This window comes from Camellia sinensis, chromosome 1 (assembly GCF_055761805.1).
Source record: "Camellia sinensis isolate YWXY chromosome 1, ASM5576180v1, whole genome shotgun sequence".
Lineage (NCBI taxonomy): Eukaryota > Viridiplantae > Streptophyta > Magnoliopsida > Ericales > Theaceae > Camellia > Camellia sinensis.
In genome coordinates this window covers 25130049-25202137 of record NC_138961.1, presented here as the reverse complement: position 1 = coordinate 25202137, position 72089 = coordinate 25130049, and the positions used below count along the sequence as shown (strand labels likewise).

Genomic DNA, 72089 nt, shown 5'->3' with positions numbered 1-72089 from the left:
TAGGTCGTCTCTCGGCTTTGACATTCACTGCCGTTACGTATGACTTCCGAGTTCTGTCAAAGAGGGGCAACTGTAGACACCCCATTTTTGACTGACCTTAAGACTCAGACGTCATCGATTGAGTGCTCGGTGATGGTGCATGTTGTGCTCATTCTGAGGTTTCGGAGTTTCGGCTGAGAGCTTTACCCCTGGACCTCGAGACCCTTTTGTGCTTTGCCTCAGTTTGCGAACCAGGTCTTGTTTTCTCTTTTCGAAGGGAGGGAGAAGTCTCGTAGACCAACTCTCAGTGGCCGTAGGCTATTTTTCGTGGTCGCAGGCCACTGTTCCTGTTTGGAGACCAGTTTCCGGTTTTCGGAGCCGTCGGCCGCGCGCCTCGGTTCGAGACCGCTTAACCTTCTCCAATTGGCACGGTTTTTGGCGCACACCTTGCTTCCTCTCTCTAGAGGGACATTGTGGCCCGGGAGACCACCTTTGTGGTCGCACGCCACTTCCGATGCTTAACAGCCTGTTTTCGGGGCACCCGGCTGCATGTTTTGACCCCTAAACCCTCGTTTTGCATCTGTCTTGGTTCATTTTTGGCATGGACCTTGTTTTCATTGTTTGGGAGGCGGTATAAGGGTGGGAGACCACCTTTTCTCCTTGGAGACCATTTTTCTCCCGCCAGCTGGTTTTCTTGTCAGGAAGCTGGTCTCCTTGGTCTTTGAGCCACATTTACTGGTCTCCCACCATACCACTAGCTTGCATTCAATTGGGAGACCATCAAATGGGCTGGCCAACCAACTTTTTTTTAGTTAAACCTTTTGAACTGGTTGGCCGACCAGGGGAAGTGGTCGGCTGACCACCTGAACTGGTCGACCTACTCCCCCCAGTCTTATCTCTGTAAGTGTGTGCCAGCTGTGCCAGCTAGAAGACATAGTTTATATCCTTCATACACGTATATGGAGGATCTTGAGCCTTGATTTTTAGCTTCTTGAAGAAGCTTTAGCCTTGTATCTCTATAAGAGAGGCCCTCATCTTCCTTGGCACAGGTTCAGAATTTAGTTGAAGGGTCCAAGACATATCTCTATCTATATCTATATATTTTGGGTTCAAAAGGGTCTTGTTCTTGACCTATTACACCACACCTCATAGCCACACACCTCCACCATTGTTCTAAGGTTATTGGAGGGTCTTGAGAGGTCTCAAAGAGTTGGTTTTGGGCTGGAGAAGTTCCTGGTTTTGCTAAGCTTCAAGGGTAACACACTTTTTAAGCTTTATTTTGATCCATCTCTTAGCCTTATTTGCATGCATATTTGAGCTTTGTTGTCAACTGAAAAAATTCTTGTTTTGAGGTCCTTTTGATGTTTGTTTAAGGTCATTTTGTTGTTGGGGGTCATCTACCCCCTTGCATGCTTCATTTTTCCTTGTTTTGAGCCATGCCCTAAGGCCTTTGTGTTGACCTTTGCTTGGCCTTTTAACCACCGAAATCCAGTGGATTTTCAGTGGTTAACATGTGTTTTTGAGAGCCAAAATTAGAGAGGGGTGACCCTCTTCCTCCTTGTCTTGTTCACTAGCATTTTTGGCCTTACAAAGGAGCCCTCATTTGCACACCTCCAAGCCTTGTTTCAGGCCTTTTTTAGTGACTTTTAGGGCCTTCCTAGGCTCTTTCGAGAGTGGGTTTTGTCACCTTGGGTGTGTCTCTTGCATGTGTAGAATAACCCCTCTTAGAGCTTATCAAAGGAGCATGACATTCTTGCATGCATTGATCATGTTTCAGTGGATTTTTGGGCTTTATTTGGCATGTCATGTCTCTGAATTTTTCTGGTTTAGTGGCCTCTTGAATGCTTCATATGCTTGTAGTGTAATCCATGTTCACTAGCTCACATTGCATGTTGTTTTGGCCTTTGATTCTAGCATATTTTGGCCATGTTCTAAACTGATTTTATTCATGATTTGGGCTGCCTTAGCTCTGTTTTGAGGTCCCATGGTCGAATGATGCTTGCCATGCATGCTTGTAGTGTAATACCCTTGCCTAGCTTCGAGTTTTGAAGCCTCTTGCATGCTTAACTTGAGTTGTTTTCATGTTTTGGCATCATTGAACATGTTATTTCAGAGCTTACACTTGTGCCATATTCCCATGTTTTCCACTCTTTAAATGCATTTGAGGGTTGTGCTTGTATGCCCCATTTTTGGGCTATTGCATGAGCTTCATTTTTGTGCATTGCAAGCCATCATTTTAGTCCATTTTGCCACTGTTTTGGGTCTGCATAGGGACTGTTTGGGGTTGGTTTGGTCATTTGGGCATCGCTTTGCATACCTCTAGTGTAATGCACTTCACTAGTTTCGGTAATTGTACCATCCAACATGCATCGGGTGAGTTGTTTGCATAATTCGGGACCATCTTGTATGTCATTTTAGAGTTAGAACATGTGTCATTGTATGCCATATTTCATCCTTGTCATGCCTTGGTAGAGTTGCACTTTGTTACTTACGTTTGATCCCTTGCATTTGTGCATGTTTGCATGTATCTTGCTGCCTCATTTCCATTATATTGGCCACTGATTTGAGTGTGGCCGAGGCCCATCCATTTTGGTTTAAGTCCATCTTGCATTGTGTATGCCCTATAATCCATGTTATCGCATTTTTGATCATTGCATTGCGTATGCCTCATTCATAACATCGCGTATGTTAGTGCATTGTGTGTGCATGCCATATAATCCATGTGCATTGAGTATGCCATTGATTAGTTCATAGCATTGTGTATGCCATTTGCATGCTTGTATGTCATTCCGCGCATCTCCACATCACTTAGTTGCATTACATTTAGATCGCATGCTAGAGTTGCATTTGTCCATACATTGTTTGTTGCATTGTGTTTGGAGTAGGGTTTAGTCCAAACACGGGAAACGAGGGACGTTTCGTACTCAAAGTGACGAAACGTGCCTCGATTCTTGGTCACCGACACTCTTGACTATCCATGATAGAGTTGTTAGCTTTAGGTGTTTACATGTGCATTCATTTCACATTGAGTCGTGCAATTCGACTCCTCGGCCATCATGCATCGGGATACGTGATTGATGGCACGAGGATTGAGGACTACACTCTCTAGAGCTTATGCAATGACGGGGGGAGTGGTCATGCACACATATGTTGAAAATACCTTGCCTTCTCTCTCTCTCTTGCCTTTGTTGCAGAAAAAACAAAAACCAGGAGAATGAACTGGTCGGCCGACCAGGTTTTCTGGCAGGCTGACCACCTTTTCTGGTCTTCACCACCAAGGGTGGTCAGTAGGTGGTCTCCCTTGCCCATAGCTTGGTCGGCAGCCTTCCCATAGCTTCCTTGGGTGGAGTTTCATCTCTCTGGAGCCTCGTACAACTTTCTGAAATCAATTGTAAACAAAGGCGAATCAAGGCATCGCGATGAATTTCTCAACAAGGCGACTCGGGCATGCATGTATGCATCCTTTATCATTCAAGGCAGAGCTGAGGCAATCCATTTCATGTAGCTTGCATGCTAGTTTATTTGCTTCCTTAGTTAAATTTGTTAATTAGCTCGTGTTGTGTAATAATTAGTTGTAATTTGTTATTCATCTAGGTTGTGTAATAATTAGTTTAATTAGCTTAGATTAGCCGGTTGGTTGTGTATTATTCATTCGGACCCTCCGAGGAGGGCAATGTTGTAATAAGTGTGCGTGTGTGTGATGCATGTCTTCCAACCCCACGTCTTTCTCCCTTTTATTTACCAGCTTATGATGGTTAGTTTTAGGGCACCTTTCAATTAGCATCCTTATACTCGTATGTTTGCATCCGTTCATCTGTTTTGCATGCACTGGGCTCGGCGCATCATACTAACTGCATCGTATTTCAATTCCAAGTTAAATGCATGTTACCTGTAGCATCTCATATGCCATCTTAGAATAGCCGAGCCTATCTTAGTTGCATTCTTGCATGTGTTGCATTAGGCATCTCAGTATAGTTAGGATTCATGCATGTTTTCTAATTCGCTTCTTTCTTTGGCTTGGAGTACTCGGTAAGTGTTTATGCTTTAGCATCCTTGCATGCGTGTGAGTGACTATCATGATAGCATGCTTACCATGAGGCTATGTGCCTATGTGATATAACTGCCTGAATGTCCGTGGGTGAAGGTTGGGTTACTTGAATTGAAATAATTCGTCGAAACCCGTGTTTTAGCCTACTTGCGAGTAGCAAACTTCAATCCATTTTCAAAACAAACGGATATGCGATGCTTTGTTCCAATTAGGCAATCCAGTCTAAATTTGTATGTTGTGCACATCACATAGTAATTCTAGGCTAATAAACTAGAATAAGAGCACATGTGTTTTCAAAAACTCGATATCATGCTTAGTAGTGACCGATCTTTGATCGGGCGAGCGGGGGTGCTCATGAAATGACCTACCCTAATCGTACCCAAGTTCCTGAGCCAAGGCAACTTTGGTGATGACGGACACGTGGCCTTAGGCACGAGTCAGGGTTTCCTAAATTCCCCCAAAACAAAATATTTAGGTGGCGACTCTGTATCTGGCAAAGCAGTCCATGTTTGGTATTTCTTTCTAAAAATCTGTTTTTCAAAACGATTTGCCGGATTTGGACTCTTTGGTGATTTATCGGTCTCGCATTGCACTTTGTGGGATTAGATTCAGAACCATGACATTTGAGTCCGAACTATAGTGAGCCCAATGAACAAAACAGGATTTCTCCCGGGACGTTCGGGGACGTCTACACAGATAGAAGTTATGTAGCAAGATTTACTCAATACACATATGTAGCACCAGAAAAATCCGAAGATGATGAATTTAGTAATGTAGATTGGGAAGAAAATCAAGATAATCATAGTGACATAAATCAGCTTTATGTAATGACAGAAGAAAAAACAATATCATAAAATAAGATATACAATATTGATGAGATAGATTTGAAAATTTTCACCCTAAATGATATGAATAAAATATTAGATATTATGAACATATAGATAGGGGAGATACCCATGATAAAGCAGTGACATTTTTAGACCAAGAATTTCATATCGAATATGTAGATAGTATTTTAGAAGATAAAATACATGCAAGTAAAATATTTAAAATACCTGAACAGTTTAACTTAGAAGACACTTTTTATATGAACACTCAAACAACAGGAAGCACAGAAACTAACAATCCACAACATACGGTAGAAGATCTAGTAGAACTAATGCATTATGAAGTAGGAGGAAGAAGACCATTAACCAATACAAGACGTAGTAAAACAGATTCGAATAAAAAGTATAGGTTTCATGGAAAGCGTAGACAACCAGATATGAGGACACAATTATAGCCAGCAAACAACCAAGGAACCTTTTTAAACTTAGCTAGATTCGACCCTCAGATATGGTAAGAAGTGATAGAAAAATGAAAAAAAGAAGCGGTAAAGGCATGGATGAATAATCCCTTTGAATAAACTGATATGTGGGAATATATGGAAACAATTTTAGGAGATTCAGCTTTCAATATATATTTAACTTTTAAAGGAAAATATGAGGAGACAATTAGACAACTTAAAGGATTAGGAGATAGCCCATGGAATTTTACTAGTTTTATAAAAGAAATGCTTATAGGATATGACCATTCTAAAAGAAATGATTATACTCAAAGCATAGCATTAACCGAGTTAGATCAGATAACATTAGCAAGTTGGAAATATTTTGTACCCTTTAGCAAAGAATATTTAGCCATAGCAGCTAGAACTAGAAAAAGTTTTGATGAAGAGATAGGAAATAAATATTTTAAAAAATTACCAGGAGAATTAGGAAGAGAGATAGAAAATAAATGGTTAATTTATTATACCAACTTACCAGCAAGAATAGCATAAGGAGAAGTAAACATAAAAGGAGTTTTAGGAATAGGACCTAGAATAGTTTTTACATTTCAAAGGCTCAAAGAAAAATGTATAGAAGTCAAAATACAGAAAGATTTGAAAAAACAAAACTATGATTTTTGTAGCAGCATAATATATACTCCTCAGCAATATGAAGATAAATATAATAAGAAAAAATATAAAAAATATAGAAAATATAGAAAAGAAAAATATTGGAAGAGAAAATATAGAAAACCATGGAGAAAACAAAAATTCATTAGAAAGAGTAGAACTTTTAATAGGATAAATTATAAGCAACTACCCAAAGAAGAGAAAGATAAAAGAAAACAGAGATATGTTAGAAAACCTAGTAGTAAAAAATGCAATTGTTTTATATGTGGAGAACCCAATCATTTTGCAAAAAAACTGCCCAAAAAGACAGAGGCCTAATACTAATAAACAGATAAAAAACTACATATTATAGAAGACTTAGAAGAAGATGTAGTTAGCATAAACAGTGATGATTCAGAGGTCTATAGCATAGTCAGTGATTATGGATACCAAATAGAAGCCATAAGTTCAGATAGTGATTTAGAAAGTGATACAGACATAGACAATCTTTTAGGACAGCTTAACCAAGAAATAAGAATACCCTCTTCCCATGATAATTTCTTTATGATGGAATGCAATGCAGATACTGAATGTCAGCATAATTTTAGGATATGACTAGGACTTGATACCACTAAATGCAGTTGTTGTAATTGGTTTCCCGCTAAAAGTAAGAGAGCTCAATGTTTATTATGCAGTATAACCTATTGTATAATTTGTCTAGAAAAATTAAATATGACACACAAGATAACATTAGAAAGAAATAATGAGATACGAGAATATTACAGTATAGAAAACAAAGAATTACATCTAACAATTAGGGAATTAGAGATACAAGTAAGAGAACTTAAACTACAAATACGTGAGATAGAAACTAAGGCTAATTTTGACATAGAATTTTTAGAAGCAGAAAATAAACAGCTTAAACAGCAACTAGAACAATTTCATACTAAATATCCCTTAAAAGATAAACTTGTTGAAGAACATATGCACTCTTAGAATTAGTCAACCTAGTTGATTCTCAACCCTTTAGTTAATATTCCCAAGCACAATCCGACAACACATATTTACCATTTAACTACCCTGTTATACCCAAGCCAAATTTAGTAGAGATCTCTTGTGTAATCAAATTTGCAGAAAAAACTCTTAGTATAAATGCCATGATAGATACCGAGGCTAGTAAGTCATATATTGAACAACACATAATTCCACTAGGATGGAGTTCACCTTTAGTAATCCCAGTTTTAGTCAATATAGCTGATGGCACTAGACAGACATATACACATTGCATCAATGGAGTACAAATTCGTTTTCATCACATAGGCTCTCAAACTCAACATATAGAGTGGTTCCCTTTACCCCAAGTTTGGATTGGTAATACTCGACAAAACCATCCCTTTATATTGGGCCTTAATTTCATACTTAGTCTACAAGGTGACATGTTTATCAGCCATAATAGCATTAGTTTCTTCAAATGAATAGTACATACACCCATAGCATATGCCCTTAGCACCATTGCCCATTCATCAGAGTTGCGTACGAAGCGTGGTGGTACCATAGGAGTAGATTCAGCTCCCGCTAGTTTTTTTTATTTCCTAGTAGAAACATTTTCCCTGAGTTAGCCCAAAAATATATACCAAATGAAGAGATAGCAAATATTTCTTTAGAAAATTTAGACAGAGAAGATTTTGAATCAAAAAACATAGAAGATGTTGAATTAGAAGAAAAATATGATTCTTGGAGTGTAGAAGATTTCCAACAAATTATTAATCTAGAATTAATTTTCGCAAAAATAGGAAAATTGAAGAAAAAAACCAGTATACAGAAGAACGTAAAATGATTTAGATGAAATAAGAAGATTAGCTGAAACAACAAAAAATTTAGAGAACATCCCTTGAAATACTGGGAAAGAAATAAAGTTTTAGCTAGATTAAATATAAAAAATAAAAATTATAGGATTACATCAGCACAAATAGATCATACGCCAACAGAGATAGAAGAATTTAGAATACATATTAAAGAGTTATTAGATTTACAAGTAATTCGACCTAGTAATAGCCCACATAGGAGCACCGCATTTATGGTTAGAAATCATGTAGAGATAAAAAGAGGGAAAGGTAGAATAGTTATAAATTATAAAAGATTAAATGACAATACAGAAGATGATAAATATAATATACCAGATAAAGATCAACTTATAAATAAAATACAGACATCAAAAATATTTAGTAAATTCAATTGCAAGTCAGGGTTTTGGCAAATCAAAATGAAAAAGAAAAGCATACCTTGGACAGCCTTTTGTTGTCCACAAGGACATTATGAATAGCTAGTCATGCCTTTTGGACTAAAAAAATGCACCTTTCATATTTAAGCGTAAGATGGATAGTATATTTAATAAATATAGTTTTATACTAGTATATATAGGTGACATATTAGTATTTAGCCCAGATAAAAATAGTCACATAGATCATTTGCATATAGTATTAGAAGAATTTATAAACAATGGAATAATAATAAGTAAGAGAAAAATGGTATTAAATAAACGTCACATAGAATTTTTAGGAATGGAGTTAGAAGATGGAAAAATCAGGCTACAACCCCACATAGTTAAGAAAGTTTTAGATTACCCAGATAAATTAAAAGATACAAAACAACTTCAATCATTTTTACGGATTTTAAATTATGCACAAATGTACATTCCTAACATTAGTAAAATAATAGGACCGCTATCTAGCAAGACTACACCCACTAGACAAAAATATTTTAACCAACAAGATATAGCTTTAGTAAGAAAAATTAAAGACAATTGTAGAAATTTACCCGATTTACAACTTCCATTAGAATCAGAATAGATAGTTGTAGAAACTGATGCAAGCCAATTAGGATGAGGAACAGTGCTATTAGCTAAACCCAACAAATGTGATAGTAAAAATAAAGAGCGCATTTATAGGTATAGTTCCGAAAAATTTAAAGAAAAGATACAACCGTGGCCAACTTAGATCTTGAAATATTAGGAATAGTATATGCAATAAACAAATTTAGATTATTTTTACACAAGCCCTTTACAATTAGAACAGACTGCGAAACTATAGTTAGATTTCATAATAAACTTAATAAGCGTAAACGTAGTAGTAGAAGAAGGGCAAAATTTTTAGATTTTATAATAGGACAAGGATATAAAGTAGAATTTGAACATATTAAAGGGAGTGATAATAAATTAACGGATTGGCTAAGTAGGAAAATTTATTTAGAAAAAGAAAATGACCAGTTTAATTTTTGTGCAGATAATGGAGAATAGCAAAACAATGAACTTTGGGGGATTTTCTCTTCCCATTTATGAAGGCAGAAACAAATTCAAACCATTAACAGGAATCGAGCTAGACTCAGTTTAACAATGTCTTTTAGATAACCTTAGGAACAACCTTAACCACCCAGCTAAACGTTTGTCATCTTTAAATTCTCTTAGTATATATTTTTTAAAAATCCAAAATTAACCTTTGTCTAAAAGCTTTTCTTTCTGTGTAGTAGCTAAAGGATCCAAGCTTGGTATTTACCATGACTGGGTAGAAGTTGAACCTTTAGTTAAAAAATTTCCCATACCTTAGTTTAAAGGATTTTATGATATCGAGTCAGCTAGTACATATTCCCGCAGACAAATAGGAACCAGTTACTTTATTAGCCAAATAACTAAAGATTATTTGGACACATTGAGCAAGATGCAATCAACTATTCTTATCACGACCCATCCCAGTGACCAGGGTTAGATTCACAACTAGCTAATTCTAAAATTTCTTAGATTAATTCCAAGTAATTAAATTAAATAATGCAGCAGATTAAAATAAAAGATGTAGATAAATATCTAAAGTGTACATAGAAGTTATTATTTATGTAACGATGTAACATCAGTCAAATAATGATTAGAAGAAAAAAAAAACATGATATCCATATCAAATTTGAGGTTCTGATCCACAAGGTAAAAACATTATTTTTTAAATTTCTTCACCTGAAAGGGTTTTAACAGCTATAAGCACATAGCCGAATAAGAAATATTATACTGAGAGCATGAGAGCATAAAATCACCATGGATAATTATTTAGGTTAAATGATGAATAGTTTGGTGCGAATAAATTATTTTTAATAACAGACATATAACACAAAATCATATAAACAAAATAATTATAATCACGGTATAGAATAGAATGGAGGGTCAATGGATCCATGATAGACAGAGGATCATGAAGTGACTAATCAGATGGCCAAAGGTTATTTAAGTTCCCCAAGACATGGGACTGTTAGAGGGTTACTAAAGTGACAATTCAGAGGGCCAGTATTTATTTAAGTCCCTAAGGCATGGGACCTCTATGGTGGTACTTATTCAAAACAAATGTTTATAAAATCATTGTCAAATATTTTCTAAAATTTAAACAAACATATCCATGGGTTTCAATCTAAGCCAATAGAGTTCAGAAAATAATCCACGTAATTGAAATATTAATATAACCATAAAACATAAATTATATAAAATAATTCGTGGTAACTCAAAACATTCGTAAAATATATTGTGGTGACTCAAGGTATAATATTACTCACCTTATTATCAACCTTTAGCCTTTACTTCCCTATTATTGCTTACTAGTATGTTGTACTTGTTTTGAATCTATGTATCTCTTTTTTGTTTTCTTTCCGAAGCTCGGCGACTCACTATTTATAGGGGTAATGTGCACAGTCATGTGGTAAATTTTGCCACCACGTGTCACTCAAATCACTTGCCACTTGCTTCTTCCCTAGATGACTTATCCAGGTGCCTATCTAAATATACATATTCACCACCCTATGTGCTAGGGTAGTGACAGGCCATGTATATCCTTTTTTTTTTTTTTTTTAACATTTCACTTTATCAACCATTCAATATACACTCCAAATATATATATATATATATATATATATTAGTGGTATCAGAGCAATGGTTAAAAAAATAAAAAATAAAAAATCTTACCTTAGTCCTTATGGTTTCACCTTAGTCCTTATAGTGATAAGTCTTTTTTTAAGTTGGGCATCTTGTGGTGCATGCAATGTCATAACTTAACTTTGGCGACTCTTTTTGGTATGGGCCTGATCCCAAGGACGTTAAAGGAATTTTTGAAAATAATAATTACGTTCCAAACTTACCAAAGGAAATAGGTGATTCAGAAGTAATAGTTAGGCAGGCAGACCAGACCCTCAACCAACTCATGGGCCGACCAGTATACTTAAGGGCCGTTCCCACATAAGTAGACACACAGTGGTGGAGAGTTGACACTATGAGTACCTTAGACAGGTTTTTCGTACCTACACGAGTAGTAGGCATGGCCTCGAGTTAGGGATATCCTTGTTATTTAGTGGCACCTTTACCTTCAAAGTTTATGGCTCGACGAGAAAATGCCTTCTTAAGTGATCACATTCAAGCAAGAGTCCCTCCCCCTCAAAATCTAATTGATACTCAGGCGATTGACTTTGGTGACATTACGACGTATGTGGAAGTACCTGTGCGTATCATAAGACGACAACTGTGGGGTTACGCGGCAGGCATCCCCATATACCGAGTGGAGGTGGTATGGCGATGCTTTGGTATCGAGCAAAGTGGTTAGGAGTTTGAGCATCACATACAACTGCAGTTCCCATGGCTATTTTCAACCTAAGATCCTAATAACAAAATCTTTTCATTTTCTGTTTTTGTGTTTTTCTTTTTCTTTTGTTTGGTGTTCAAATGAGCTGACTATAACCTAGTCTAACTCGTTTTATCATGGAGGGTTAGACACCAAATTGACATAACTACAAGTAATGTACAATACCATTATACATGAATAAGACCAATGTTTTATGAATAATGTATACATTGTCTATGTTTTGTAGATTTTGTGAATATGTTTTGATTTAGGTAATTGATAGAAATCATGCACCATGTTTATTAAAATTGTTTTATAGCTATAGCTAACGATGGAAATGGTACCGGGTCATTATCCAATGGAGTCGATCCAATGGCAAGGATTGTGGAAAGAGCTATTACCAATTTCTTGCAAGCATTGTAGAACAATGGGTCACCAGAACATCGAGAAGGGACAACTACGATTAAACAGTTCCAAGACCTGAACCCTTCCACGTTCATAGGAGGTTCAAACCCATTGCTAGCTGTAGCTTGGGTTAAATAAATTGAGAAGATTTTTCATACCCTACCCTGCACAGAAAAACAAAAAGTATCCTTCGCCACTTTCACTTTCAAGGAAGATGCGCAGGAATGGTGGCTCCTCACCTTAGAAAAGGAAGAGATTGTGACTTGGGCAAGATTTCTAGAGGTGTTCTCTGAAAAGTATTTTCCAAAATCACTACAAGAGCAGAAGACATCCGAGTTCCTACATTTGAGGCAAGGAACAATGTCGGTGGTGGAATACGAAAGTAAGTTCACACAACTAGCACGATTTGCACCGTATGTTATTCTGACAGAAGCCCGAAAAGCAAGGAAATTCGAAGCAGGATTAGATACAAAAATCAAAGATAGACTTGAGGTCCTAAAACTAACAACCTATGCAGAGGTGGTGGATCGAGCATATATCGCCGAAAAAGGAATTAAAACCGGCACGTTCAAGTGGAATGGGTCAAAAAAAACGGTTTTGGGAACCAACCGAATGATCAAGGGCAGCCCCACCAAAGAAAGTAATTCCCAGATCTACTAACTCAACTGGTTCAACTAACCAAAGTTTTACTATTCCCAGGGATAGCACCATTCTGAATTGTCCGAGTTACGGAAAGGCTCATGGGAGACAGTGTTATCGGGCAATAAGAGCATGTTATAGATGTGGCCAAGTTGGCCATGTGATGAAAGACTGCCCAAAATTCACTAACTCTATGATAAGTAACTCTGAACTAGCTCAAAAAACAGAAATCGCCACAGGAGGGAAGAAAGAACAGAAATGCCAAAGAAGAGCTTTTGCGTTAGTACCCGAAAATTCCAATGCTGCGGAAAACGTTGTGACAGGTACACTTTCTGTCTGTGGTCACTTAACTCATGTTCTCTTTGACTCTGGTTCCATTCATTCTTTTGTTGCACCACACTTTGTTCCCAAGTTAACATCAACACTTGAACCATTGGGATATGCATTATCTGTGGCTTTTCCATATGGTGTCTCCACGCTTAGTACAAATGTATACAAGTCCTGTGTTATATCCCTAAAAGATGAAACCTTGTATGTAGATCTGATTCCACTCGGAATTATTAGCTTCGACATAAGCTTAGGAATGGATTGGCTTGCTGCCAACCATGCCTCTATTGATTGTACGACCAAAAAGGTCTTTCTTCGGTTACCCGACCAATGTGAGCTAGTCTTCGAAGGAACTGGAGTTTCTACCCCTTCGTATTTGATGTCCTCCGTGATAGCCCAGCAACTTTTGAGAAAAGGTTGTGGTAGTTGTATTTGTTATGTGGTCAACGCTCAACAAATAGACCCAACACTCGATTCAATATCGGTCGTTCGAGAATTTCTTGATGTTTTCCCTGAAGACTTACCTGGTACCTTAGTTGATCGAGAAATCGAATTCACTATTGACACTTAACCCAATACACAACTGATCTCCAAAACCCCTTACTGCATGTCGTTGACGAAATTGAAGGAACTAAAAACCCAACTCCAGGAACTCTTGGACAAAGGCTTCATTCAACCAAGTACCTCACCATGGGGAGCTCTAGCACTGTTCGTAAGGAAAAAGGATGACACGATGAGGTTATGCATCGATTATTGAGAGCTGAACAAAGTCACCATCAAGAATCGATACCTCTTGCCAAGGATCAACGGCTTGTTTGATCAACTTCAAGGCACCCAAGTATTCTCCAAAATCGACTTGTGTTCCCGTTATCATCAACTAAAAGTCAAAACGGAAAGCATTAAGAAGACGACCTTCAGAACACGTTACGGGCACTATGAGTTTCTTGTCATGCCATTTGGCGTCACAAATGCTCCAGCGGCCTTCATGGACCTCATGAACCGAGTGTTTAAACCATATCTTGATGAGTTCATCATTGTCTTTATTGACGACATTCTCGTATACTCCAAGTCACCAGAGGATCATGAGCGACACTTACGAACAGTGCTGCAAACATTGCGTGATCGCAAATTTTATGCCAAGTTGAAGAAATGCGAATTTTGGATCATTAGCGTACATTTCCTCGATCACGTCATCAACAAAGATGGCATCTTGATTGACCTCCAAAAAGTTACAGCAATCGTGGATTGGCCACGACCTATTAACATGTTCGAGATTTGAAGCTTCTTGGGTCTAGCCGACTATTATCGATGCTTCGTTCAAGATTTCTCAAAGATAGCATCACTCTTGACCCAGCTAACTCAGAAGAACACACCCTTTGAATGGACTGACAAGTAGGAACATTACTTCCAGGAGTTAAAAAATAGGCTTGTAACAGCTCCTATATTGGCACTCTCCACAGGAACTGATGGGTTCATAATTTATAGCGATGCCTCATACAACGGTTTGGGTTGCTTTCTTATGTAGAATGGGAAATTCATTGCATATACCTCGCGACAACTAAAGACTCACGAAAAAAACTACCCAACTCACGATCTAGAATTGGTTGCAGTAATCTTCGCCCTCAAGATGTGGCGTCATTATCTCTACGGTGCAACCTGCGAGATTTACACAGATCACAAGAGTCTTAAATATCTGTTTACGCAGAAGGAACTGAATATGCGGCAAAGTCGATGGCTAGAATTTATGAAGGACTACGATGTAGAGATCCATCACCATCTGGGCAAAGTTAACGTAGTACCAGACGCATTAAGTTGAAAGGCTACCAGAAGTTTGGTATGTATCCCCGTCCCCCGCAAGATCAATGGACTGCTCGCCAACGTAATCGTGGAACCCACATTATTTGAAGAAATTAAAGCACGTCAATGTAAAGACAAACTTTTGAAGAAAAAGTATGGGGAGCAGAAAACTACTCCTAATCCTGACTTCACTGTAAGTAATGGGATGCTAAAATTTCGAAATCGAATTTGCGTACCCGACATACCAGAGCTCAAGAAGAAGATATTGGTGGAGGCTCATAGCTCGAGGTTTGCAGTCCACCCTGGCAACACCAAGATGTATCACAATCTGAGAGAACACTACTGGTGGACAGGAATGAAAAAAGACATAGCAAGCCACGTCTCCAAATGCTTGCAATGTCAACGTGTTAAAGCGAAACATCAAAGACCTACAGGGATGTGTAGACGTCCCCGAACGCCCTGGGAGGAACGAGCTCCCGTTCCGTTCATTTTGGGGTCACTACAGCTCAGGACTCTCAAATTGTCACGGTTCTAAGTCTGAACCAAAGAGTCCAAATCCGGCAAATCGTTTTGAGAAAACAGATTTTTGAAAGAAGTGCCAAACATGGATTGCTTTGCCAAATACGGAGTCGCCACCTAAATGTTTTTTAATGAGAAATTTAGGAAACCCTGACTCGGTGCCAAAGGCCACATGTCCGTCATCACCAAAGTTGCCTCGGCTCGGGAACTTGGGTACGATTGGGGAAGGTCACTTCGTGAGCACCCCCACTCGCCCGATCAAAGATCGGCCTCTACTAACCGTGATATCTATTTTTGAAAACTTTGTGTGTTCTTATTCCGGTTATTAGCCTAGGTTACTATGTGATGCATACAGCATATAAGTATAGACTGGGTCGCCCGAATTGGAACAAAACATTTCATGTTCGCTTTTTTGAAAATGGTTTGCTACCCACAGGTAGGCTTAAAATGCAGATTTTGCCACCCGCAGGTGGGCTTAGAAAAGATGGTTTTGCCACTATCTAGTGGGCTTAAAACTAATAGTTGATGATTTATTCCAATCCAAGTAACCCAACCTTCACCCACAGGCATTCAGGCAGTTATATCACATAAGCATTTAGCCTCATGGTAAGCATGCTATTCATGGCGGTCACTCACACGCATGCAAGGATGCTAAAGCATAAAACTTACCGAGTACTCCAAGCCAAAAACAGAAACTATATTAGAAATCATGCATGATCCTAAGTATACAAAAATGCCTAATGCAACACATGCAAAAATACAACTATAGCAGGCTCGGCTATTCTAAACATGGCATATGAAATGTTACAACTAACATGTATTCAATTTAGAATTGAAAGTACGATGCAGTTAGTATGGTGCGCCGAGCCCGGTGCATGCAAAACAGATGAATGAATGCAAACATGCTGTCATACTGTATGCTAATTTAAATATGCCCTAATCTAACCATCATAAGCTGGTAAATAAAAAGGGAAGAAAGACGTGGGGTTGGAAGACATACAACACACACACGCACACTTATTACAGTTGTGCCCTCGCGCAGAGGGTTCGAATAAATAATACAGTTCCGAATAAAAGAATATTACAGTTCAAATAATATACAAATTCCTAATTAATTAACAAATCAACTAAGAAAATAAATAAAACTGGCATGCAAGCCAGGGACTGCCTTGCTTCTGATGGATGATGCATGTCTGGGTTGTCTTGGGCGGAAATCCACCGGGATGCCCCAATTAGCCTCTGTTTAGCAGTTATTCTTGAAACGCGTGCCAAGCTCCGAAAAGTTGCTGATTCTTCATTTTGCTGCAACAGAGAGCAGGAAAGGGGCATATCAATGTATTTTCACAGATATATGCATGCCTCGATCCTCGTGCCACCAATCACGCATATCGATGCATGATGGCAGAGGAGTCGAAATGTGCAACTCAATATAGAATGAATGCACGTATAAACACAACAAACCCTAACTCCATCATGGGTAATCCGGAGTGTCGGTGACTGGGGAATTGAGACACGTTCCGTCACTCGGAGTACGAAACGTACCTCGTTTCCCGTGCCCGGGCTAACTCCTATCCCAGACACGATGCAATATGCATGAATGCAACTAAGATACAGCCTAGCATGCACAATGCTATGAAAATGAGATGTCTTAAAATGCGTGCACACGGGCACGCAAACCGAGGAAAATGACTGAATGCGATCTAAGATACAACCTAGTATGCACTATGCTGTAAAAAAGAGATGCCTCGAAATGCGTACACACGGGCATGCAAACCGAAAAAAATGACATACGCAATGCAAATGACATGGAAATGTGATACGGGCTTACACTAACATGAGAGAGACTCAGCCACACTCACATAAGAGGCCGGTGGATGAAAATGAAGTGCCTCGAAATGCGTGCACACGGGCACGCAAACCGAGGCAATGGTATATGCAATGCAATGGCATGGAAATGGCATATAAAATGCAACATGGGCTTATACTAACATGAGAGAGCCTCAGCCACACTCACATAAGAGGCCGGTAGATGAAAATGAAGTGCCTCGAAATGCGTGCACACGGGCACGCAAACCGAGGCAATGGTATATGCAATGCAATGGCATGAAAATGGCATATAGAATGCAACATGGACTTATACTAACATGAGAGAGCCTCAGCCACACTCACATAAGAGGCCGATAGATGAAAATGAAGTGCCTCGAAATGCGTGCACACGGGCACGCAAACCGAGGCAATGGCATATGCAATGCAATGGCATGGAAAATGATATGCAAGCATGCTAATGGATTTTCAGCAATGAAATGTGGGGGAAGACAGCCCCGAAATGAGGCGAAAACACATCCGATGCATGGAATCTCTCCCGAAATATGGCACCCGAAATGGCCTATAGCTATACCAAACATGCACAATATGGACATGCAATGAAAATACAGAAGCAAGGCAGCCTCAAAATAAGCATTTTACCAGTACAAATCATGGCCAAACAGCAAGCAAAGATAGGGTAACAATGGCATGCGAAAATGGCCCTAAACATGAGATTATGAAGCAACTCACAGCTGCTAACTCCAAATAGGTTAGGGCCCTTCAACAACATTGAAGAGGGGCCAAAAATAAGCCACTTTACAGAACTGTAAAAACCCTAAAAACAAACATAGATATAGCTAAGCTCTTATGCAATAAAAAGGGCCAAAAGGTGGCCAAAGAGGCAAGTGGTATATGCAATGCCCAAACTGAAAAATTCCCTTCTACAACATTGAAGAGGGACCAAAAATAAGCATATTTACAGAACTGTAAAAACTCCAAAACAGCATACAAACATGCTAGAAATGCAATGCAAAATGAGGCTCAAAAGTGGCTATAACACAAAGTATACAAAATATTCACCAAACAGCCAAATACCCTTAATGAAACATGTTAAGAAGGTCAAAATAAGACTATTTCTAGGCCTGTAAAAAGACCAAAAACAGAAGCATGATAGGCTGCCAAAGCATGCAAGAAAATGGCATTCAAGGAGGATATTGAAGCAAGTGCAATATGGAGGGCTCAAACCGGGTTGAGCCCTTAACGAAACAAGAAAATGAGCTCAAAAAAATGACCCTTTCAGTTTTGGTCGGAGCTCAAATCAATAAGCATGTATGGCTTACAAAAGATGCAAGAAATGGACCAAAAAAGGGGAAAATGCTACTCACCCTTGAAGACCAATGCTTTTGTTGCTTCTTGGACCAACTTTGATGACTTTAAGCTGCTGGAATTCCTCCCCTTGCTGCTGGAATGGAGGGGTGGTGGTAGAGCTTGATGATGATGAAGAAAATGAGGTGTAGAACTTGGATATTTTTGAGAAAATGAGAGAGATAGAGGGAGAGTTGTATGTAAAGCTTCAAAGCAATTTTGTTCCAACCCCTCATACAAGTGTTGGCAGCTGGCTATATGGAACAAAAAGAGGGTGTAAAGGTGGGGGGAAAAGGAGGCAAACTTTCCCCCACAAAATATCCCCCGGATTAAGATATTTTCTAGGGGAAACAGCTATACAGCTGTAAAGTGTGCAGAGAGAGGAACATGGCCGGCCCATTTTTGGGCTTGCATGTGGCCGGCCGGCCACCTCCCCTAGCCAGCCGGCCAAGGGTCAAAAAGGCCAAGTGGCTTTAGTGGCCGGCCACCACATATTGGTGGCCTCCCAGGTCTCCTCTTCACAACCCTGTGGTTCGAATTTGGAAACTCTAAAACAGGAGAGAGAACAAGCCATTTTGAGGAGGGGTTCAAAAGGTTCAAATGGAATTAATGGCCGGCCATAAACTTTTAGGGTCCTCCCATGTGTGTACAACACAAATATGTGGTTCAAAGTTCAAGAAAGTGGCCCAAGGGTGTTCAACATTGGCTTGGAAGGAGGGGTTCAAAAGGGTCAAGAAACATTAGTGGCCGGCCATGAACTTTTAGGGTCCTCCCATGTGTGTACATCACAAATATGTGGTTTGGGTTTGAAGAAAATGGCTCCAAGGTGTTCAACATTGGCTCGGAAGTGCGAAAAACGGGTGTCGGAGGGCGAAAATGGAACATAACTGGTTGCCAAGATAATTGCTGGCCTCCCACCCTTCTACGGCCTTCCCGGTGATAAAACAGAGGTACCTGCTAAAAATGAACAAAAACCGATGCAAAACGAATGTTTGGGGACCAAAACACGCAGTTCGGGATCCCGAAAATGAGTCGTCAAGCACCGAAAGTGGCATTCGGCCACGAAGTGGGTTTCTGAGACCCCAGTGTCCCTCAAAAGGGAGTAAAAAGGAAGTATGCCAGAAATCAGAACAAACGGAGATGGTTAGGTGGTCCCGAACCGAGGCACACGGCCAACGGTCCCGAAAAACCGGAAACTGGACTCCGAAATGGGCAAAATGGCCTACGGCCACAGAACGTAGCCTACGGCCACTGAGAGATGATCTACCGGACCTCTCCCTCCCCTCAGGAAAAGAAACAGAGAAAACTGAGTCTGGTTCGCAAACCGAGGCACGGCACAGTAGAGAGTTCGGAAGTCCGGAGGCAGGGCTCGCAGCCGCGACTCTGAGACTTCTGAACAAGCACAACATGCAATATCACCGAGTGCTCAACTGGTGACGTCTGAGTCTTAAGGTCGGTCAAAAATGGGGTGTCTACAGGATACTGCAACCACTCCCTATTCCTGAATGGAAATGAGAGCACATTACTATGGACTTCGTGGTCGGGCTACCACGGTCAGTTTCAAAGAATGATGCAATATGGGTAATAGTAGACCGATTGACGAAGTCGGCACATTTCCTACCAATCAGAATCACATACTCCCTTACTAAGTTCGCCACTCTATATATCAAAGAAATCATTCGATTACATGGTACCCCAGTTTCAATCGTGTCTAACCGAGACCCTCATTTTGTATCTCACTTCTAGAACAAATTGCAAGAAGCTTTGGGAACAACACTGAAGTTTAACACTCTTATTACTCACAATCTGAAAGAACAATCTAGACTTTGGAAGACATGCTACGGATGTGCGTATTGGACCTCAAGGGTAATTGGGATGAACACCTGCCTTTAGTGGAATTCGCCTATAACAATAGCTACCAAGCAAGCATTGGTATGGCACCATACGAAGCATTGTATAGAAGGAGATGTCGGTCACCTCTGTGTTCGGCAGAAATCGAAGACAGGAAACTATTAGGCCTTGAAATCGTGCTAATAACAAGTGATAAGATTCAACTCATCCAACAGCGAATTCGCATACCTCAAAGTCGTTAGAAAAGCTATGTGGATACACTGAGACGAGATTTGGAATTTCAAGTAAGAGAGCATGTTTTCTTAAAGGTCTCACCAATAAGGGGAGTCATTCGGTTTGGAAAATGAGGAAAGTTGAATCTGTGTTAACATTAGACCATTTGAAATACTAGAAAGAATTGGCCCTGTAGCATACCGTCTTGCTCTTCCACCAAAACTGTCCAATGTTCACAATGTGTTCCGCGTTTCAATGCTTCGACGATATCTTTAAGATCCAGGACATGTTGTCAATTATGAGAGCCTCGAAATTTAAGAAAATCTCTCTTATGAAGAACAACTAGTGTAGATTCTCGATCGTCGTGATCAAATTCTCCGAAACAAGACTATACCTCTTGTCAAGGTTTTATGGCGAAATCATCGTGTCGAAGAAGCTAAGTGGGAAACGGAAAGTCAAATACGACCCAAATATCCGCACCTTTTCGAAAACCAAGGTACATCAAGTTTGGGAACAAACTTCTATTTAGGAGGAGAGAAATGTGACACCTTAAATGTTTAATTAAATATTACAAATATATATATTTGGAGTGTATATTGAATGGTTGATAAAGTGAAATGTTAAATAATAATAAAAATAATAATAATAAAAGGATATATACGGCCTGTCACCACCCTTGTCATGACCCAAACCCAGTACCCAAAGGCTCAGCATCGTAACAAGATAAAAATAAAATAATTCGGATAATTCTGTAGTCACAGCGCAAGCGGATAAATTAAATAAATTAAAATAAATAACTGGGTACCAACTGTTTATTTAAAAGGAAATAAAACATAGTCATTTGAGCTTCACTGTATTACAAGAGTTTAATAATAAAAGATAGAAATCTTAAAAAAAAAAAACAAAATAACATAGCGATTCATTTTCCATCTTGATCCCGCTAAACCTCGTCACCTGAAAGGGTAACAGCTATAAGCACATAGCAGAGTGAGAAATATTATACTATGAGGGGCACAAAATGGCCATGGATATTTATTTAAGCTAAAATATTATAAATTGAGTTGAGTTGAATACACAAATTATTTAAGTGCCAGAAACTGAAATAATCACTATAACCACGGTACATCACTAAGTGACAAGCACTATACTGGTCAATGGATCCACGACAAACACTGGACCACAAAGTGGTCAAACACTAGCTAATGGTTATTTAAGTCCCCCAAGGCATGGGACTCCCGTGGTGGTACTCACAAAACATATTTTCATATAAGGTCATAGCTAAATATTCTTTAAAAGTAAAACAAACATATCCATGGGTTTCTTTTTAAACAAATAGGGTTCAGAAAATAAACCACGTAACTGAAACTTTTATAAAACATAACTTTTATTAATATACTAATAAAATATAACTTTTATAAAATAGATTTTGGTAAGTCAAAACATACATAAAATACATTTTGGAGACTCAAGGTATAATATAACTCACCTCTAGTATAGATTTATCCCTATTTTCCTCGCACTTCAGAGCCTCACTTGTTACGTTTCCTACGCTCACCTTCTTTTTGTGCTTCAGTAACGAATTTCACTTCTCTATTTATACTTAATAAGGTGTGAGGCCCAAGCAATTAGCCGTAAACGTGGCAACATCTCTCAATTCTCCTCTGATTTACTTTCACTTTGACTCATAAACTTTGACTCTGATCTTAATTCAAGGGCCTTATCCCTTGTTCAACCCTTATCCTGTACTAACCCAAGTCTTGAGAACCAACCCAAGTCTTGAGAATTTGAGTTATAAGTTTAAAGGGTTACTATCCTCTTTGGTAATCCATAATGATTCCTAAAATTTACGTATAATGATAAGTTAGGTTCACGTCTAAAAACCTCACCACCCAATTATAAATCACTACTTACCACTTACTAAAATATTTAATGTGTAGTGTTTCACAACGTATTTCTTTAACCATAAAATTCCCAATCTCCTAAATTATGCGTTTATTTATTATTATTTATTTATTTATTATTATTGTCACTACATGTATATATATGTATACTTATTTTTATTATTATTATTATTATTATTATTATTATTATTATTATTATGTTTAATTTCTGAGTTCTATTTATCGTAATGTTAAATTTAAAACATTCAGGTGTCACAACCCTAGCACATAAGGTGGTGAATATGCATATTTAGATAAGCACCTGGATAAGTCATCTAGGGAAGAAGCAAGTGGCAAGTGGTTTGAGTGACACAAGGTGGCAAAATTTACCACATGACTGTGCACATTACCCCTATAAATAGTGAGTCGCTGAGCTTCGGAAAGAAAAGAAGAAAGAGATACATAGATTCAAAATAAGTACAACATATTAGTAAGCAATAATAGGGAAGTAAAGGCTAAGGGTTGATAATAAGTTGAGTAATATTATACCTTGAGTCACCATAATATATTTTACGAATGTTTTGAGTTACCACGAATTATTTTATATAATTTATGTTTTATGGTTATATTAATGTTTCAATTACGTGGATTATTTTCTGAACTCTATAGGTTTAAATTGAAACACATGGATATGTTTGTTTAAATTTTAGAAAATATTTGACAATGATTTTATAAACATTTGTTTTGAATAAGTACCACCACAAAGGTCCCATGCCTTGGGGACTTAAATAATTACTGGCCCTCTGAATTGTCACTTTAGTGACCCTCTGATAGTCCCATGCCTTGGGGGACTTAAATAACTTTGGCTCTCTGATTAGTCACTTCGTGACCCTTTGTCTGTCATGGATCCATTGACCCTCTGTTCTATTCTGTACCGTGGTTATAATTATTTTGTTTATATGATTTTATGTTTTATGTCTGTTATTAAAAATAATTTATTCGAACCAAACTATTCATCATTTAACCTAATAATTATCCATGGTGATTTTGTACCCTTATGTTCTCCGTATAATATTTCTCACTCTATCATGTGCTTATAGCTGTTAAAACCCTTTCAGGTGAAGAAATTTAAGGAATGATGGTTTTACCCTGTGGATCAGAACCTCAAATTTGATATGTATATCATGTTTTTTTTCTTCTTCTAATCATTATCTGATTGATGTTACATCGTTATGTAAATAATAATTTCTATGTACGCTTTAAATATTTATCTACATGTTTTATTTTAATACATAAATAATAATTTCTATGTACGCTTTAGATATTTATCTACATCTTTTATTTTAATCCGCTGCATTATTTAATTTAATTACTTGGAATTAATCTAAGAAATTTTAGAATTAGCTAGTTGCGAATCCAGCCCTGGTCATTGGGATGGGTCGTGACAATCTTGCTACTAGTGGAGTTCTAGTTAGCCAGATAACAAGGAGCAGTAGTACTAACCCTCAGCCAGATTCTCAAAATCCTCTCCAAATGTATAGACATTGTCAAGGCCTTACTAGAAATTTCAAGAAAATTATGGATAAAGGAAAAAAGGTCAATGAAGAGCTAGACTAGCTCTGAAACGAGGAAAAACAATTAAGAGCAACCATTCGAACCCTAACCAACCAGTTTAAAAAACTAACTCTAGAAAAGTGCGTACTCTCTTTGCTGACCTAGAAATCAGACAACTTACTAGTGAGAAATTTGAACAATTGAGTGCTAGAATGTATTTCTTCAGGTATTCTATCATTTAATCTTTTTGTGAGAAAAACCGAGAAATAGAAGACCTTAAACCCTATATATACACCTTAGCCGAAGATAATAGAAATAGTGAGCTAATTACTACACAACAGTTTCTTCAGGACCTCTCCATAGCAGGAGTTTAGTGCCCTGGTATGCCATATCAATGGACTTATCTCTACAAGGATGAAGAACAACCCTGTTTACAAGAATAAAGATGTATAGATAGGCCATAATATTTTGGAAGATGTCAGTGTAATCTAGATTTCAGCATCTACCTTTGCCAGATAAATCTAGCAACTTTTAAGCCACTGGAGATAGAGATTAGAGGCAAAACGCGTCATCTAATAGCCGTACAATTGTTAGATTACAGCTTTGTTTCTAGAATAATTTTTTCAGATCCAGATCAGCCCGATAATTTTGGAAATAAACTTGCTCATTCAATACTTTGTGTAATGGAAAAGCGTCTTCGTTTGTAGAAGCATTAATTGATAGCAAGCTACCAGAACAGAAAGGAATAAGGTGCATTCCAACTAAGCATAAAATGTACATCAGAGGAACTTTGATATTTCCAAGATACCTAGGACTTCTCAATCGGAGACCCTAGCCATGCAGAAAATTTTCACTCGGAGTTTAGCTCAATAAATATAGGAAATTTGCTAATAATCCTCTTTTAGCATATAATGGAAGCTATGGTAATCTCGTCTGCGAAAATAGAAATCAGAAGATATACTGTAACCTAGCCATTCCAGGTTTTCCCTTCAGCAAAGAAATATTTGTCGATGAAAGCCGGTACCCTAACTATCAGCATAGTGTCTCTCATGATTCACCAATAATGGAAGAAGAAAGTAACCAATAGGAGAATGAACCAGATAATGGGGACGATTTTAACGATCAACTATTAGGAGCAGATCTTGAAGATCTTTTAGATAGAATGTATGAGAGGAAAAAAAAAAAAAAAAAACTGTGCACTCCATAATTAGACTCTTTAGAGATCTTGGAAGTATTATTGTCACAAAGTCCATATTTCATTTACTATTTGGGACTTTTAGTTTCATAGGATTTAGACTTTTTGATTCTTTAAATTTTTTTGCATCTTTTTTGTATCCACGGAAGATTAGCCTTGAAGATTCACTCCATCATCCAAGTATCCATATGTCTACATCAATTATTGCCATCAAGATGCTCGGAAGAAAAAGACAAACGCTGTAGAAAATAAGGCCTCTCTTTAACGATCAGCAAAATTCATGCCAAAAAATGACAAAGGTTACTGTAATTATTTGTGTCTGTAATTATTTGTATCTGTCAGTAGTAAGGCTTCTCCTTCATTCACTACTTTAATAGAGCAGATGACCCCTACCCTACTCTATGAAAGAAAAGCTGTGAGAATCCTTACACGTGTTTTGTAACAAATTATGGTGTCGAAATTTTATCAAGATCAGAGGATTGAATGATGTGCGATGGGGCCCAAAGCAGTACCTGACATCATTATCCTAATCCTTTACTGATATAATTTTTATTGTTTGTGTCTAGAGTAATAGAAAGTTGGTCATAAAAGGTGTCAACATCCTTGTATTTATTATGTAGAAATTTTGTAAAGCCTATAACTAGGCTTGACTTGGCTTTTGAACTTTTTATTCAAAAATTAGACGTAAAGATAAGTCTTTGGTTTTTGTTTGTATCCGTCAAATATATTGTATAAATTGACAATCATGCCAATGAATGAAATAATGAAACTTCTCTCCACTCTTCCTTGCAAAAAATTCTCCCACTTCTCAAACCTCCGTCTAAAAAATTCTAAGTGTTCAAGTCTTTCAGAATCTCAAAGTCTGTAACATAATCTCTGTAAGTATATTACAAATTAATATGAAGTGTAAGTAGTCTCTCTTTTTCCTTAGATATTTCAAAAGGGTAACTCTTCTGTTCTAAAATTTATTTTCTTTTTAGAAAAACTAAGTTTATGGAATGCTTACTTGTTCATTAATATTACATGCTTTGAACCTTCATAGTATCTATTGTTTTCTATTTTATTACCGAGTGACCTTAGCTGAAGAACCCGTGTGAGCCGTGGTTAGGCATTTAGGGTAAATTGTAGGCAGAAAGGGAAAGGTAAGAAATAGAAAATAAAAATATACTATATTAAACGAGACTTAGCTTTAAGGTAGGAGTACATGTAATGAAAGCAAACATTACTTAAAAATAATTTTCCCAAATAAGAAAAAGAATTTAGAATATAAGAAGAGCAACCTGAGTAGAAATATCAAAAAAATATTTTTCATATAAGAATTTAAAATCAAAATTTTATACTTTTAGAAGAACTTAGAATTAAAATCAGATCTAGTACTGAGCTTATACAAGAATTAGAAGATCAAAAACTAAGATATCAATTTTTGTTATCATTAGCCTCTAGTAGATCTCTAGTACATTATAGTTTGAAAATCACACAAATAAATAGACAGATTACTATAAAACAAGAAGCCTTATAGCTAGCCATATAACAGCTTGAGGATTTATTAGCATAACTATAGAATTAATTAGATAATTCGTAGCCCAACTTCAAAATAGTGGTAAATCACTAACTCACCCCAAAAAATTGGTATCAGAGTAGCGTTTGGTTTTAGGACAGTTTAAGTTAGTTTATGCATTTTGTTTACGGTAATAGAGTAGTTTTTATTGTAGGACAATTTAGTTATAAATTTCATACTATAGTAACTTTTAATAATTTTAAAGTATGATTTAATTTTGTGTATGAAAAGAGTAGAATACTTAGATTTAGAACTCAGTAATTATAACCATCACCTTAATATAAATAAAAATAAATTTTGTTGTAATATAAAAGTAAAAAGATTACTAATTTTATCTACGTCATTTTTAATATTTTCTGCAAAATTAATCTGATGATCTACAATACTATTTAGTTGAGAATTATGTTTACTATGGAGCTAATTTCTGAACAAAAAGTCCAAAAGCCTAGTCAAGCCTAGTTATAGGCTTTACAAAATTTCTACATAGTAAATATAATGATTTTGACACCTTTTATGACCAACTTCCTATTACTCTAGACACAAACAATAAAAATTATATCAATAAAGGGTTAGGATAATGATGTCGAGTACTGTTTTGGACCCAATCGCACATCATTCAATCCTTCCATCTTGATAAAATTTCGACACCATAATCTGTTACAAAACACGTGTAACGATTCTCACAGCTTTTCTTTAATAGAGCAAGGTAGGGGTCATCTACCCTATTAAAGTAGTGAGTAAAGGAGAAGCCTTACTACTGACAAAGGCAAATAATTACAGTAGTCTTCGTCGTTTTTTGGCGTGAATTTTGCTGATCGTTGAAGAGAGACCTTATCTTCTACAGATTTTGTCTTTTTCTTCCGAGTATCTTGATGCCAATAATTGATGTAGACATAGGGCATAGGGATACTTTGATGATGCAGTGAATCTTCAAGGCTAATCTTCCGTGGATATAAAAAAGATACAAAAAATTCAAAGAGTCAAAAAGTCCAAATCCTATAAAACTAAAAGTCCAAAATAGTAAATGAAATATGGACTTTGTGACTATAATACTTCCAAGATTTCTAAAGAGTCTAATTATGGAGTGCATGCTTTTTTATTTTTTTTTTAATATTAGTAGTAAAAGGAAAAAAAATAGAAAATTTATAATTATATTTTTTCAACCAATACAGTGCACCGCCTCAATGCAATCCACTTATACGTATATTGTGAAGAAGCCAGAAATATTTAAATTTTTTGTTTTGGTATCCAATGCGATTACGATAAATTATACTTTATCTTTTTTTATATTTGATCACTTTTTTATTTTAGTTTTTAAAAAATATATATTTTTTTTAATTTAACTTTTCATATTTTAAATTTTTCTTAATTTACTACTAATATTAACTGAGAGGGTGATTTATGATCTGGAATTGGGCCGAGGCAACGGCCGAGCAGGTTGAGAGCCCAACCGTGCATGGGGCCAAGTGTGAGCCGCCCCGGACCGAAAAGAAGCTCGGCAAGGCAGTGCTCGGTTGGACCGAGCTGCTTGATCAGGGGATGGCTGAAGCCAGACAAGCTGAGTGACCGGCGCCCGGAAAGGCGTGGTCAACCGAGGAAACCGTTTGATCGGCAGGAAGGCCGACCACAGGAGGTGCCCGGGCTAGGCTCTGCCGAGATGCCGCCTAGCCCGGTCCTCCTTGGGTTTATCCAGTGAGGTGCTTGGGTATGAAGCATAGCACGGCCGTGGATAGAGCAGCTCGGCTGCCGAGCTCCTGCTGAATAGGCAGGCAGTTGAGATTAGGTGATAATCGGTAAGGTTTATGCTGACAGATGGGATAGCAGAGCCACGTGTCAGGAGATGACTGGGATTGGATATGGGGCGCAGAGGGTATATAAGTATGTCTGCGCCCCCCATACGCGACAGATGAACACTTTGTAAGGAATTTCTTACATTCAAACACCTCTCTCTCTCTCTCTATCCTAAGGTGTGTGCTAACTTGATCGTCGGAGGGTTTTTCCGGCCACACACCGCCGGGTAGCTCACCATTGTTTGCGCGCAAGTGATCGGACATAAACGGAGCTCGGAAGAAAGGAGTACGGGCTTGCCGGAATATTTGCTCCCCGTACAATTGGCGCCGTCTGTGGGAAACTTGACAGACAAAACCTTGTCTTCCAGGTTCATCTGATCGCCGTCCATGGTGAACAACGATGAGTTTCCGTTGTCTGCCATAGATGGAGCTACCCCGGAGTTCACCCGAAGGAGAGAAGGCCCTCCCGCCATCCATCCAATGGCGGACTTGGGGACGCCCACCAGAGGCCAGTCAGGAGACGCGCGGGATAAGCGCGGAAGAAGTCATGGACATTCACGGAGTCCAGACGGTCACCGGCGGAGGAGAGACTCACACGCCAGACGTCCGGAAAATAAGTTGAGGGATCAAGACGCTGTCATCCGGAGAATGGCGGCGGAGATGGAGGATCTGAAGCGGCATGTCAAAGGGAAGGGTGTAGCTGGAGTGGGAGACCACAGTGAGCGCACCCCATCCCATCGTTCAGGCGGCCAGAGTCAGCGACGTACTCAGTCCATATCTATTACCAGAAGTTACCAGGTTGGTGATTCCGACGCGCATGCAGAAAAGTCTAGCGCGCAAGACAGCACCTACAAACCCTCACGTCCGGCGACGACGTCAAGGTACTCTTACTCCGCTCAGTCAGAGGATTTACGAGCGGTCTTAAAGGAGCAGGCTCGTCGGCGCGAAGCCCAGAGAATACCCGCTTTCCAGCGGCTATCCTACGGGGTTCACACCAGCAAGGAGGTCGGAATGCCTCCACCCCGCCAAGTAGTGCCGCTCTTTGAAGATACAGACTTGGCTAGGCTGAGTGCCACCCTTTTTTCCCTGGAAATAGAAACAACACCGCTTCCGACAGGCTTCCACCAGCCAAAGTTCACACTTTACGACGGAAAAACCGATCCATATATGCATGTGAGCCACTTCCGACAGGTTATGGCCGGACATAGGCGCAATGACGGACTTATGTGCCTAATCTTCCCGTCAAGTTTGGGCGAACTGGGCTTAAAGTGGCTCGAGAGGTTGCCGGAAGGGAGCATACAAAGGTGGCATCAGCTGGCCGAGGCATTTGTTACACGCTTCAAAACCAACACAAAGACACCAAAGGAAGTCGATCATTTGCTGAGTGTCAAGATGGAACCGAGCGACACACTGAAGGTATACAACTCCAGGTACTGGGAAACCTTCAACGAGATCTTGGACTGCCCGGTCAACCTTGCAATCACGCAATACAAGCGTGGTCTCCCGGTCGGACATAGACTGCAGGACTCGCTTACCATGCACCAGCCGACCTCCATGGGCCAGCTCATGCAGCGCATCAATGAACACATCCGAGTAGGACGCGTCAGCTTCTACTGTGAAGGCCACACCGGTAGCAACAGACAAGAAGACAGCAGGAAAAGTGCACGCAGTTGGGCAAGAGTCCAGCCGCTCAAGTGACCGAGCAGAGGAATCGGACCGTGGCTCGAACCGTAAAAACTGAGGTAGAGGACGTCGAAATGACCGGGATGACTACCCCCGAGATGACGTAGCGGACGCAAACAGAAGGATGAAGGCAAGGACTGGCATAACCACGGTCTTCAAGATTCCAATCTATCGCATACTTAGTGAAATCCGAGACGAGGAGTATGTCCGGTTTCCTGCTAAGTTGGGCGATGGACAAAAGGGCTACAATCCGCGGTATTGCACGCTCCACCGGGAGAGAGGCCACCGGACTGAGGATTGTTTGCCTTTGCGGCAACATTTAGAAGAGCTGGTTGCGGCCGGGCATCTAGACCTTTACATTGATGGCGGCGTGAAGCCGAATCAGGCTCCGGTTGATCCCGGAGGACAGGATGACCGAGACGCACCACCACAGGAAGTTATTAATGTCATCCACGGCATCGTGGAACCGGAGCATGTTTGTGAACTCCGGGGCATGATAAAAAAAGGCAGAGCATATGAGGGAAGTTTTGTCGGTACAGCCTGCCATCAAAAGGGGGAAGACTGAAGAAAAAGACGTGATTAGTTTCACCTCGAGGGATCTAGAGCATATCCAGACGCCGCACAACGATGCCCTAGTAGTAACACTACGCGTCAAGGACTTTGATGTTAAGCGGATCTTGATCGATCAGGGAAGCTCGGTCGAGATCATGTACTATGATGCGTTCAAGCAGCTTAAACTCCGTGAGACAGACTTGGCTCTGGCAACTTCACCGCTGGTCGGATTCAACTCACAACCAGAGTGGCCTTTGGAAAAGATTATTCTGCCGGTCAAAACGGGATCCGTGGTCAAACAAGTTGAGTTTTGGGTGCTACAAGTGCCTTCGACGTACAACCTTATCCTTGGCAGGGGATGGCTACACACCATGCAAGCTGTAGCATCGACTTATCACCAGGTGATGAGGTTCCCCTTGGTTATGGGGGCAATCGAGGAGATTTGGGGCGATCAGGTCATGTCCAAGCAGTGCTTCGTGGCGGTCAACGGAAGCCGGGCTGCCAAAGGATTCATTCAAATGATTGAGGGACCGAAGGACCAGGGTGTCTTGGATGATGTGGGCACCAAGGCCGAAGACAAGACTGTTGAGGAATTGGTTGAGGTGCGAATTGATACAGAACAGCCGGACAAGTTCTTCTTGCTCGGCTCCAGTCTCACGGCCATAGAGAGGACCGAGATGGTTGAGTTTTTAGTGGCCAACATCGAAGTCTTCGCGTGGTCGCCCTACGACATGCCTGGCCTCGATCCAAATTTTATCTGCCACCACCTCAACGTCTTCCCTGGAGCAAGGCCAGTCATCCAGCGAACAAGGAGATCGGCACTGCATCACGTCGAGATAGTTGCAGAGGAGGTTAAGAATCTACTTGAGGCACGAGCAATTCAGGAAGTGCACTACCCTCGGTAGATTTCCAACACAGTAGTTGTGCCCAAGAAGAATGGAAAGTGGCGAGTTTGTGTCGACTATAAGACAGTCAACCGAGCTTGTCCCAAAGACAGCTTCCCTTTGCCGCGCATTGACCAGCTAGTGGACTTGACGGCTGGACACAATAGGCTCAGTTTCTTGGATGCCTACCGCGGCTACCATCAGATTTCCATGCACGGGCCTGACCGAGAGATCACCTCTTTCACGACTCCAAGGGGACTTTTCTGCTACCGAGTTATGCCTTTTGGTTTAAAGAACGCCGGGGCAACCTTTCAAAGGATGGTGACCAAAATGTTTGCTCCTTTGCTTGGCCGAACAATGGAGGCCTACATCGATGATATGGTGATAAAGAGTCGACATGAAGCAAACCATTTATCCGACTTAGCCACGATGTTTGCTATCCTAAAGAAGCACAAGCTGCGCTTGAATGCGTCAAAGTGTGCCTTTGGCGTGGGATCGGGAAAATTTTTGGGATTCTTAGTCACAAACCGAGGCATCAAAGCAGACCCTACTCAGATCAGAGCCGTGCGAGAATTGAAACAGCCCAGCTCGGCTAAGAACGTACAGCATCTGGCCGGGATGGCCGCCGCGCTTAATCGGTTTATAAGTCGGTCATCAGATCGCTGCCGCCCTTTCTTTCAAGCATTGAAGCTAAAGTTCTCGTAGGACGCAGAGTGTGACCAAACTTTGGCCGAGCTCAAGGCATATCTGTCTACTCTGCCACTGTTGGTTACACCAAAGCCGGGAGAGGAACTTTACCTTTACCTTGACGTTTCCCAACACGCGGTCAGTGCGGTGCTAGTCCGCGCTGAAGGACTCAAGAACTTCCCAATTTTTTATGTCAGCAAGACCTTGCTACCGGCTGAGATGAGATATTTGCCGCTGGAAAAGCTTGCGTTGGCATTGATGATGGCTTCAAGGATTTATTTTCACGCCCATACCGTCATCGTCTTGACCGAGTTCCCCCTCAAAGCCTTATTCGAACGGGCAGACTTCTGCGGTCGGATTCTTAAGTGGGCGGTCGAGTTGGGCCAATTTGATGTAAAGTTCCAGCCACGTATTGCTATCAAAGCTCAGACTTTGGCCGACTTCGTCGCCGAGTTCTCACCAGGCACTCATCCGGTGTGCCCGGTCGATATTACCGTGGCAGATGATGAGGTGCTCGCAAGACCATCCGAGATACAACGAGTTTGTGGGAGTAGCGACGCGGATTTTGCGCGCACCAGTGAAGCACAAACAGTTTGCACGGTTATACCACCCGGTGATGCGATGACAGAGTTGAATATCCCCGACCCATCCACTCTGTTCGGTCCCACATCACCAAGGGGGGAAGACATTGAACCACACAGCTCAGGACCTGCGGCCGGCTTAACACCGCCACCTGATGATTCGCCCACGGACTTGAGCATTATAGAACAACTTGTTGAGTCCGCTGCCGAATCACCAAGGGGGACTGAATTGGAACCGGTCAACACAGAACTTGAAACCGCACAGCCGAGCAGTGGTGATCCCACTGCCCTTCGCAACTCTCAGGACCCATCAGACTGCTGGAAGCTTTTTGTGGGGGAAATATGGAAACTTTTTGTTGATGGAGCGTCCAACCGTCATGGTGCCGGCCTAGGTATCGTTCTTATCTCCCCGGATGGCCTAACCATTGAACATTCTATCACGCTTGGCTTCCCAGCATCTAACAACGAGGCTGAGTACGAGGCACTTCTCGCCGAGCTCAAGAGCGCAATCCAAATGAAGGCTGCCAAGCTCCTGGTGTACAGTGATTCCCAGCTTGTGGTTAACCAAGTCTCTGGGATTTATGAAGCAAAGGACGACAGGATGGCGAAGTACCAAGTTCTGGTCAGGGAACATATCAAGCAGTTTGAGGCAATCAGAGTCCAACAGATTGGCCGGGAAGAAAACAGCCGAGCTGATGAACTGGCCGGTCTCGCTTCCATGGTAGATAGTACGTCTCCAAACCCCTTGTTAATTGACTTTCTTCCGCGGCCAAGCATTGAAGACGCCGGGCAGACGGATGTACTCTGCGCCGCGCTAGGTCCTTCCTGGATGGACCCCTTGATCTTGTTCCTCAGAGACCGGACTCTTCCAACTGACAAGAAAGACGCACACAAAATCCGGGTGAAGTCAGAGCGGTTTTGGCTCTCTCCATCTGGCGCGTTGTATAAGAAGTCCTTCACTGGTCCTTATCTAAAGTGCGTGCACTCGAATAGTGTGGAGGCCTTCTTGTACGAAATTCATGAAGGCATTTGTGGCAGCCACATAGGGGGCAGGTCCTTGGCCTACCGAGCTATCTCGCAGGGATACTGGTGGCCATGCATGCAGGCAGACGCACAAAAGTACGTCTGCAGGTGCGAAAAATGCCAAAAATTCGCCCATCAGATCCATCAGCCTGCTAGGGAACTTCTTCCCCTCACCAGTCCTTGGCCCTTCGCCATGTGGGGGCTAGATATAGTAGGACCACTGCCAACAGCACCGGGCAACCGGAAATTCTTCATCGCAGCCACGGATTACTTCACGAAATGGGTTGAAGCTGAGCCCTTGGCAACCACAAAGAGAAAGACGTGAAGCGGTTTGTCTGGCAGAACGTGGTCACGCGGTTTGGCGTCCCCAAGATCTTGATCTCTGACAACGGCACCCAGTTTGATGGTCGCCTATTCAGAGGATTTTGCGAAGATTTGAAGATAGAATTTTACAACTCCACCCCGGCTTACCCGCAGTCCAATGGTCAAGCCGAGGCATCAAACAAGACTATACTGGATGGGTTGAAGAAACGGCTGGAGAAGGCAAAGGGAAAATGGACTGAGGAATTACCCAGCGTCCTTTGGGCATACCGAACAACCCCGCGACGTTCTACCGGGGAAACTCCATATGCTTTGGCTTATGGCATGGAGGCGGTCATACCCCTGGAAGTTGGCATGCCCACCCTAAGAAGCGAGAGTTTCGAGCCCGAACTGAATGCCGAGGCTATTGCCTTGGAATTGGACCTAGTGGAAGAGCGTCGGGAGAAGGCCCTCATCCATGTGGCCGCCTACCAACATGAGCTCTCCAAGAAATACAACAAGACGGTGCACACCAGACCATTCAAGGTTGGTGATTGGGTTTTGAGGAAGGTTATGGGCAACACCCTGGTGCCAGGAGAAGGCAAGCTAGGGGCAAATTGGGAAGGACCCTACAAGATCACCGGTCTGGCGGGCAAGGGGGCTTACCACTTGGAGGATTTAGAGGGAAGAGCAATACCCCGGCCATGGAATGCGGCCAACTTGAAACTGTATTATTTTTAAGCTTTTGCTTTCTTTTCTTGTGCAAAGAACTTTTTGGCTTGCACTGCAGCATGTAATTCTTTATAGAAGTAACTTTGCTTTAGCACTCGGACTGTTGTTTTAATGCTAAGGACCGAGATGATTTACTCCGGTTGGAAGAGTTGGTGTTTTGCCCAAATTCGGATTCCCAACCGAGATGATTTACTCCGGTTAGAAGAGTTGGTGTTTTGTCCAACTTCGGATTCCCAACCGAGATGATTTACTCCGGTTGGAAGAGTTGGTGTTTTGCCCAAATTTGGATTCCCAACCGAGATGATTTACTCCGGTTAGAAGAGTTGGTGTTTTGTCCAACTTCGGATTCCCAACCGAGATGATTTACTCCGGTTGGAAGAGTTGGTGTTTTGTCCAACTTCGGATTCCCAACCGAGATGATTTACTCCGGTTGGAAGAGTTGGTGTTTTGTCCAACTTCAGATTCCCAACCAAGATGATTTACTCCGGTTGGATGAGTTGGTGTTTTGTCCAACTTCGGATTCCCAACCGAGATGATCTAATCCGGTTGGAAGTGTTGATGATTTGTTCAACTTTGTTATTACCAACCGAGATGGTTATTTCAGTTTATGAATTTGATGTTTGTTCTGCTTAAGTACTTCAACCGAGTTATGAATTCCGGTTGACGAGGTGTTTTGTTCAAACAATGATTTATACCGAGATGTCTTGCTGAAGATGGAATTGATGACAACCGTGCAAACACTTGGCAAAATTTGAATTTTTCATTGACAAGAAAATCAATACAAAAGGTAGGGACAGAGCCCGGTTACATCAGAAGCGTTGAAAGCAAAAATACAAAAAAAAAAGAAAAGAAAACTAAACTAGGGGGGAGAGATTGGTAAACTCGTCCTCGCCGGCATCAAGGTTGATGGTTGGACTTATGTCTTGGGCACCGGGCTCGTCATTGTCGGGCTGCTCTTGCACCTCGGCCTCTTCCCCGTAGCTTCTGTCTCACCGTCTCCCTCTTCAAGCCCTTCCTCGGCCTCAGCTTGCAAAGCGCTGAAGACGTCGTTTGCATAAAGCACGAGGTAGACCAGTAGCGAAGCTGGAGGAGGGTTGGCAAATACGTCGGTGTCAGAGCCCTGGCTGAGGTGTTCGCAGGCGGACTTCCAGCCAGCCTTGAAGTAGATGTCTTGTGTTGCAAAGACTTGCTTTTTGTAGCTCTGCTCGGCTTCGTTAAAACCGGCATTGTTAGCAGCCCGGCATGCTTTCTTCTTCGACTTTTTGAGCGTGTCTACCTCGGTCTGGAGCTCATCCCGTTTCTTCTCGGCCGCATCCAGCTGACCGAGCAGTCTGTTATTATCGACGTTGGCCATCTCAAGGGAAGACTTAGCCCGGCCGAGCTCGGCTTGAAGGCTCTCGACCTGGCTGGCTATGTCATTGGCCTTTTGCCGAAGTCTATGGATGCGCTCCAAAACCAGGTGTTGTTTTTGAATGGCCTGCAAAAAGCAAAGTTGATTAGAAAAGGAACCGGGCAAACACTTGTGAAATTTTCAAAGGAACATTGACTTGCCCTAGCCATAGACTTCACTGATGATTTGACTAACCGAGTGTCAGGGACGTGGTCGCTGCCGACCACGTCGCTCGGTAGTAGAAGAGCTTTGGAGAGATCAAAGGCGAGCAAATGCTCTTTGTCACCCTTGATCGACGTAGTGGCCGGGATATCTTGTCATCGGTGCTTCAGCTGTGGACACCAGGCTGGCACTGGGATAGGAGTTTCAGATGGATGTTCGGTTGTCAGCTCGGCGACGAGCTCGGCAGAGGGATCTGCCCGTGGCCTTTTTCCAACCCGGCGTGTTTCTCTGCTAGATTACCCGGCGGCTGGAGAAACTAGGGCGACCACGGCGGCACTTGATTGACCACCAGCCGGGGAGCGGGCGACAACACTCGGTATCTCGGCCGAGGTTGCAGTGAGAAGGTTTTTGATTCGACTTCTCTTGGCCATTTCTTGCTCGTCTGTTAACCGGATTAAGGGGACGTCGGGAAGGGTAGGGTCTGGAGGTGGCGAAGGAGCGCGGAGGAAGTCAGTTACTCTACTCCCGCGCGGAGCAGAATACCTGTAGGTCGGGGTATAGCCGAGTAAATCGTTGCAATCTCGGTGGGAATACCGAAGCACGGTCCGAATTGCTTCAACGTTGGGAAATTGATAGTTGGCTTGCAAGGCTTGGATTGCTGCAAAAGAAACAGGAAAACCGGTTAGTTACAGAGTAAAGAGTTAGGCTAACCGAGCAAGTTTGAGCGGCTTACATGAAGAACCGAAGTCCTTGTTTATGAACCAGCCCGGCACCTCGGCTGTTTCGTAATTGCCCGACACCCAGAAAAAATCGTCGTCGTGCAAATCTTTATCTGGGGTGCCGGTTACAATTTTTTCCTTGCCCGGTCTTATCTTCAAGTAATAAGCTAGGCCGTCCCCGGTGTGGCCCATTGTGTATTGCCTCAATATCTCGGCTAGGCCTAAGTTGGTGCCTAGCTGATTGTTCAATTCATGAACAACGTTGATTATTCTATAAGTATTGGTGGACACTTGTGTGGGTGCCAGCCCGGTGCGGCGGAGGAACTCGGTGATAAGTGGGTTGAGCGGGAAACGGAGGCCCCCTTCGACAATTGAGAGCACGGTGAAGGGGCATTGCTCTAATCTGCCCCAGGGTGTTGTCTCCTCTTCAGCCAATTCGAGATGGACGTCGGCCGGGATGCCGTACTCCTCTCTGAAAGCAGCTAGCGCGGCCGGAGTATCCACTAGGAAGCGGAATTTCCCTATTTGTGGCCGGACTGAGGTAGCTCGGCTGAGGTGTTTGGCACAATGGCAATTGTTAATTGCTCGGTCTTGAGAACCTGAGGAATGGACAGTGGTCCTCTTGGACTCTGCAGGAAAAGGAGGGCAAGTGTAAGTGTGAGCGCGGTCGCGCGGAAGGAGCTAGTCTTTAGCTCGGTCATTAAGGGTGCCAAACCACCTCGGTCTCCTAAGCTAACTAAAGAGCTCGGTCGCCCAGGCAGGCCAGATATTAGCCCGGTTGAGCGACCATTTCCTTTTGTTATCCCGGTTTTTGCTGGGGTTGAGACAAACATGTTATTTGCTCGGTTAGATTGGTTTTTTGGATCAAAAGAAGACCAGGAGCCCGGTCCGCCCCAGTTCTTCATTGTTCTTCAGGAAGATGAAGAACACCAAGAACAATGGGAGGTTTGGGACGGTTTCTATGGCCTATGCCCTAAGAGCTACGTTTTTGTGCCCTAATGTGTGTAATATGAAAGAAAATAGCAACAAAATAGCAACAAAATAGGGGTAGAAGGACTCACCAGTGAAGGGCAGGATCTATTCCCTCGAACACGCAGAATGGCAGACGAGGCCAAGGCAAGGATGCTAGAGCTCTGGAGTCGTATAACAGAATGGCAGTAGGAGGAGGTGAAGTTGGGGAGGTCCAGTATGTATAGACAAGAGAGAGGCCGCCCAAATTCAAAATTCTGGCAAAAGCGGCGGGTTGGCTGCTCGATGACCAATGGCAGCCCGCCACGTGTCCCCATTTATGGCGACGTCAAGACTGAAGCGACGGGTTGAAGAGTCGAAGAGCCAACCGAGCTACTTTCGAAGAAAAGGATGTCAGCCGAGGAGTATAACCGGGCAAGTGTGCAGACAGTTATGTTAACTAGCCCGGTCGAGCTTTGGCATCTTGAAGACCGGAGAAACGTTATCTCGGTCGAAGTGAGTAATCCCAGTCACGCTGTCGCGGACGGAATTAAGGGGCAATTGAGAGGGTGATTTATGATCTGGAATTGGGCCGAGGCAACGGCCGAGCAGGTTGAGAGCCCAACCGTGCATGGGGCCAAGTGTGAGCCGCCCCGAACCGAAAAGAAGCTCGGCAAGGCAGTGCTCGGTTGGACCGAGCTGCTTGATCAGGGGATGGCTGAAGCCAGACAAGCTGAGTGACCGGCGCCCGGAAAGGCATGGTCAACCGAGGAAACCGTTTGATCGGCAAAAAGGCCGACCACAGGAGGTGCCCGGGCTAGGCTCTGCCGAGACGCCGCCTAGCCCGGTCCTCCTTGGGTTTATCCAGTGAGGTGCTTGGGTATGAAGCATAGCACGGCCGTGGATAGAGCAGCTCGGCTGCCGAGCTCCTGCTGAATAGGCAGGCAGTTGAGATTAGGTGATGATCGGCAAGGTTTATGCTGACAGATGGGATAGCGGAGCCACGTGTCAGGAGATGACTGGGAGTGGATATGGGGCGCAGAGGGTATATAAGTATGTCTGCGCCCCCCATACGCGACAGATGAACACTTTGTAAGGAATTTCTTACATTCAAACACCTCTCTCTCTCTCTATCCTAAGGTGTGTGCTAACTTGATCGTCGGAGGGTTTTTCCGGCCACACACCGCCGGGTAGCTCACCATTGTTTGCGCAGGTGATCGAACATAAACGGAGCTCGGAAGAAAGGAGTACGGGCTTGCCGGAATATTTGCTCCCCGTACATTAACCTTTGTTTAAAATTAGACAAAAAAATACTATCGATAATTATTACATAATATAAAAATATTATATTATATTAAAATTTAAATTTATGCCAGATGTGTGAATTATATATAATAAAATATTTTTATATTATGTGCCTATCAATATGAAATTTTCTTAAAACATAAAAAAGTTAAAATAAATTTTAAAGACCAAAATAAAAAATGAACCAAATATAAAAAGGCAAAGTATGCGATTGTATCCCAACTCAAATTTATTGATCCCAAATTTTGTCTATTGTAATTTTCCCAATTATATATATCCAAGACCATCTCTAATGGATTATCAATTCTTTAAATTTGATAAAAAAAATTATCATTTTTCTGTTTCAATAGTTTCATCAAATGAGTATCAAATCAATAATATTAAATTTTTTTCACCAAATTGAGAACATCAAGAACCTTTCATCATTTCATTATTCATAGTCGTTGCATTTTTACTATTGAATATTATCCGAATGCCCACTTACATGACCACATCTTTGTAAAAATTTGTGAAAAATTACATTGATCGGTTAATTAGCCAAACATCTACCTTATCGTCCGTATGATCGATCGATATTTTGATAAAAATACAAAATATTCGGTTAAAACACTTAATTTCAAATAGGGAAAATTAGTCTAGGGTCCCTCTCCCACTTTTCATAATGGAAGAGATCCACAAAATTATTTTTTGATGTCTAAGGTCCCTAAACATATATCAGAGAAATTTGACCTTACCAAATCAAAACTCATCTCTCTCTCTCTCTCTCTCTCTCTAAACTTCTCCATTCTCAGACCTGTCCAGATCAACTCTTGTTCCTCACCCCTGACTTCATTCTCCAGCCGATTGAGCTTCACCTTCACCGTCAATGGCGTCGCCGCTCAGGGTCTTCTTCTCCGATTCAAACACAGTTGCGTCGGTGATCGAGAAATTGCTGAAACTTCTAGAGATTGTGTCGACGTGCGCGAAGGGACGGGAGGCGATAGGTGGAGACGAGAGCTACGTGGCAGCGATTGTGATCTCCTTTCAACTCCTTCAGGTCCACCGACCTCTTCATCTCCCCCACCGCCCTCACATCTACCGCACCACCATCGTCTTCGTACCCAGCTATCCAATTTCCTTTACTCCATTCCTCAGCTGAATTGGGTACAAACCCTTTCAAGCATTGACATATTGGAGTATTATTTAGTGTATTTGGTTTGAGTTTTTTGGATTAAGTTTTTTAAAAATTCAGTTTTTTGGTTTTCGTGTTTTTTTGTTTTTAGTGAATATTTTTAAAATTTTAAACATTTTTTTTACCTTTTTAGATGCACTTTACTTAGATGTATTTAAAAAGTAAAAAATTTGTGAAAAAATATTTTAAAAATTTAATAAATACATAAAAATACAAAAAATGTACTGAATTCTCGTATTTTTTTTTGTATTTTTGGTATTTAGTGAATTTTTAAAAGGTTTTTTTCACAATTTTTTTACTTTTTAGGTATATTTATGTTAGGTATGTCTAAAAAGTAAAAAAAAAAATTGCTTAAAATATTAAAAAAATTCAATAAAAACAAAAAAATACGGAAAACAAAAATGTAGAATTTTCTGAAAAGTGTTTTTGGAAAAGCACAACCAAGCAAGTTGATTGTTGTTGCAAACCCCGAAAGTTCCACAAAATCCATAGACATCACATGGATTTCCCTGTGCTGGTGCTGTCCAAGTAGTATACCAGTCTTTTCCTTCCTCCCAATTTATCGACGTCATAAAAATCCCGCTTCAAATTTGACAAAGGGGGATAAGGTTTGGCATATACATATTCAAGTCCTCTTGGTAGGATCTCTGAATTAGTAAATGGGGCTTTACAAGTGGAAAAGGTAGACAAAAATAGCAATATATCAGACAATTCCATTGTGAAATCTATATCAGGTGTGGATATATTCCCAGAGAAATTCTCTGGGTTTGAACTGAAATTTCTCTGGGTTGATCCAGAGAAATTTCAAAATTTTGCTGGAGAGGTAATGTTGTGGAAAGGCAGAGAAATTTAAAATTTCTCTGGAAATATAATTTTGTGGGAAGACAGGTGAAGTCAAATTTCTCTAGAGTGTTGAGTCTAAAATTTCTCTAGAGTGTCGAGTGTGAGAATTGTCGATTTGAGATTCAAATGGAGGATGACAGTGGAGGAAGAATCCAAGGAGTATAACCATTATAGCTCAATCCCTCAAAGTGTATAGTTTCGAACAACTTCAATCTGCAACAGAGTATTTCAGTCTCAAAATATAAGCATGTAGCAGAGAAATAGGGCTAAATTACAAATTTACAAGTACTGCTTACCGTCCCTGCAGTTGACCTTGAAGAAAGAAATGTGCTGTGTTTCATTCGAGATAACCCAAAATCACAAACCTAATAACAATAAAATTCAAGTCAAGATGGATTAGCTTTGGAACATGGATAATATTTCACCAAACAATCTTAATGATGAGATAAAGAAGCCACAGAGAAATTTCTCTGGAGAATGAGAAGTATATGGAAGGCAGAGAAATTTGAAATTTCTCTGGAGAGTCCATGAAAGGTTAAGGAGGCCAGAGAAATTAAATTTCTCTGAATTAATTTTCTCTGGACTAATTTTCTCTGGATTGATGTTGAGGGACCTTAGATATTATAAAAATATTGAGTGTGCTTTATGCTAAAAATTATAATATCAGGAACTTTAAAAAAAAATCCCAAATTTTATTCAAATTTAATAAAAAAAATACATTATTAAAGATGCTCAAAACTGCTTCCAGTTATACAATTCAATGACGGACCCACTTACAAATTAACGGCGACAAGCAATATGTACCGTTTTCTTTTCTTTTGATGGTCTCCACCGTCACATGAATTATAACGCTTGTACCCCATCCCGATCCTCCCTCGTTTCGGATCTCCCTCTCTCCCTCCCTTCGAACCTTGTGTAATGTTAAAGACATCGCCACATGCCTCGCTCTCTCTCTCCACTGTAATGTGACGGTGAACTCGCAATTTTGCATGTGACATGCCCCTCTCTCTCTCTCTCTCTCTCTCGTATACAGTGGAGGTGTTTGGAAGCAAATTTTAGATTTTTTTAAGTTAAAATTTATAAAAAAATAAAATAAATTAAAATAATTAAAAAAATAAAATAAATTAAAATAATTAATTAAATAAAATATCATATTAAATCTATATTTATTTTTTTTTACAAATATTAAATTTAATTATAAAAAATTTATTTATTTTTAAATATAAATATTTTAACCTATTAAAATTGTTAAAAAAACCAAAATCGCCAACATCCAAACGAGGCAATGTACCAAGCAAACGAAGCAAAGCAAATCATATCATAGATATATATATATATATATATATATGTTTCTCTTTCTCTCTTTCTGTCTCTGTGTGCCTCACTCGCTTGGAATAGTTCAATTCATCAGTTGCAGAAAATCAAGGGAGAGATTATCTTCAACTAGTGTTTATCGACTACGAACGATCTCAAAAAAATCAAACCGAAACTCCGTAAATGAAGGCCAAGGCAACATCTACAGCAGTCTTGAGCCCCTCTCTTATCTCTTTCGAACACAAGAGGTACTCCGTTTTTCTAGGGTTTTCTAACTTCTCTCTGTTCCACCGATCGATACTCTGTTATGGACTTCAATGTTGAATTGTCTTTGACTACGCACCTTTTTTTTTTACTTGACCGTTTTGATTTTGTTGAAGACCAAGATCGGACTTCCTGATTTCTGGGTTTATCTTGATTCGACTCTTTTTTAGTTTTCTGGGTTAAGGTAAGGGTTTAAGTAATGTATATGGTGAGGGAATCAATTTTCCTGTGAAGTTTGGCAATTTTGAGTTTTGAATACTTTGCTGATTACTTGGGGGCAGTGTGGAGTGTGATTGGTAGTAGAATTGATGGTCTCTGTAGAATATGTTGTTGTCCAATCTGATTTGGATATATTTAGATTGCACGTAATTGAGTTCCACTTTGTATTGGGGAAATTGCAAATAAATGGTAAGATCTGAAAATAAAAAATAAAATTGCAAAATACAATTTACTTTATTAAAAACATTGCACCAAAAGACCCCTTCCTTATAAATTACAGATATAATACGGTACAGATAGAGCAATACGATGAAATCTAAAAAAAAATAAGATATGGGTATAGCCTGGATAGGTCGATATATATATATATATAATTTTTATTATTATATTATACATGAGCTCAAAAAGTAGTGAGAAATCATTATTTAGGAATTACATTAGATATTAATTTAAGAACCAATAGTCAGTTTAATTTTTTCTTGGTTGATATGTTAGTTTGATAAAATCTGATAAGGTAAAGTGTGAGAAGGTAGAGTATTAATCTAATCTCACTATTTTCTAATTGAAAATATTGAAAAACTGTTGTTGTATTTATTCCAACAATTATACTCTAATAATATACAAAAAATATTACAATAAATAGTTTGGATATTTGATCTAGAGTGTATGAAAAGTATTTGATAGTTCTTAAAAATTAGGGTAAATTACAAATACACTCTTTGAGTTTTGCTTTAAACACGAATTGTCCCCTATAGTTTTGAAAATTACAGATACCCCTTGTCATAATTTTTTATTTAACAAAATTAGGACTGGTTTGGCATGTTTGAAAAAAGTCAAAAAGTCTCTATCATATTTAAGTCACATCATTTTATTTAAGTTACATCACTTCTCTAACACATCACTTCAAATCCATCTCAAACCCAACCTATATTTCATAAAAAGTCAAAAAGTGCACTTATTTAGATCATCCCAAACAACCCCTAGTAAAAATAAATAAATTTCTAACTGCACTCATATATAACAATAAAATTATTTAAATTGTTAATTGAAATATATTTATGACATCAGTAAAAATTATTAATTAACTTCATAATTTATTCATAAAATGAATAATTTGTTATACCATTAGAAATTTGAAGGGTTATGGTGTAATTTCTAGAGTTACAGAGAGCAATTCGTATTTTAAGCAAATCTCAGTGGGTGTATTTGTAATTTATTCTGAAAATTAACATCAAGTATCGGCCACTTTTAAGAAATATTAGATATGTATTCGCGAGTATCCGAGGCGTTCTGATATTCAATACAGGTATGATAGTTATAGCTCTCTTTTAGAAGTATCCATGCTATATAGTCCCTTCCTTTTCCTTGAATCTACTAAATTGCCTCTTTATCTTTTCTTCCTTCCCCTCTGCAACTTTAGTGTTGGGCCACAACTACCATGCCTTTCCCTGTAACCCCTAAGCCCTCCCTACTCTCCCCTAATCCACTGCCACCCTTTCCCATTGTCTCCTACCCCTCTCCCTACCATGGCTCTAGCTCCATCGTTCTCCCACCACTCCCAGTCCTCCCCTTCCCACCCAAAAACCCCCATTCACACAAAACAAGCAACTGTAGCTACCACAAACCTTCCCTGCCCCTCCCTATTGGGACCCGAACCCCCAACCCAGGCGTAGATTACATTTGCACCCATGCACGTGTTATACTTGCATTGAGCATCAATGGTTCTTGCACCAAACTATGTTTCATAAGAGCAAGGGTTAGGGGTTTTGGGTTGCGGCGGGGAGGTTTGAGGGGTTTTGTGGTGGCTAGGAATTGGGTGGACGCAATTATTGGGAGGGGTGGGGATGGGCTGGATTGGCAAGGGATGGTGGTAGCCATAGTAGGGGAAGAGTGGGAGGGGTGGAGGTCGGGGGTGGCCGGAGATGACTTGGAAATGGCAAGGGAGGGTTTGGGGATGGCGGTGGAGGGTATGGCATGGGTCGCCGGTGGTGGGCTGGCGGCAATTGGAGAGATAACATACAAGAGGGAAGAGGAGAGGTTGGGGGCAGTTTTGTCCTAACAATTCATTGTTTGCAAATACTTTCCAAGATTCCATTGGTTTTGCAATTTTGGGAAACATACCATTGATTTGCTATTATTTTTTGTTCCCTCCATGTTTATGCAGTTTCTCCTTTTATATTTGTTGGGACATATATTTCGTTGCATATTAAGTTTTTATAGTAGTAATTAGTCGTAATCTACAGTTCTATTGATTTGCTATGTACCTGAGAACTTGATGGTGGATTTACTATAGTATAGAGTGATCTGAATGAAAACGGGTATTGAATGTGGTAACTTAATAGGCATTTGTGTGTGCAGGGATGCTTATGGGTTTGCTGTTAGACCTCAGCATGTACAAAGATACCGTGAATATGCTAATATATACAAGGTTTTTTTCCCTGGTTTTTCTTCTGCTTAATTTTTCTTATTTTTCAAACAAACACTCTGTTTGGTAGCTGAGAAAATCTGAAGACAATAAAAGTAGCAGAGTATTGTTGTCTTTTATGTTATATATATATGTTTCTTGAATATAAATTACTCGAATAAGATTAGTAGTTCTATTAATAAGTGTGGACTGAGAATTTTTTTCTTTCCCCCCTCCTGCATGATGCATTTTCAGCATCTAAATGGAGTTTTGGTGAGAAAATAATTCTGAACATAATAAACTATGCCTTGTACTGTGTGATACACTCATACTTTAGGAGGAAGAGGAGGAAAGATCAGATAGGTGGAAGAACTTTCTGGAACAGCAAGTAGAGACTCAACTATTGCCTGTAAATGGGTTATCTTATGAGGAAGGTAAAAAGGAATTACTTGCAGAAGCTACTGAGCAGGAAGCAAATGTCATATCAGAGAAAGACATAGAAGGAGATGATTTAAGTATCAAGAAGCAAGATTCTAGTGCTTCTACAGAAGATTTGAAAAATGGGGGAGTGTCGGCGGTGATAGAGACGAAAACTCATAGGGTCCAAATATGGACTGAGATTAGACCATCCCTTCATGCCATCCAGGATATGATGAGTATTCGAGTGAAGAAAAAGAGCAATTTAGCAAAAAATGAGCAAGATACTGGAATTGGAAAGCCTCTTCCTCCTGTTGAAGAGGTTAAATCTGCAAAAGGAGCATCAGAAGAGGATTCTGAAGAGGAGTATTATGATGTGGAGAGATCAGATCCAACTCAAGATGCCCCTTCCAGTGACAGTGTGAGTGCCCCTATGCCTACTGCTACTGATGTGGTCCCTCCTGAATCTTTCTCTTCATGGAAAGAAGAGTTGGAATGTCTTGTTCGTGGGGGAGTGCCAATGGCTCTGAGGGGAGAGGTACAGCTTGCTCTTGGGTTCTTTGATTTTCATTAAACTCAATTCTCAGTGACTAAGCTTCATATATGATTTACACTACAGCTTTGGCAAGCCTTTGTGGGTGTGCCCGCTCGCCGGTCAGAGAAGTATTATCAAGATTTGCTAGGTGCAGAAAATAATTCTAGCAACAGTGTGGAACAACAAAGTTTGCAATCGGGCAAAAGTAGTAAGGGGTCAAATACATGCGCTGTATCTGTACCTGAGAAATGGAAAGGGCAGATTGAGAAGGTCATTACATACACAATCTTTGAAATGTATTAATTTTGTCACTTTGTAGTTGGTACAAGGTAGCTTTACTTTTATCACATTTACAATCCAAGTTTTCCAACTTATTGTTAATACTTCTTACATGCAGGACTTACCTCGAACTTTCCCAGGCCATCCTGCCCTGGATGAGAATGGTAGAAATGCTTTGAGGCGTTTGCTAACAGCATATGCTCGACATAACCCCTCTGTTGGGTACTGTCAGGTATCTGGGCGTTGCAGAACTTATGTGCTTAGTCTCCTAAAAGTTGATTAATGCATGCAATTAACTTTGAGGGCCAAGAGGTGGAATTAGCTATAATCAATTCTTTAAATTTTATCTCACCTCAATTCTCTTTGGTTAGTGCATATTCTGGTGTGCAACTTGTATCATTCAACCCCATTTAGTTCTGTATTGAGCAATTCTGCTATAGAAAGTGATCAAGATAAGTGTAGCATTCAGACTTAAAATCCCGACTTTGTTATGAGCCTGCCTTTTGGTTAGACTTCAATCACTTCACTAGGACCATTTTATGGCAAAATCTCTGTATGATGTGGTTAGTAATATCTGACATTTCCAATTGTAAGTATAACCAAAATTTATGGTTTGTTAACTCTTGTATCTTCTGATTCCGTCACGTAACTTTCGGGTGATGGATATAAGCTCTATAATCTTTTTGCATTAAAATTGTTCTGGCAAAAGCTGAGTCAGTGCTCAAGTTTATCTTATAAACTATAGAATTGTCTCTTTAGATGTTATTAGCATGTACATAGTACACCTAGCTTTTCTAATTAAGCATCAGATCGCGCCAGCATAGGCACCATGATGTATCAACATCAGAACTTTATATGGACTGCTTCACAACCAATATAGTTGAATTGCATGCCAAACAGCAGCTATTTGGTTATCATTTATGGTACATTGAGGGTTTGAATCTAATTTTCATTTCAAAACACAATGGTAAAGTTTGCTCCCAGAATTTGTTTGGCTTGTCAAATACATGTTTTCCATTTTCAATGGTGTTGTGACAGTTTAGTGTCAGATTTTTATTGGCTTCATTATAATCACGGAGAGGGAGAGAGGGATGACAGTTGTGGAAGTCATTCAATGCTTTCTTTCATATCCTTATGAGTTGCTAAGTGATGACTCCTCCTGGCCTAATGGGTGATAAAGATAATAGTTTTATCGTTTAGTGCCAGTTCTTTGGATTTTTATGGAGAAATTATTGGAGTTGGACACTTATTCTGAAGATACTGTATGTACAATTTCAGAATGATTGGTGCCAGTTCTTAGGAATTTTTTTGAGAAATTGTTGGAACCCCCACCCCCCCGGGTGTTGCTTAATGGACCAAAACTAAAAGCAGAAATGTAAAGGAAAGCAAGGCATGAAAGACTATAAGAAAACATGATTAAGCTATCTGGAGATAGATGAACAATTTTCAGTTAGTCCACGCTTAACTAAAATTAGAAGCTTGTGCTCTTGTAGCTGTCTTGAAAATGCTTCTTTATGCTGACTGAGGTCGTGTTCGATAAAGTTGAAAACTGAAAACGTAAGACTGAAAGTTAAGTATTGAAAACTGAATGCTGAATTTTTTGAGCTGAAAAGCCAATTGATAAATATTTAAGTGCTGAACTAAAAATAAGTTGTTTGATATTATAAGATCAAATTTGAAATTTGTTATTTTCAAATTGCATATTTTAATTTTTATATTGTCATGGTGGTGTTTATGATATCAATGACACTGGTGGCGGTGGCGGTGGTGGTGGCGGCATGGAGATGGTTGTGGTGGCGGTAGAGATGATAGTGGTAGTAAAATGATGGTGGTTCTTATGATAATAATGATAATGGTGATGAAGGTGGTGTTAGTAGTGGTGGCAGTGGTGGTGATGGTGGTAGCGGTAGCAGTAGCGATGGTGTTGGTGGTGGTGAGTTTATAATAGTATATATCAATACTTATGTTTAGTTTTTATAAATTCAGTCAGAATTAGATAAGTTTTATGTGACTTAAAATTTTCTTAAGTTTTAGCCTACATTTTGAGAGGTACTTAAATTTTTAAGTGATATAAATTATGGTTATCAAACGGGCTTAATTGATTATCACTTAATACATTCAGTTTTGAGTATTGAATTAGGTTATTAAACACCTCCTATGCAGAACTCTAGAAATCCATTCAACAGTATGAGGGGGGGCACCATAGAGAGTATACTTGGAACATCCACAATGACCGAGTAAATTCACCAAGAGGAGATTGTTTGAGGCCAATACAGTTGAGCACTGTTAGAGATGTTCCAAACTAATAGCCTCCCATCATTGTTCCATCATTCCATTAATGGCTAGTTTTGCTGCTTGGCCTTTGGTCAGATCTATGTGGTCACCTGTGAAATGTTTTGCCCAAGCTCCCAGCACTTAGCCACCTGAGTTTCTAGCTATTTGAGTAGTAAAAAAGTTTGGATCACATGCTGCATCCCCATTAATTCACCAGAAAATTGAACAGTTAATGGACAATTATTACTTTCAAAAGCCTGAAGTTTTACCAGTTGCCATGTGCACGAATTTTTATGTTTGCTGTCATTTTTTCTTTTGAGCAGTAAAAAAGTTTGGATCACTGCTGCATCCCCATTAATTCACCAGAAAATTGAACAGTTAATGGACAATTATTACTTTCAAAAGCCTGAAGTTTTACCAGTTGCCATGTGCACGATTTTTTATGTTTGCTGTCATTTTTTCTTTTTTATCTAACATTTTTAATTTTACACTGGTTTTCCTACTAATTGAAATTTGTTGTCTTTCTGCAGTACTGACATTCTAGCTTTCTCTGTTTGTTGGATTCAAACCATGCAGGCTATGAATTTCTTTGCGGGCTTACTATTGCTTCTAATGCCTGAGGAAAATGCCTTTTGGTAGGTTTAAAAACTTATTAAAAAATTTACCTTGCAGAATTGATACAAATATTGTGCTATTTGTGGAAGAAAAGTTTTGTAAAACCTCTTTAACCGAATTTTTTTATGAATGGATTTTGGCTTGTACTCTTGTTTTTATAAGTCAGAAGCATGACTGACTTTTTTACTTTTTCATTTATTTCAGGGAATGTATGGCACAATGTCATCCACTTCTGTCATTTCTTTAGCCTTTTATTTTCATCATTACAAAGTATGAAGCTGTATAGCTGCCTAATCATTTATTTATGTTAAATATACAGGACTTTAGTGGGTATTATTGATGACTACTTTGATGGCTATTATTCAGAGGAAATGATAGAATCTCAGGTAAATTTTCTTTCTGCCTTGGATTGCTTGTCATTTGTTTCACATGTTGATTTTTCTTTTCCTTTCTTTTTGATTATGCATCCCTCTCTTTAATTAGATATATGAACAAAGTCGAGTAAGGCATATAAATGAGTAATAACAGATGGGTGTTGTGAGATGGTTAAGATATATATTTTTAAATTTTGCTTTGTCAGGTTGACCAACTTGTTTTTGAGGAGTTGGTGCGCGAGAGATTTCCGAAATTGGGTTTGTTCCTTATTATTAGTTTTAAATTTTTTATTATTTTTTTTTATTATTGCATTCTCCAACTTTTTTCTGTATCTAAAAGTTGTTCTCCAGTTTCTTATTGATTCTATCTCGGTCATTGCAGTCAATCATTTGGATTACCTTGGAGTGCAGGTGGCATGGGTTACTGGACCCTGGTTTCTCTCAATTTTTATGAATATGCTTCCATGGGAAAGTGGTCAGGTTCTATGTTTCGTCATGCATAATTTAAAAGTGATTCTTTGTTGACAATGCAAATGAAATCTTCATGCATATTCTTCTGATATTTGGCCATGTAGATCGCCTTTTAATACTTATTTATTCTCATGATTGACGTTAGTTGTTTCTACTCATAAGTTGGCCTGAAATCTGATGGGTCTCTCTTGACTTCAGTTCTTAGAATCTGGGATGTTCTGCTTTTTGAAGGAAATCGTGTGATGCTATTCAGAACAGCGCTTGCCTTGATGGAGTTATATGGTAATGGGGAAAACTTTTTAAAATTTAGTAATTTTAATTTATTTCAGGGAGGGCATATATAAATACAAATTTATTACTATGCAGGTTATCTTATGGAATAAAACTTAATTTTGCTCAGTTTCATGTAGGACCTGCATTGGTGACAACCAAGGATGCGGGGGACGCAGTTACATTGCTGCAGTCATTGGCTGGCTCAACATTTGATAGTAGTCAACTTGTCTTGACAGCCTGCATGGGTTACCAAAATGTAAATGAAGTTAGATTACAAGAATTGAGAAATAAACATCGACCAGCCGTAAGGGCTGCAGTTGAGGAAAGAACAAAAGGACTTCGAGCTTGGAGGGATTCCCAGGGTCTGGCATCGAAGCTATATAGTTTCAAGCATGATCCTGGCTCAATAATGATAGAAACCAATAAATCAAATCAATTGGCTGATACACAGACAAATGGTTATATTTCTCACATGGAGTCTGGGTCTGCTAACGTGGATGAATACCTTAAGAACTTGACAGGGGATGCTGAGATAGATTCTGTCCCAGATCTTCAAGAACAGGTAGCTTATGCAATGTTAAATGTTCTTTCCATAAAGTTTAATGTGTTTTTGTGGCCCTTCTTTTTTGTGGGAAGTGAGGGGTGAGCTGCCTGAGGAGTGCTCTCTGGAAATATGGCAGCCAGGCACTGGTATGGCTGGAGACCACTGGAGGTGGGAGCGGAGAGAGGCAAGGACAACCTTAGTAGAGAGAGGGTGGCAGTGGAGAGCTGGCGCCCTGGAGAGCAAGGTAGTTTGTGTTGCGTCATGGCCTCCATGGAGGTTGCCTTTGTAAAGGGTGGCAAGTCAAGGGGAGCTAGCTCAACCAAGTACATGTGGTGTGACCCCCTTGGCTAGGCAAAATGGAGAGAAACAAGGTCAACTTTGCAACCTTTGATATTGGCCTCGAGGGGTGTATCATATGTGTGGACAGAGGGTAAGTATGGTACATGTTAAAATTGATGTATTATTGATTGTTGTGTGTTATGTATTACAAATGGTGAGGGGCTCCTTATATAGGAGATGTAGTGGAGTAGGTGGTGGTAGGTGTAGTAGGTGGAGTAGGTGATGGTAGGTTTGGTGGTAGGTGTAGTAGGTGGAGTAGGTGATGGTAGGTTTTAACAGCCCCCCGCAAACTCAAGGAGGATAGGAACTAACCAACGTGAGTTTGGAAAGAGGAACAAAATAAGAAAATACATAAAAATAAAAGAGGATAGGAGACACGGTATGGTCGTGTCAGACCGTTGGTGTCGGCACTATATGGTGGTGTCATAACGTTGTAGAGGACACTGTATGGTTGTGTCATAACGTTGCAGAGGACACTGGCTCGTGTCGGACCGATGTAGAAGACAGTTTATGGAGTCTTGCTGGACCCTTGTAGAAACTAACCGGAATCAATGTCGGGACAGTTTACAGAGTCTTGGGAATCAATGTCGGGACAGTTTACAGAGTCTTGTCGGACCCATGAAGAAGCTAACCGGAATCAATGTCGGGACAGTTTACAGAGTCTTGTCGGATCCCTAACAAGTCGCACCCTCAAAAGGTGTGCCCAATCTTTCAAAAGGCGTGCCATCAAAAGGCGTGCCCAATCCATAAAAAGGTGTGCCGAACATTATGGCGATGCGCGTGACTACCTTGGCTTACGCGCTCATGTTGTCGTCTAGTGCCGAGCGGCGCACGATGCGCGTGTCTGCCTTGGCTATTTAACCAAGACGGAGGCTGAGGCAGAGGCAGAGGCTAAGACAAAAACCTGCTAAAAACCTCTGAAAAAACTCTGCGTTTTCTGAGAGAGATACTCTGTAACACTCTGTTGCCCAGAAAATGGCCTCGTCGTCCCGTAGTCTGCTCACTCTCTTTCCCGACCTCAACGAGTCCACAAGAGAAATAACTGGTGCGGTGGCCCTGGAACCTCAACCAAGCGCCACAGGGTTTGCTCCGTTGAACTTTCCGATGCAATCTGTGGAGCAAAAAATGGCGGTGCAAACTGATATTGAGGCCAATCAGTATACTTTGAAGTCATGTGTGGAGACCATGACTGCGGTTACAAACTTGTCGCACCGGCTTCAGAGTAGGACAAATGAGGTGCAGCAGTTAAACGCCCAACTGGCTCTGCTCCAGCGCATGTATAAGGATGCGCGAGCAGAGATAAGTGTGTTAAAGACGGAAAACAATGAGCTGAAGCGGAAGGCCACCGTGATGTTCCGATTTGGAGGTCCGCCATATGCTGCAGTGGAGGAGTATGGGGGAGTGAACGTGCTCGGCGGCGTGGAAAATACGGAGGCAGCACCGTCAAGGGCCGCCCAGGATAGAGGCAAGAAGAAGAGACCGGCGGCAGAGTAGAGAAGAAAAATCCCGCCTGTGGATGTGGTTTTTTTTTTTTTTTTTTGGTGTAAAATGCTGATCGGGGTTGATCCCCGGCATGAAGAAATGACAAGTTTGTGGAATGTTTTTTTTTTTTGTTTGGGTGTGATTTTGTGTTGTTGTTATGTGTAATAATAAAAATAAAAAAATAGATAAAAAAAAATATTTGTGGATAGGTGATTTGAGAAAGATCGGTGTGAGGTGGATGATGAATGTTTCAAAATAAAGTTGGGGGTAGTGCCCCTGCAAAAGATATAGTAGTATAGAGTGGGTATTTGAAAGAGATTAAAAGTGGTTTTGAAATCAAACAGAGGAGATTGGGAAATAAGGAAAGTGGTTCACGTGATTGATTTTTTTTTTTTTTGGAATGAAAAAGGGAAGATAAAATAAAATAAATAAAGGTAAAGTGGGGTGCAAAAGGTGAAGGAAAGGTGTTGGGGGCGATGGTGTAATGTTCAAAAAGAAAAGATAAAAAATAAAATAACGGTTTAAAAAATCAATGATAGTGTGTGAATCTGTGAGTTGATATTGCATATTATAATATATTATAATGGTATGGTGGGAACAAGCCCACGAGGTGACATCGGGGACACCTCATAGTCAAAAGGCCACCCTCAGTGCTACTAAGAACAGCAACAGCTTTATCAAAAGGCCACCCTCAGTGCTACTAAAATCACGTGATCTCAGAACACCCCAAAGAGAGAGAGATTAGAGAGAGAGAGAGAGAGACCGTGTCTTGCCTGAGGCAGTCATTCACAACATTGTTTCCAGGAGAAACGGTTGTACTGTAAATGATGGCCCTTTGAGGAGGTTAGAGTCTGAAAGGCGGTGACTGTCTTGGCGATGAAGTCTCAGCTGTGCGGTGGTGGCTCGGCAGTGATCAGTCACGGCTGGAAGCAGTGGCGAGGCTTCCGGTGACAGACATGAGGTGCGTAGGCCGTGCGAGCTCGCTGATCGAGCGCAAGGGGCAAATCCACGTCTAGCTGTCGTATAGGCCGTCGGATAAGATGGTGGAGCCGAGGAGGGCACCGTTGATTCCAGGGATGGAAGCGGTGAAGAAGGCGGCCATGGAGGCTGGGGCTTTTGGATGCACCATCAGTGGAGCAGGGCCTACAGCAGTGGCGGTGATTGATGATGAGGAGAGGGGGAGGGAGATTGAAGCCTGTATCAAGGAAGGGAACTTGAAGGCATCAGCAATGGTGAACAGGCTTGACAGGGTGGGTGCTAGACTTGGAACTAACATTCCTAGATGATTTTGATCATCATGAATAACAAACAACAAAGGAAAGGACCCCCATTCAGTGCATGGTGGGTGCTCTATGTGTGTTTTGAACCATCATTGTTGCAGACATGGTGTTCGACGAAATGTCCCAGAGGGATTTTGGGTTTGCTTCGGCGAGGTGGTGAAGAAAAATGAAGGTATGTGTAGAGAATTTTAGCGGACTAGATTATGGTCCGGCGGGCGGCTAAGGTGAGGTTGCCGCCCGCCGGTGAAGCGAAAATATTAGGTTCTAAACCCGTTCTGATACCATGTTAAAATTGATGTATTATTGATTGTTGTGTGTTATGTATTACAAATGGTGAGGGGCTCCTTATATAGGAGATGTAGTGGTGTAGGTGGTGGTAGGTGTAGTAGGTGGAGTAGGTGATGGTAGGTTTGGTGGTAGGTGTAGTAGGTGGAGTAGGTGATGGTAGGTTTTAACAGTACACATCTCTTTCTGGGCGTGTTAGAGTGGTTCAAAGGCAACTATGACACAACCATCGAGGTGTTAGGTCTTGGTCAAAGTCCACCAAGACTGGTCTTGAGCGCGCGTTGCCTGAAAGGGGGTGGGTGGGGAGAGTTGGGCTAGCACTTGGACATACCCTAGGCTCTAGCCTCTAATCCACGAGTCCTTTAGTAGTCTCGAGTGCAGTACCTGGGCCCTGCACCCAGCCCACACAATCATGGTTGGACCATCTGTCCTTCAGGATGGAGATTTCGCTCGATGGGGCTACTGGTGAGCACGATTGAACCTGACTCGCCCTGTGTAGCTACTAGCAAGTTTGAGCAACTAAGCTAACCAGGCTGGGCTCAGGCGAAACTTGCAAGGCCAAGCATAGTTGAGGTGCTTGACTTGGTGACTGGCCCATGTGTCCACTGGCTGGAGATGACGTGTGGTGTGCTATGTGGATGACATGGCACGACCAGGAGGTGCCACGTACCAGGACTGGACCCCGTACACCTGCACTTGCCAAAAAATTTTAAAAGTTACATTAAGAGCCCTTTCAGATGACTCCAATTCTGGGTTGTTGCTGCTGTAATGTAAGAATAATTTATATTTAGCGTTGCCCTCAAATGGTCACCTATTCATAATCGAAATCTATACACTGATGTGGGTTTTGAGAGTAGGTTGGATATAGAGCTTTGGCTTCTGAGAGCCTTAACAAATAGGATTGCTTGGTTGTCATTATATAATTGCCTGAATTGGATGTCCTCAACATTGCATTGCTTTCCAAAATTTCAATTGAAAAATTCAACTCATGCTTACTTTGGTCAGTAATTTAATTAATATATGGTCTTGGCCTATTGTGAATAACTACACCTCCAGTAATCTAAACTTTTACTTGACACATTGAGTATGACATTAGAAGTTATGGAATTAAAATTTCTCGTGTTAAAGACAAATGCTCTCTATCAGGAAAAAGAAGTGAAAATTGTAAATAAGGGAAAGGACATTGGATATCGCATTCCATAAAACTCTTTTCAAGATTAACATTTTGCCCCTTGGAATTATAATACTTCCGTCATATTCGTCATATTATAGGTATTGCTGCGGCTAATCTATGATTTAAACTTGCAACCAGTATAGTTTCTTATTCTCCATGTTAATGTGTATACTGTGTGCAGGTGGTGTTGTTGAAGGGTGAATTGTGCAACTTGGTAGAGGAAAATAGATCTGCAGTTCTCAGGTTATTATATTGAATATTGTGTATCGTTATTTAACTCTTTTTTTTTTAATGAGTTGTTATATAACTCTTCAATCTGAAATTATACTACACTAGTGCTTTTTTTATTTATTTATATTCTTTTCTTTTCAAATTCAACTAACTCCCAAGTCAGTTTTTGATAGTAAAAAAAAAACTACCCAGGAGACTAGGACATGTCTAAATATATACATATGTAGAACTTCCTAGGGTAAAATGGTTTTTTAATGTGCCATAGAACATTTGGAGTGGGCACTTCACTCAATTTTATCACACAAGTTACATAATAAGGGAATTTTATGTCAAATAATATAGTAAACTTAGATCATCAGACATGCTTGCCAGGTGCATATAGTTTTTAACCAGAATTTTTTTTACTTATATTAGATGGCAGTTGTTATTGTTGCTTTCTCGATATCCTTTCTCACATAAAAGTTTTGTGAAAGCTTCAACTATATCATTTATTATAGCAACAGTGTTTACCCTTTTTTTGTCGTCATTTTTCTTTTGCAGAGCTGAAGAGTTGGAAACGGCATTGATGGAGATGGTCAAGCAGGATAACCGGCGACAACTAAGTGCAAGGGTATATCAGAGTTTCCTTTCCGCATGGCTTTTCTCCCGCTTTCTTCTTTTGATATGAATGTAATGAAATATAATGATTGTTCTCGTGATTCTATATTTGCCTGCTATTCTAAAAAGTGGCTGTAGAATTCTACTCACAGACCATCTGTTTGTGTGTGTGCTTGCATGCGTGTGAGACAATCAGTAGTGTTGGCTCTAGCACCCCTTGTTGTCTTGCTTTGCAAAAGAAAAAAAAGAAATAGACCTGGTTTTCCTGATGTGTTAATGTGTTCTTTTTTATTCATTTAAGAGAGAATTTTTCTTGCAATTTACTGCTCCTTTTCCTGTTTGCATGCCCTATTGTAACTAGTTTTCTGCTAGCTGTGTGCATGCCATGTGCCATAGTCTTCTTGTTTGCACCCCAAATTTGTAATATTTGAATTCTTAATTTGTTTAATTATTTTCCCAGAACTCATTGAATTTCAGCCAAAATACCTTACTTTCTTTGGTGTATTTGCTTTTCTTTTTCCTGATCGTTTTCTGTGGTTTTTGAATCGAAGAGGAGGGGGGGGGGGGGGGGGGGGGGGGGTTGGAATTCCTGCTAAGTTTTTCACCTTTTTCTGCTCAAAATCTGCTAAAATTGTTTGGTGTAGTTATTAGAGTTTTTGTAAGCAAGATCCTTGTTTAGTGTCTGAGTTCCTATTTATTCTTCTACCTAGTTTAAAATGTCAAATAAAAATATTTTTCGTATTGACCATTTGCTTATGAGCATCAGGTTGAGCAATTGGAGCGAGAGGTTGCTGAACTTCGACGTGCCCTTGCTGATAAGCAGGAACAAGAAAATGTCATGCTTCAGGTTTTGCATTGCTTTGACAATTAAATATGTAAAAAATTGGTTCTATTCTCTCTTATGCGATAAAGATTTCTAACAATGTCTTGATTATGACTTATCTGATAGGTTTTGATGAGGGTAGAGCAAGAACAAAAGGTAACAGAAGATGCTCGCAGATTTGCTGAGCAAGATGCAGCAGCTCAGAGATATGCTGCTCAAGTGCTTCAGGTTTTACCTTTTGCTTTGTACTTAATTTTTTTGGTACTGATTTACTATAATGTTGCGTGGTTATTAGACTTTATACAACCCATGCAAATTAGAGATATCATGCAAATCACAAGGTAAACAAAGCAAGTATGTGAACACAACAATCTAGTTAGTCTTTTTCTTTTAAAAAAATAAAAAACCAAAATTTGGCTAATGAGAAGTGTGTGGGCATCTTAGAGTACTCTTCTAGCCCTGGGCACGTGCAAAACTAAGTAGTCTTTATTTCACTGTAAATTATAAGTGCTGTCATCATTGGTTGACCTTTGCTTTATTATAAAGGCCCTTGGATTAGCAAGAAAGACCATTTAGCCACTAATTGATGACCTCAAACCTGATGGTTGACACTGGAGGCACTATTTGCACTGGAAGGAGACGCTTTACATTTTCTTACACTGTTTGGTTTTGCTAGTGCATTTTTAAGCCCTTTTGCAAAAATTTCATTTTAACATTTTTAAGTATGATATATAGTGCCAACATCTGGTTTTAATTGAACTCGTTTTCAAATAAAATTTCTATCAATTCAATCTTAACATTCCTGAAACATGGTTGGGGTAGCCCAACATAGAAGATGGGGTAGGGAATATAACTGGAACAATGCCTATTTTTGCCTAGAGCTCCTGAGTAATTGTTTTATTGTATTATGGTTTTGGAGAATGAAATGGAAGGTATCTGGCTTGGGGCCTCTGGTTGAAATGGAAGGTTGGTTTCTTGGTCAAACTTAATTTAGACATCTGAGGTTCGAGACTACTGATGCAGCAACCTTTGACTTTCAACCAGAGGTCATAATCATAATAGAACTCTAATGAGTTATATAACCTGCCTCCCCCTTCTCCCACAAGAAAAAAGAAAAAGCTAAAACTGAGTTACCATTCACTTTCTGTAAGTAGAGTTTTTATGTAAGTCTCATTGATTCCCATAATTCTGATTTATTGGAGAGCATGGAATTTGGAATCAAATTTGATTTTTTGCTTTGCTTGAGTTTTCTCTTACATTTTACCTTTATTCTTCATCATGTGCCTAGTTTCATAATCATCATAATTGTCTTGTCTTCCTTTCAAATTCATTTGTGTGAAGTATGTGTGGCAATTTTGCATCAAGTTGTAACTACACCTGATGGTTTGGTGATTCTGTAGCTTGTCATTATCTAAATGTATGACATTGGAATTTCAGGTCCATAAAGTTTCTTGGCCTTCGATTGTAAATATTCCGCTAAAACAACTCTACCCATGCAGGAAAAATATGAAGAGGTGACTTTTACCCTCTCTGAAATGGAGAAGAGGGTGGTAATGGCAGAGTCAATGTTGGAAGCTACCTTACAGTACCAATCTGGCCAAATTAAAGCACAACCATCTCCACGGTATGTAGTCAATTTTTTAGAATGGCCTTGTTTTTATGCATGGGTACAACTCTCTATTTGCATTTTGACAGGACTTATCCCCATTTTTTTTTTCCCTCTTCAATTCACTACCCAAGTTGGTGATTCCAAAAGTATGCAGTAATTAGACTTTTTGTTCCATATTTAAATTGCCCCTTATTGTCATTTAATGTGTATGTTTTGTTTGTTATTTTAGTAATCTAACATCAGTTGTCCTTCCACAATGCTTACTCTGCATGCACATTTATCCTGTGTGGTTGTTATCATCTCTTGTAATAAATGAAGTGTGGTTTGTAGATCTGTACAACAAGATTCTTCACCAGTGCAGAGCAATCAAGAGCCCACACAAGACTTTCCCGTGAGAAAAATTGGTTTGCTCTCTAGACCATTTGGACTTGGTTGGCGTGACAGGAACAAGGTCAGCTACGATTATATTGATTCTTCACTTAAATTCAATGATGATTGTGGGTCGTTTGATATATGAAATAGTCTGGACCAGCTATTGAGTAAATCTAAGTACACGAATGATTTTCACAGAATGGGACACAGATGTGATACAAATTGTGGGTCCCCATTCTGTGAAAATCTTGTGTGTTCATAACACAGCTGCCAGCTATTAGTTGGTACGGAACTATGTTACCTGGAATATGGATCGTTCCGGTACGTGGAACGAAAATGGGAACGGGATATGCCGCATGCTCTAAAATGTGGTACGATAAGGGTAGATTTGTTTGTATTACAACTTGAGAATTTAAAGTACTTTTTGAGTAATTTTCTTTAACTATTAGGCATATATATATATATGTTTCCAATTTTTATGTTCATCTTATCAAAACTCAAGTCACCTTAAATTTTAGTTCATTATATTTGATTTTTATTCCTCTCAAGGTAACATTTAAAGAAATATATTGGAAAAAACTTTTGGGATCGCTTTGGATCACTAAATTTACTGTTTTGGAAAGAAAGTGTATCATGTTTCAGAATGTGTGTATCAATACGTAATTTGCTAGGGTTTTAGTGTTTTCTAGTAACATGTACGGAATATGAAGTAGTTGACATGTATTCCTTTTTCTACTGATAAAAGATATGTATACTTAAGGAGTCAAGCACGAGCTTGGAATTTGGGCTAGTTTTGTAGCACATGTCACAACCAAGATGCTTTGGAAAATCATCCGTATCCCATATTAAGAGATGATTTTGACATAGATGATTTTCGCAGAATGATTTTTCAATTTAATGTAAAGGAAAAGGAAATCTATTTTCCTTTGTGTTCATTTGTCAGGAAAAGAAAGTGTGTAGTTTAGATCCCTGCAAAGTCTTGTATTTTTTTGCAGGACGTGCTTTGGGAACTATCTCATCGTAGTGGGAAAGTTAAGATATGGGTCCACAAGTTTCTTTCTAACTGAACATTGGATAAAAAGTTATAGAAAAGAAGAATTTGCTATACTTTATTTTCTTTTCATGACAACTGAGCAGGGTGATCAGGAGCCTTATTAGATCATGTCTTGATGAACTATCATTTTTATGCTTCTATTAAATTTGCAAATAAGTATTCTCGAAATGCAACAGGGGAAGCCCGCTAATGCTGAGGAGCCAACCGATGGCAAGTCTACAAGCAAGGAACAAAGTCCAAGTGCCGAACAGAAAGACACTAATGGCCATCAAGTGTAAAGATCCAAAGTGTAAGACTTTGTAGGACGATTATAAGATTCCCTAATTTCTCTACCTGGGATTCTTAGTATTCTTCTGTATTGATGAAGCATGGGGACCCGCATAGATTTAGTTTTTCTTTTTCTGTATTCTCATTCTGATATAAAAGCTCCTGTTGATTTATTGTTTTTGTTTGTTTGTTTGTTTGTTTGTTCATTAAACAGTGGCGATAATAATAGTTGTAGGGGAGAAGAGAAAATGTAGAAAGAATTCATTGTTATCAACGGTATAATCAATGCTTCTGTTTCTTGTATTGCTTCATCATCTTTGGAAGTTCCCCCCCGCCCCCCAATTTGAATAACTATTGACAAGGATGAATATTTGTTTGCTTCTTTTTATTTTTTCTTTTAATATAATCTCTTTTTGGTCAAATAAAATGTCAGAAACTGTACATGTATATTTCTCAATTTCTCAACTGATTTTCGGTGTCATATTTTGATAATCATTAATTGTCCAAGTCTTGTGCATAATCTGCTTCCTAGGCTTAGTACCTCGTATATGCGCCAAGTTGCTTTCAGTGATGCTTATGCTTATTCGAGAAGGGTTTAGGACACAATTGTACAATTCATATTTGTTAATCAATTAACTTACCTCTTAAGTTAAGAATGTGTATCAAAAAGTACAAAGAAAATGAAATAAAATAAAAAGCAAGTAATAGAGAGTATATGGTAGATCTTGGGATGAACAACTCAGCGTTCGCACAGTCACTAGGATTATGAGTCTGTTCGGTGTAGTATTTTTAAAACTAAAAATTTATAATCAAAAAGTAAAAATTAAAATAGATTTTTTTTGTTTCAATTTATCTAAACTATTAGAAATTGCACAAACACTTGTATGACAATAGGTCATGATACAAATTACAATCCCTTGGATTAGTGTTTGTATGACGACGGTATTGATACAATCCCCCTGGGTAGTTATAGCCGATGACACTATTGGTTAGTATGGTAGACGAATCTAATACTAATAATAAAGATACAACCATTGGGCATAGTTTAACCTTTGCAATGATTGTGTTCTGGACTTTTAAGCCAACATTTCAAGATTATTGCAACGGTAGAGGGTCCATTTTTGCTAGACTTTCTTCAGGTTTTGAGAGTAACAACCATGAGGATATCCATGCTCCCAATCAACATTCATGAACACTGCAAAGACCACGAGCAAGATTTAACCATAAGGAAGGCCAACACAATACCACCCAAAATTGTGATCACTCTTGGCAAATATAGCTGTTGTTTCTGTATAAATGGCATTTAAATACAAGAAACCCCAATTAACATATAAAAAAGAGTGACAAAAATTTATAAAAGAAAGAAATTTTGTTGAGTTACAGCGAACACTGGGTGGACTGGGAGCCGGCTAGCTAGAGACCCGCAAAATTTGATCAGCAGCAACAATTGATGTGTGCAGTCTGTCAAACTCCTAATGAACTAATTCCCAATCCTCCTGTACACTATACCACAAAAATCTATCCATCTTGATAAGATTTATACCTAAACGCCACAGCTAACAAGTCACAGTAACATAACCATGGGCTTCTAAATTTTAACGGTCTCAAATTAGTCTTCTGGTTTAATCTCTCTCTCTCTCTCTCTGATCCACAGCCACCATTACTGCTATCTTCTAATTCTAGGAGTGGAAGAGCCTGAGCCTGAGCCTGAACCTGAACCCGAGCCTAAGCGAGTGGTTTGGACTTGCTTGGTTTCAGGGTTGTATTTTTGGGAAGAAAGATAGGTTAGAGCTGTAACGACGTCTGCTATAAGGGGTCGCATGTTTGGCTCCTCCTGAACACACATTGCAGCAACAGCAAGAGCTTGATACAATCCCCTCAGTGGGTATTGCCCTTGGAGCACGGGGTCAACCATCTCTATGAATTTCCTTCTGTCCTTGAACAAGGGCCGAGCCTGCAAGCACATGGGCAACAATTACATGAGACTCCATACTGAACTATTTTAAAGTGACAAGAAATTGTATTTCTGTTCTATCAATTAGAAAGCTATAATGAACTCCTAAAGCCTATGTAGCATGGGATACGGGGTATGGATAATATGTTGAAGTCAATATGGCAAGACCTTTGAAAAAAATGATATAGGTAGGGCCAGTTTGCGTTAAAAAAAAAATTATAATTTGAAGAAGTGCATTATATATAACAATTAGAAACCAAACGTAAAAATTAATTACATGACTTAGTTGATTAAGGATCCAGCTTACAAAGCTGAGTTTAATGCTAAAAACAAGGTTCAAACTAGATTTTAATGTCATTACATTGGAGAACCTACAAGCCAAAACTTACTTCTAAAAGCATGCTAGGCAACAAAGAAAGTTCTATCAAGCTAACTTTGTATCTGAATAAAAGAACTCCCTATCTTGTACTTGTACAATTCAAAACAAGATTTAAGTTGAAATTTGTTGTTCCTCCACAGGTACAAAGTACATATCCAAGTTGTACCCTCACAAATCAAAATTTAAAAAAGAAAAAAGAAAAAGGGATATGTGTTTCGCGCAAAATAAATCCACAATTGCACAAACATATATAAAAAGAGAAGACAGTGGGTCCCTTACCCATGCAACCAGATTCTGCTCATTCCCAACCCTTGAATTGTCAATTGCCTTTCTTCCAGTGATGATTTCAAGAAGAACAACCCCAAAGCTATAAACATCTGATTTTAACGTAAGCTGGCCTGTCATCGCATATTCTGGAGCACAATATCCATAGGTTCCCATCACTCTAGTGGATACATGGGTATTATCCCCAACAGGACCCAACTTGGCCAAGCCAAAATCAGACAGTTTGGGAAAAAACCCTTTGTCGAGTAAGATATTTGAACATTTTAAATCACGGTATATGACAGGAGGGTTCGCTTTGTCGTGCAAATACTCCAAGCCCTTTGCAGCACCAGCAGCTACTTTCATTCTTGTGTTCCAGTCGAGTCGTTTTTTATCAGGTGGAAGGTCTGTATATTTACATATCAGAATAACAAAATATAATCATTAGTAACAAAACAAGATCTATTCAAAAAATTTCTTGAAGATTATTCCAAAATATGTAACAAAAAGATAGCACTTCAGGAAACATGGTAAAAAAATTCAAAAAACAATTAATGAAATAGTATAACAGAATCCTAATCCAATCAGCATTTCCCTTTTCTTTCAGGCTGTGAAAAATGCTTCAGCTTTTCAACTAACACAAATACCAGATGCAAGCAACAAGGCACACCTTTTGAGGCATCAAGTAAAGAGGTTTCGGACATTAAATTATTGAGTATGTTAATGTATCTACCATGTAGATGGTCTTCCAATGATCCTAATGGCATGTATTCATAAACCAAAAGTCTCTGATCTCCATCAGCACAATATCCAATCAAGTTAACCAAGTTTGGGTGATGAAGTAAGCTCAACATTAACACTTCAACAAGGAATTCTCTGTTTCCCTGCAAACCGTTGCGATCAAGTTGCTTGATTGCCACAATCTGCACAAACAAAATATCAGGATGAGGCATTACCACAAGCTTACTGTGTAGGGTTAAAATTCCACTTCCCAGTACCAGAATTACACCAAAGCCTAGCAGTGAAAATAACAATATGAAACTCCATAAAGAGGGAAATGAGACCACCAAAGGTTGAACATAATGAATATGCGCACAGTAAAATCAGTGACTCAGAGGAAAGAGGCCCCAAACTTTCCTTGTCCTAAGCCCGACAAAAAAAAGCTTCCTTTTCAAAAGGCCAACAAAAAACAAAAAGAAAAAAATACCTAGTACCAAGCCCCATAAAATATATCTTGTGCAAAGGCTGGGCCAAAAAACTTCCTTGTCCAAAATCCCCTAGTCGTAAAGACTAAAAAAACCCTCTTTGTCCAATGGCCCAACATAAAGAAAAATCATATTTGCACAAATAGCCAAAGATCCTCAATCAAAAAGGCTGGAGGGAAAAAAAATCCTTATCCAAATAACCCATAAAAAAAAAAAAAAAACTTATTAAAAACAAAAAAAAACCAATAGTAAAGCTTGTAAAATAATAAATCCCTTAGAATTTTAGTTACAAAAATTGAAGAGAAGAATGAATGTCGTATATTAAAAAAAAAAAAATCCAGTACATAAAAAAATTAATAAATGTTTATTTAAATACAAAAAAGCCTCCAATTGAAGTTGTCTTAAGCCTCGATGAGAGTTGGGTCAACCCTGACTTTCCTAACAATACCAACTAAGCCTATGTCTGCAGGCACTTTCTATATGATTCTATTGTATCGTTCCTAAAATTATTTGTGACCATATTTTAAAAAGAAATTTCTACTTTGTCTCTGATCTCATAACAACAGACTGTCACCATCAGCAGCAGTCTTTTCATATGAGTACATCATATATTTAAGCACCATCTTTATTAAAACAAAATAAAGAGGTTCAGATTTCAAAAGAAAGTTATTTGCAGCATTCACCAAGATACCAGCACAACAAAGAAAAAGCATAAAAGTACGTCTGTTACTTGCCATTTATGAGTCACGATTTCTTTTAAAATTTGTAGAACTGAAAAACTAATGAACATAGCAAACCTGGTTGGTACTCTCCAATCGCCCTTTATATACTCTGCCAAAGCCTCCTTCACCCAAAAGATAATCGGCCCTGAAATTCTTGGTTGCAGCTGCTAATTCATGAAATGTAAAAATGTGTGCTGCTATTTGACCAGATCCTCCATCCCTTGCAGCTTCCTTCTTTACATCCACCAATGGATTCACCTTCACATTTTCTGAAATGGGGAAGAAAAAAAAAAAGCACCCAGTAGTAAGTAATCAAAACTATCTGAAGTATGAACACGGATAATGACAAAAGCACATCAGCAATCTGAAAGGTGGTTTGCAACTTGCTTCTCTGAGTAGAGAATGTAGGACTACCAACCAACAACGTGAAAACTTATACAACAATCAAAGATTGCAAAAGACAAAATGAACAACTTTAGCTTGGATTCTTCCGATCATTCAGAAAAATACAAAATCTATCCTGCATTAATGGTACCAATGCTTGCATGAACACCATTCATTATGGGTCATTTATGAACCAACAAAGGTAGTTATTAAAGTAGCCAAAATTCTAATGTACTCTTCCAGGCAATCTAATCTAAATCTAAATCAATAAGACAAAGTCCCTTTTAATTAACACTTGCACACTTTAAATGAGAACTAAAATAAATTTGAGTTTTAACTTAATAAACCATTTTACGCAATCTAACCAAAATTAATAAGACAAAGTGCCCTCCATTTTACATTTACATGACAATACAACCAAAAGAAAATACAATTTGGCCAATCCTTCTCTTAAAATAACATTAAGGTTATAACTTAAATCATAAGTCAAATGAATTTTAGAGAAATGGAACCCGGGATGGTTAAATTTAGTTAATTTACATTCAAACAAGCCCATGAGTAACAACTATGATTTGAACCACAATTTTACAAAAAAATCCTCATAAAAACAATTGGGAATACCCACCAAAATCTTAAGAATTTTGCAAGATTTAAAATTCATTATAAAAAAAACCCCCCATTTTAGAATAGCCAATAAGAAATCACGCACCAGTGGTAATTGGCTAAAAAGCATTTCATCAAAAACCTTCCGCCCAAAATAGAAGTAGATCACAAAAAAAATGCGAACTCACAAGAATGATTCGAACAATTAACCCCATGAAAAGTTCTCATCAATTTGAAACAAATCTCAAGATGAATAAAGGGGAAAATGCATAGAATTAACAAATGGGTGTATACGAAATTTTCAATTTTGTGAATTTGTGGGTTTGAAAGTACCTGAAGTTGATGGGATCTGATCATCAGACTTCTTAATCTGCTTCTTCTTCGCATTTTTCTTTGATTTGCCGGAGCAAATGAAGCAACCCATGATTTCTCTCTCTCTCAAAACCAGACCAGTGGAACAGTGACGCTATAGAGAGAGAGTGCGGGGCAAACTGAAGAATACCAGAGTCCAGGCACAACTTGGGAGAGACAGAAAAGAGAGAAAGAGAACAATGAATTCAGACAGAGAAGAATACGGCGTTAGAAGGCGAATTGCCCAAATTGAAGCGGAAAAACCAGCGCGTATAAATAGAAAAGGGTTGGAATGGAATCGGCTTATGGTGGTTTTGGTGGGTCAACCGTCAATCCACATATTGACAATACTGGTTTTGGTATTGTCTTGTTTCCCCTTTGAATTGTCCTAAACTATTCTATGTAAAAAATCACTAACATAGGATGGGAAATGTTCAAGACCCACAAATATCGTTTGTGAACGGATTCAGTTTGGTAAATATTTTTTGAATTTGATTAATTAAATATTTTTTTTATGTTTCAACTTGTTAAATTTTTAATAAATAAATTTAAATATATTAAAATTTGAATCGTTTAATATTTATTATTTATATATTAATTAATATAAAAATATGTATAAAAATAAGATAAATATATTATTTGTATATTTAAGAAATATAAATGTAAATAATAGTTAATTATAAATAGTACATTTAAGTCATGTTTGACTCACAAGACTAATATTGAGGTATTAATAATCCTATCAAATTAGTTTAGTATTCACTATCCAATTGGATTAATAGGATAAATTATTTATTGGATTAATAATCTCACCTCTACCCTATTACTAATAATGCTACAAATTTGTTGGATTAATTATTCATTGAATTAATAATCCTAAATCAAAATGTTAAAACAAATATAGGATAATTGGACCCACAGATTAATAATCCTAATCTCATGCTCTAATCCATCCAATCAAACATGCCCTTATATAATAGTGGTGGCAGATATTATTATTTTGATAAAATATTGACTCTTTTTTTTAAGTATGTTTATAGACTATTGTATATATAATTATATAATCAAAATTTTAATTGTAACTTTAGTCTCATACGCAAATATGAATTTACAAATTTTTTGACTCATTAAGACTCGTGAATAAGCTTAAGCTCGAATTAAGCCTAAACCAACTCGGTTCGGGTTCGAGCTCGAGCTCGAACTCATTAAGATCTTAATAAACAAACTCAAATATATTAAGGGTTGGTTTGGGATGTTCTAAAAAAGTACACTTTTTGACTTATTGGCTTATATGGGTTGGATTTGCGTTGGGTTTGATGTGATATATTAGAGATGTGATGTGATTTAAATAAGATGATGTGACTTAAATAGGATAGTGACTTTTTGATTTTTTGTATTATTTAATTTATGTCAAACCAACCTTAAATTCTGTTCGACTCGTTTGTAACCCTATCCACTAAATACCTTCATAATTATATTCATAATAATGTTGTATTATATATGTTAATTTTTGATTTATTACACATCTAATGATATAGGCCCACTCTCACTTGTCACATCATTGTGGGTGGTTTGTGGGTGTCTAGCATTACTTTTATTGGCCGTGATTCCGACCCCCAGTTGGGGTGACCCCCAGTGCCACATGGCGCTCCGCCAGTGACTGAAACCCAAAAAAAAAAAAAAAAATTTGTTTTTTTTGGCCAATCAAGAGTGACCTCCAGTACCTCCACTGGGGTCTTAAGCTTTATTCTACTTTTATAGAAAATTTTACTATGCACACCTTTTGAAAAAGATGTACTATATGCACTCTTAGTTATGTTTTTTATTTTTATTTTTAATTATGACTATTTTTTTTTTAGTTGTGATAATATGTTAGTTATGACTTATGAGGTTTTTGATTATGTTACATGTAGTATTTGGTTATAATTTTTTTTTCTTTTTTTGATTTTTTTTTTAGAGCTTACTAGATTAGAGCACCCTAAAAATTTAAAAATTAAAAAAAGTCTACTAAAGGTGGAAAAAACTACGAAAGATAAAAAAAAATATTATTATTATTATTATCTTTAGTGAATTTATTTTAGATTTTATATCTTTAGTGTAAAAAAAATAATACAAATTCCAAAAAAATTACTAAAGATAATAAAGTTAAAAAAATGTGACAATTTAACTATTGTTGAATAGAAAAATTACTTGGACAATACAGTTACATGGTATGAATCGATGACTTGTCTATGTAGATAAAACCAACTGCGCTTCAATTGTTCTAAACTTGACAATTTTGTACTAATTTTAATTTGTTTGGGCTCATCTTACATGAATCATCAACAATTAACCATGGAATCACCTCCTATAATTTTTCTCACAACTTATAAGGGGAAATCTGGTGTTCCCATTGCAAAAATTTGAAAAAGCTCACAAAAAAAAAATTATATAATAATTTTTTAACAATTATCAAACACATTAACTATTTAAAATTTATAAAAGCACAGAAAAATTTATTATCAAACCCCAAATCTTTAATATACGGAAGTTTTGCCTTAAGACACAATTTCTTATTACTTGGTATTTCTCTCTCTCTCTCTCTCTCTCTCTCTCTCTCTCTCTCTCTCTCTCTCTCTCTCTCTCTCTCTCTCTTTTATGATGAAATATCTCTCTTGATTCATTTTGGGTTGTTTGAAATGAGCTATATAAGTATACTTTTTTACTTTTTAATTAAAAAGTAGAGAAAAAATGATTGTTTAGAATAATTTTTTGACTTTTTACAAAAAAATGTATATTAAAATATTGTATGAAATACCAAAATTATTGAACTACCCTTCTGACATGCACATTTGCTTTCGTGCATGTCAGTGAATTGTGTCCATCACTGTTTAGTGCACTCTGTTTTTGTTTTTGTTTTTTTTTGTAAATTTTTTTTTCACCTGTGCATGTCAGAGGAAGGGACAAAAGTAAGGGCAATTCTGTCTTTTTATCCTCTGATTTTAAGCCACAGTTTCCCGCCCAATATTTGTGAATAATATAAACTTTTTTAATTTTTTAATAACTTTTGACTTTTTATTTTTTTTGTAAGTTATCCCAAACAAACACTTTTTATTCTTGATTTTTTTATACATATTCATGGTATTGTGTCACAATCATATGCTTTTCAATCTTTATAGTAAAAATTATGAATTCACGCCCTATGTGAGCCGTTGAGAAGTGATCACTTTTTTTTCTTCTTTTTCTTTGAGTAGGCTAGTGTAATTGTTAACGAATTACTTTGAAATCTTCAAATCATGGAGACTTCTATGAGCTTTCCATTTCAAATAATTTGATACCTCTTTGAAATCTTCAAACCCTCAAACCCTTAAAAAACTCGTTTTTGAATATAAAATTGAAATGGAAGTGCACCCAAGGCGGTCCAACCAAAGCATCGTCGAAAGAGCTATTTTTTGTCAAATCTTGTACTACTTACTTACTTATTATACACAATAAATAATATTTAATGTCACATTAAGGTTTTATTTAGATGTGGTTTAAGATTAAAAAATATTTTTTAATAAAAAAATCTTAATTCATTTGGCAAAGTTATTACCCACCAAAAAAGTTGGTAATATGTCAAATAAATTAGTTTTTTAACATTAATTTTTTATATGTTTATTTTTAGCCAATAAGTTGATGTTTTAAATAGGGTCTTGTTACATGTTATTGCAAAAATTTGAAAATATTATATATTTTTTTTATTACATATTATGATTCAATCTTCACTGTACTACGTGATAATGTGGGCTTAATTGTAAACTTTGAAATTATAAAAAATTACAACATCATAAACTTAGACCAAAAAAAAAAAAAACGACATTAGTCAAATGTCAAATTTTGGCTCACCGTTTGAATGATTCTTTTGCACATGAATGCCAAATTTTTCTTTAATATGAAATTTAACCCACTATTATAGATGCACTATTCATTTTTACCATAAAAAGCATATAATAGAAAAAACAATATAATTTGTGAACAATTATTTATTACAATGTGTGGCACACTATAATAAATTAGTTTACTTTAATATTGGATATTTGTAACGTGAGTGTTGGTTTTGTTTGAAATTCACACAAATATATGATGTTCATTAGAGGACAAAATTCACTTTGTTTATTGTGGTTATAATGAAGCTATGTGCATAAAATAATATATATATATATATATATATAAAATTAATATGTAATTCAAATTCAATTATTATATGATAAAACTCACATTTTTAAGTGAATATGAATCATATATTAAATATTATGAGTATTTTTATGTGTACGAATTTTATATAATTAGTATTTGTATCACAGTATTTCATCTCTCTATGGTTTAAATATATACAAAGAGCTTTCATGTAGTTTTTGACTAAATCATAATTTTAAAAAGGGTTAATTATAAAAAAAAAAAATCCCAAGTTTCTCATGCTTTTCAATTTAAATGTCAAAATTTTAATTTCGACAACTTAAACCTGGGAGTTTTATTCGTATTTCAATGTGAACCCTCTGTTCATCTCTATCTCACTTCACTTTTTCCTTCTTTCAAATTCAAACCCATATATTCAAGCTCTTGTATCTCCTTCGTCGTAACTCTGTTTTGCCTCATTTTTCGCATCGTTGGATTCACCTCATGGCCTAGTTTTCATTCCACCCCTCATACGTCTTGTTTCACCTCTTTTTGCGTGCCATTGGAGCTCCAAAATTTGGCCAAAAGTAAAATTTTTCTCTTTGGGCAAAATTTTCAGATTAAAACCCACATATTCAAACTCTTGTATCTCCCTCGTCGTAACTCTGTTTCCCCTCATTTTCGTGTCGTTAAATTCACCTCATGGCCTAATTGTCATTCCACCCCTCATAAGTTTCATTCCATCTCTTTTTGTATGCCGTTGGAATTTTGAAAATTGGCCAAAATTAGATTTTTCTCACTCTATTTTTTTTTCTTGCTGCTATCACGACAATATTTTTGGCAGTGGAGATACAATGGATGATGCTTGTTTGGAAACCAAGGCGCCCTAACATGCTCACCAACCCATTGGTTTTTGATTTTTGTGGGTAGTTGTATATCTATCACCACTCGACGACATCACCACCATTACCACCACTACCTCATCTTGCAAATAATGATTATGAAGCAGTAGTATTAGCAACAGCAAGCTAGGGAGAGTAGCCGCGGAGGAGAAGGAAGAAGAAAAAGAGAGCGCGAGAGAGAGATCTTAAATTTGGCCAACTTTTGGTACCCAATGATATGCAAAGAAGAGGT

The 72089-nt window shown here is 38.9% G+C and overlaps 3 protein-coding genes across 6 annotated transcripts; 2 read left to right on the top strand and 1 right to left on the bottom strand.

The window, feature by feature from the left end:
* The first annotated feature begins 11912 nt into the window (after positions 1-11912).
* On the top strand, positions 11913-13523 carry LOC145823290 (uncharacterized). Its single transcript, XM_082922881.1, has 3 exons — positions 11913-12051; positions 12159-12368; positions 12853-13523. The coding sequence occupies exons 1-3, from the start codon at positions 11913-11915 to the stop codon at positions 13521-13523; spliced, it is 1020 nt and encodes a 339-aa protein (XP_082779007.1).
* Positions 13524-42290: 28767 nt separating this feature from the next.
* LOC114323263 (Ypt/Rab-GAP domain of gyp1p superfamily protein) lies at positions 42291-61270 on the top strand. 3 transcript variants are annotated; one of them, XM_028270814.2, is made up of 19 exons: positions 42291-43022; positions 45616-45685; positions 45999-46616; positions 46698-46883; positions 47011-47124; positions 49743-49801; positions 50101-50167; positions 50362-50413; positions 50538-50630; positions 50825-50908; positions 51037-51461; positions 56185-56246; positions 56775-56844; positions 57598-57678; positions 57781-57882; positions 59154-59278; positions 59594-59714; positions 60866-60978; positions 61171-61270. In XM_028270814.2, the coding sequence occupies exons 1-18, from the start codon at positions 42958-42960 to the stop codon at positions 60965-60967; spliced, it is 2496 nt and encodes an 831-aa protein (XP_028126615.2). In that variant the 5' UTR covers positions 42291-42957; the 3' UTR covers positions 60968-60978; positions 61171-61270. The 3 variants fall into 3 exon arrangements, with proteins under 3 accessions (XP_028126615.2, XP_028126614.2, XP_082730435.1); XM_028270813.2 differs by having other exon boundaries at positions 60866-61270; XM_082874309.1 differs by having other exon boundaries at positions 42762-43022; positions 45917-46616; positions 60866-61270.
* A 952-nt stretch (positions 61271-62222) lies between these two features.
* Positions 62223-67291, bottom strand: LOC114323264 (putative serine/threonine-protein kinase PBL7). Of its 2 annotated transcripts, none has more exons than XM_028270815.2 (5): positions 66801-67291; positions 65556-65749; positions 64224-64476; positions 63569-63960; positions 62223-62910 (listed from the first exon to the last, which is right to left on the bottom strand). In XM_028270815.2, the coding sequence occupies exons 1-5, from the start codon at positions 66889-66891 to the stop codon at positions 62623-62625; spliced, it is 1218 nt and encodes a 405-aa protein (XP_028126616.2). In that variant the 5' UTR covers positions 66892-67291; the 3' UTR covers positions 62223-62622. The 2 variants fall into 2 exon arrangements, with proteins under 2 accessions (XP_028126616.2, XP_028126617.2); XM_028270816.2 differs by having other exon boundaries at positions 64287-64476.
* Positions 67292-72089: the final 4798 nt, after the last annotated feature.

Bases quoted from the DNA above. Each gene is read 5' to 3' on its own strand.
- LOC145823290 (XM_082922881.1), top strand. From the start codon at position 11,913: ATGGAAATGGTACCGGGTCATTATCCAATGGAGTCGATCCAATGGCAA. The intron at 12,052-12,158 runs GTTCCAAGACCT...TACCCTGCACAG, and splicing joins GGGACAACTACGATTAAACA to AAAAACAAAAAGTATCCTTC. The intron at 12,369-12,852 runs GTAAGTTCACAC...CTCAAAAAACAG, and splicing joins GTCGGTGGTGGAATACGAAA to AAATCGCCACAGGAGGGAAG.
- LOC114323263 (XM_028270814.2), top strand. From the start codon at position 42,958: ATGAAGGCCAAGGCAACATCTACAGCAGTCTTGAGCCCCTCTCTTATC. The intron at 45,686-45,998 runs GTTTTTTTCCCT...CTCATACTTTAG, and splicing joins AATATGCTAATATATACAAG to GAGGAAGAGGAGGAAAGATC. The intron at 59,279-59,593 runs GTATGTAGTCAA...TGTGGTTTGTAG, and splicing joins AAAGCACAACCATCTCCACG to ATCTGTACAACAAGATTCTT.
- LOC114323264 (XM_028270815.2), bottom strand. From the start codon at position 66,891: ATGGGTTGCTTCATTTGCTCCGGCAAATCAAAGAAAAATGCGAAGAAG. The intron at 63,961-64,223 runs GTGTGCCTTGTT...GTAAATATACAG, and splicing joins TTTACTTGATGCCTCAAAAG to ACCTTCCACCTGATAAAAAA. The intron at 62,911-63,568 runs GTAAGGGACCCA...ATGTGCTTGCAG, and splicing joins AGCAGAATCTGGTTGCATGG to GCTCGGCCCTTGTTCAAGGA.